At 41.7% G+C, this 72,089-nt stretch overlaps 1 protein-coding gene across 2 annotated transcripts; it reads right to left on the reverse strand.

Moving 5' to 3' along the window:
• Window positions 1-5,664: 5,664 nt before the first annotated feature.
• On the reverse strand, window positions 5,665-39,116 carry LOC148035290 (aquaporin SIP1-2-like). 2 transcript variants are annotated; one of them, XM_087680293.1, is made up of 4 exons: window positions 38,768-39,115; window positions 38,326-38,680; window positions 6,392-6,664; window positions 5,665-6,313 (listed from the first exon to the last, which is right to left on the reverse strand). In XM_087680293.1, the coding sequence occupies exons 2-4, from the start codon at window positions 38,614-38,616 to the stop codon at window positions 6,161-6,163; spliced, it is 717 nt and encodes a 238-aa protein (XP_087536419.1). In that variant the 5' UTR covers window positions 38,617-38,680; window positions 38,768-39,115; the 3' UTR covers window positions 5,665-6,160. The 2 variants fall into 2 exon arrangements, with proteins under 2 accessions (XP_087536419.1, XP_087536420.1); XM_087680294.1 differs by having other exon boundaries at window positions 6,146-6,313; window positions 6,423-6,664; window positions 38,768-39,116.
• Window positions 39,117-72,089: the final 32,973 nt, after the last annotated feature.

Consider the following 72,089-nt stretch of genomic DNA (forward strand, 5'->3'; position numbering starts at 1 on the left):
AGAAAAAGGAGTGATCTCGTAGATTTCTAATCAAGTGTCTTGGGCTTTTACCCCCCTTTCGGAGCTAACAGAACTATCAAAATTGTGATTTGAGCATCAGATTGTTGATTTTTCCAAGATCCCCTCCATAAAGAGCTCTTCTTCTCAGCCACAACCCTTCTTCTCTTGTTTAGCTATAAATATGAGGCATGGGGAGCAGTTAGAGAAGGAGACCCCGACAAGCTACGAGAGAGAGGTAGAGAGAGGGAGGTAGAAGGATACCCCTCCAAGAGGCTGTGAGAAGGAGCTTGAGAGAGAGAGAGAGAGAGAGAGAGGAGTTACCCCAAGAGGCTACGAGGGTGAGAGTTAGCTCAATTCCCCCCCCCCCCCCCATCTTGGCCTTCGACTAAGCCACCTTCTCTTACGCTCTCCCATCTCAAATTCATTCCTCCTTTATCTCTCGAATCCACTTGTGGATGATGGCCCCCAAGCAAAAGATCTCTCCAAATACTAAAACTCCCACCACAACCAACGGGACCATGAACTAAGGGACCGCAACTACGAGAAACGCATCTCTTATGAATCAAGTGCACCCCGTTGAAATTGGGAGAATTGAATGTTTACATTAACTATCGCAACTTAATTGAGCATGTTTCGAGATAATGAACATACTAGGAAAATTTTGTTCATCGCATTCATCTTAGGTGATCGATTAAAATTGCATTTAGAAGCCGTTAAATTGCACATAAATTGCATTTAGAAGCTGTTAACTTGCATTTAGAAGCTGTTAAATTGCACATAAATTGCATGGAAATTTCATGCTAATATACATATATATATATATGTATATATATATATGTATATATATATGTATATATATATATATATATATAAAGTTTCAAGTATACGCATTAAACTGCAATTAAGCCAAATAGATTTTATGCATCCGCATCCATTTTCTTGGTTGAAATAATAGGAAATCCTATTACATCTCACAAAACATAGATTGAACTTGTGATAGAATACGTAGGGTTCCTAGAATTCAGAGTCCTTAAGTAACTATATGAATTACGCGACAAATCCTAGTTCAAATGAATACATAGGGTTTCGTTGTAGGGAAGCCAATGTCCCAAATTGCAATCAACGTTGCAAGGATACTCCTTCATTCAAAATAATGAGGAAATTAAATTAGGTTATCTCTGGAAATCTCGGATGATAACGGGGATAAAGCCAAGAGTAGATGTGATCGCATCAAATCGAATTTTCCTTTGGCAGAGTGAACAAAGGATTGTCTAGTACATATTGTGCACTTTTGCTTGTGTTTGTACTTAGGAACACCTGTTTGGAAAAGGATTCAACTAACAAAGGAATTGATAAGAATAAAATCTTTCAATTTGGATTCAAGTTGAAACACCTAGGAAAGGCATGTTGAGCACCCTCAGCTAGCCACCAACCCTATCCAAGGGGGTTTTTGATAACCATGTCGGGAATGTGGACCGAACTCGTCGTAAGAGGTCTCTCCATAGAAACGTCTATTCGTAGGAGGATGCTCAGGTGCCAAGGGGGTCTCTGGCTGTAAATCCCCTATCCTCTACTCAGATGATCTACGTGACTCAGGAAGGAATCTCGAGGCCCTGTTACTAGTGCAAGGACAAAAACTTGGAGGAAAATAAGATGCATCCTTACGGATTGCGAGAATCATTCTATGGATGGGATTTGTATCTCAGTTGAAATTTTAATATAAAGTTTACTTTCAAGGAATTTGTCTTATATGTTTTCGTATTAGTGGCATAAAATTACGTAAAGGAACATGTGCTTAACAGGTTAATTAAGGAAGCTGCTTGTATGTGTTACCACTAATGTGCCCTTAGGTAAGTAGGAAACTAAAGCTATCAAGGGAAGTAGGTGGGCGGAACCCCCAAAGGGTACGATAGGGTGGTCCTCCCAGAGAACTAGGAGGCTTCTCAACATTCAAATCGCGATGACGTATTGAGCTTAGATAATGTAGGGTAGAACCTTGGCTCATATCATTTTAGGGGAATGGAATGGGACTTTACCCTACCGATAGAGAGGTAGAGCGATACATCCCTCTCAGTTTCCATTCTCTTTGAACCAAATGCAATATGAGTCCGCCTCGGTTTAGATGCTCTACGCAAAGTAGATTGACATCTGAAGACCAACGTTAGAAGGCTATAGAATGACTTGACCATTAGAAACCCAGGAAGATTCAAGTCGATCCTAATAGGGTTAGCCAATACGTTTCATTGCGGAGTAGACTTGGGAGTTGCTAACCGACAAACCTTGTGACATTCCATGGGAGTACCAGATGACATCTTTTAGTTCAGACTTCCAATGGACTACTAAAACGTGTCATGACCTAGGCATATTACAGTTAAAACTATTTTATGGTTATGACTGCTTTTGGATTTGTGAATGATGAATTATGTATCTTATGATTCCATGCTTGCACAACCGGATGAGTTGTGGATTGTGGTGGCTCGGGGCATTGGGGTTCCCAACCCAATGCTCCCTAACACTTTGCGGAGTGTGGAAAAACTCACTTGTGAGTGGGGATCCTATGCTCCTGAGGGAGGTAAGTGTTTTTGGATTTTGATCATTTGAGCACCTGAGAGAGCAAAGGACCGAGTGATAAGTGCCCCTATTATGTAGAATGGTTCCTAAGGTTCAAGGAAGCTTAGAGCGGCTTTGAGCCAGTAAATTCCATGTTGACCACAAACATAGTGCGATCACGTACAGCCCAATCCTGAGGAATTAGAAGGTCCTATCCTAGGCTAGACAGTGTCTTTCTATAAAAATACGGTTTTTTACCACTCTACGGAGTGATGGTTTTGCTTGTTATTATGAAATAAAGTATTTGATTTCTGAATTGTTTGTTATGTGCTAAAGATTTAGTTTAACAAATCCAGTTTAACGGAGTAATAAAAGGAATCTATTTTTTTTAATGTCCAAACAACGTGGTAGTATGCTTTGCTAATTAGAAAACTAAAGCAAACCCAATCGAGGAAAGTGGGAGGCTTCGATCCTAACGATCGAACGCCTTGGATGGGTGGACCTGATAAGTCAGTAACTTCCCAACACTAGATAGAGCTAATCAAATTGTGACCCTCCCAACATCGATAGGATTAGTTGCCAGGTTTAACACTGTTTTAGGGGGCCAGAGCTTAGATTTTACCTTATGGGTAGGAGGATCGAGTTACACTCTTCTCCATCTCTCACTCTCTTTGAACCAAATGCGGTGTTAACCTCACTCCTGCCTTTGATTGATTACAAAGTGGTCTTTCTTAGGTGGGTGTTAGATTGTTGTTAGGGGTGACTTGTCCACACTTCCCCTGTGAAGTAGAACCAAGATTCCCATGTTCGACTAAGTCTTAGGTTTCCCATGGGGAGACTAGATGGTAATGTGCATGGATATGAATTTCGATCGACTACCAAGAGGACTCCTCCGGGTATGTTGGAGGAGGCGCCTCACACTTGGTCTATCATTTTATGTACTGTAAACAATTTAGATGGAGTGTACTAGGCACTTGATTACTAGTTGTGGCCCTAGTTTGTCTATTTATAGGTATCCTACCCTCTCATTCATTCATTGTCTCATTGTGATCATTCAGTAATCTTTCGTTCTCTTTCATCCCCCTCCTATCATCTAGGGCCCACATTGATGCTCAACGCTATGTATTGGGGCTCACTCTTGCCTTTTAAATTTCAGCTATAGCAATCAATTTGATCCTTCTCTCATGTGTTCATTCAATCTCCTTTTTCTCTCCATGTTTGCTTTTTCTTTTATTTCCTTTCCATTACGCCCTCCCAAAGATTTATCTACATGACATCTAAACTATGTGAGTCAATATCATGTATATGATTGTGCAAATGTGTGTGTGTGTGCGTGTGCGTGTGCGTGTGCGTGTGCGTGTGCGTGTGCGTGTGTGTGTGTGTGTGTGTGTAGAGAGAGAGAGAGAGAGAGAGAGAGAGAGAGAGAGAGAGAGGTGTGTTTTCACCTTAAAGCAACATATACATACACTTGCACACATGCATGCACACGTGCTGATGCGCACCTGTGCACACACACACATGCCAACTCAGTCAAGCTATCGCATGGAAAATCTACGCATGCATGCATATAAAGCTTCCAAGGTTACAGTACTCTTAATACTAAACAATCATCCATCCTAACTTCTTATGTATGTATGGCATATGAGTGAAATTGTGCTCAATGGATATGCATCACCTAATTAATAGTGAGTGCAAAAAAGTTTGTACTATGATTCTTATAAACACATGAAAAAGTGCTAAAAGGGTACATAAGTGGAAGGACAACACTTCGAACCAATGAGCCTTAAGCAATGTATATAGGGACAAACAAGATACAAAGTCTTCATGTATTATAGGCTTACTTGTAGCCCATATTTCCAGTTTGCAACCGTCTAAATGTATTAGGTAGCCTCAAAGGTGTACAGTGAAACTGATTGTAATGAGAAGTCATCAACATGGAATAATATAAAATGCACCTTTACATGTCTTGATGATGGTCAAGAGATGTCCAATAAAGACATTGATCCAAGACATGTCATTTTTCCCAAATGCTTGATTAACTTGTAGACTTCAAGTCATTCAAAATAAACCTCTCTAAGGCTGTGGAATGCTTTGGATCAATATGTTGAAGTGTCAATCAATCTTCTAACTCTAGAGTTGGAAAACTATACCATTAGTTACACATGGGCAACATTGGCATAAAGTCATATTGGCAATATCCCCCCAGCCACGTTTGTCAAGGTATTGTTTAGCTTCATCCCTTGGCCTCTTCTCCTTACCATAAACAAGGCTCCGAGATCACTTCTTCATTAGGTTCAAGCCAATGCAAGTTTACTATATGTAAAAACATTGCTTGTGGAATGTGAAAGATGCATCCGTGGAAGCCATATAATCTTTAATCAGCACTAAAAAAAAACCCCAATTTAATGCCCTCATTAGTCATAATAAATGAGGTAAAAACCCATCTTGAATCGTGAAGCACGTACTGCAATCAATTATGTGATATGAAACAAACATTTGAAACCACCAAACATTGACGTTGAAGATGCTCAAAAGTGCGCACAAGTTAAACCTTGGGTTGATCACTTTTTATAACCTTGTTCCTTCAATGGCTATGGTTGCCACGATGGAGGAAAACTCCAATTTCATTGGACTTCTAACACTAGATCACTCTAGTCACAGCACACCAAAGCTTTTGTCGATGTTATCATCTATAAGGAAACAAACGATTCTACTATAAGTTGAAATGCCCACAACCAAACTATGTCAAAGAAGCAACACATAGCACGAGATATAATGCCCCTATCAACTAGACCCAATCTAGTTCTCAAGGGTCCAAGTTCTTGCAAGTAGAGAAAAGAGAGAATGCTGGACTTAGGCTCTAAGATACCATGTTGTAGAAAAGAGAACGCTAGTGTAACTAGTGTAACTACATTGGATGAACTTGTAGCAATGGTACCAAAGTTGAACTATAAGCATAAAAGGAGAGCTCAGACAAAATGAAATTAGATTATCAAGAAAGACCATATGGAATGAGTGGAGATTGGTCTACATGGGTTAGTATAAATAGCTGTAGTGTAGAGGCTTCTAAAGCCACTCTTGAACGGGAAGATTTGCGTAGTTTTTAGATTTGCACCAAGATAAGAGGCCTTAAGCCTAGTTCAATGCATTGGTGCCAAAGTGGCCACATGAAGCATGCCAGCATGGGGCTGCAACGTGAGGCATATTTGCAATCTTTTCATCATTAATACATGCATTTGGATGTCAAATTGCACCAAATATATATTTTTCCAAGACTCTAAAAATAAAATGCACTACCTCAAATATGTAGTGACCTCAACTATTGCAGTTGGCCAATGCTCACCTTTTTGTTTTTTTTTTTTTAATAATGGGTTGAGAGAGGGAGAGAGAGGGGTTTCAAATTTTCCATAATATTACATGACACTTAACATCCATTCCATTAATAAATCTGTAAAAATGTAGTTCCCTTGGTCAATTTCATCTTCCTGCAGATGATTTCTATGCAACACCATGCACATTTCCAAAACATCCATTTAAGATGTGAACTTTAGAGGTAGTACTTCTGGCATGGGCTCATTGCGAGTGATTTGCCGTGTACTTCTTGTGAATATTAACTTCTCTTCTGCTTAGGCTTCCTGGTGGGGATTACAACACGACGGACCATCCAGGCAGCAACTACTGTTGCCAGAATTGGGGTAACCCAATACACATATAGATGTTTCCAAGATTTATGCTGGTCTCTTAAAAATGCCCATCCAAATGCCTGCATCACAGGTTGTCTCATCATCATGCAAACATTAAGAAATAGAGTTCTAAACCAATGTTATACAAAGTAATTTACATTTGCAGGATTCATAGCTGGGCCAGTATACCGAACACCAAATGTGCTGAGAGAGACCCTTGAAATACTTGTGATCCAGGTCTTCAAAACCCCACTCTTCGGTCCTCTCACATTTGCTACCAGCACAATGAAAACAACTGCAAAAGTAAGAACACCTTCAGCAAGTGCACCACTGTGAGGGTCAACTTGGAGATACGGCCCTGTCAACATAGGTCTATATGCATCAGGCATGCAAGTAACAGCTGTGGAAACACCTGCTATTGCTCCCAGAACCTGTAATACAGTGAATCAAAGCTTGTATTATGACCTATTCTGTAAACTCCAGTCATCCAGATAAAATAATTATTGTTGTGCATCTGTTCCTCCTGGTGGGCTTTTGTGTGCGAGTCTGTGGAGGTTGATGAAGAGCAAGTGGAAGAACTGCCTGTCATACTTGGCTGCAACCCCTTCATGAGGGCTTTCTATCCCTGGGGATGGCCTCCTTCCATGTTTGATCCTTATTTCCAGCCTAGCATCCCTTAAAATAATCATTGTTGTGCATCTGTTCCTCTTGGTGGGCTTGTGTGTGTGTATCTGTGGGGGTTGATGAAGAGCGAGTGGAAGAGCTGCCTGTCATACTTGACTGCAACCCCTTCATGAGGGTTTTCTATCCCTGGGGATGGCCTCCTTCCATGTTTGATCCCTATTTCCAGCCTGGCATCCCTTTTTGCTGGTCAGCATATATATGAGTCATAAAGTTTCCAAACAACTTTGAGCTTGGACCAAGGATGCAATAGGAGAATCAGCTATTTCCTTAGATTGTGTGTCCCAGACAAGGCTTTGACAATGCTCATTGTGCATATACTAACATTGTTTACAACCTGGTTGATTGAGCACAGATTTGAACTTGAAGTCAACAGATGTTCGAGTATGTGTTCTTTGAGACTTGAGACTTCAGTACTGGCATATTTTGACATGAGCTTGGATGTTGATTGCCATAACATTAATAGGTCTACTTTGCTCCTTTCCTAATGGTTGTTATTGACATAAACAGATTGAACACTTTACCAGGCATGGTCAGAAAAAGGTGTTCACTGCACTCGAAAGGAGGTCCTGCTCAACCTTAGTAAAACCCCCCAGGCTTATCTGTTAAAGCCTCTACAATCCTGCAACATCTACTTAAGAAACAATGGACAAGAGTGGAGACAAAAGGTGAAGAAAAGCTGGAACCGAAGTTGGTTTGGTCTCTAATCCCTTTCAGGCATTATCCATTTGTGATAGCTAAACTTAAACAGCCATACAATGTGGAAGTACAGCAAGAGACAGCCAAACCGTACAAGTGCAGAATGCCTGATATACAGAAAACACCTTCGGTTTAGTTAGAGATAGAGCTGCATCTTGCTATTATTGTGTTATATGCTTGTGAGGAGCATACTGGGCAGTGTCAAAGAATGAGGCACCAGATGTGGCACCTACAAATAGTATTCAAGAGATCCATTCAGTTCCACCAGTCATTAAGCCATCTCCAACAGTTAGCTCAGCTTCTCAATCAGTTGCATCTGACAACAAAAAGGGCTATAAGGATCATCTTTTCTGTCAGAGGAGTCAGCATCATAGGGGTTCTGATGTATGATGGACTGTACAACCTGGTTTACCATGGAAGAGTACAAAGTGCTTGCTCCTGCTTTAAACATATTGCCTCCACAATCTAGGTAATGCTCTTTATATTTGACGACTGTTGTGCTTATTGCCAAGCAGTTCATGCCCTTTAAAATTTCCTATAGGAAAGCTTTTGCTTGGTTGGCCTCTTCACAAAAGCAGGTTTTTCCTATTCACTTTTAGCTATTGGCATATTCTGTGGGCAGGGTTTTGCACATTTTTTTGTTGTGAACTGAACCAGCTATGGAGGAGAGAGAAACAAGAGAGTGAGAGTATACAGTGGAGTAGACAGTGTGAGCTGAAACGATAGATTGTACTTGCTGAACTGTAAGTGATAGAATGAAAGTACAACCTTAGGTCTAAGGCAGACCGTAGACCAAACCCCTAACTCAAATGAGATTAGCTAACTCTAGAACTAACTCTAAATCTAGTGATACAACTTATTTAACTTAGTTGTGTTCACATTGCAAACTAACTGTCTAAAACATTGGGCACTACCCATACAATTGGCAAATTCTAACACCTGCCTGCAATGCCAATGTGATAGAAGTACATGAAGATCCATCATCAAAGGGTAACACATTCAAGGACTTTTGAAAAGCCTCAAACTTCTCACGAGAAAGTGCTTTGGTGAAAATGTCGGCAACACTCTCCTATATAGGGACATACATCAAACTGATCTCCCCTAAATAGCATCTCTCTCTGACATAATGGTAGTGTATCTCAATATGTTTTGTGTAAGGATGAAATGAAGGATTCCATGCCACTGCAATAGCACTCTGACTGTCAAAAGAATGGGCATAGGACCCTCCAATGAAATCTGTAGATCAGCCAACAATCTACGCAGCCATACACATTCCATTGTTGTTGTGAAGGCTGCCATATACTTAGCCTCGCATGACAAGGTAGCCACTATAGGTTGTTTCTTACTTAGCCACAAAATGCATGAGCGGCCCAAAAAGAAACAATGTCTACTAGTAGACTGCCTAGTATCTAAATCACCAGCCCAATCTGAATCATTGTAAGCCTGTAGGTGCAAGCCCCCCGCCCCTGCAAAAATAATAAAGCATATGACTGAGTACTTTGCAATATCTGAAGATCTACTTGACAGCTTGCCAATGTACCGTCCATGGGCTGTGCATAAACTTGCTCACCTAAGGTATTGATGTGTGTTGCAAAGGTGAATAAGACAGCCAACAATGTTATGTCCCTACACATCCGGATACACACTAGTAGCATTGGTCACGGTGGTCACAACATGACTTAGTGTAAATGCACTAAGGATACTTCGAGGTTAGGGAAGCCGAGTCCTATAAATAAGACTCAAGGCCCTATTGTGTATAATCATTGTGTGATCACCATTCTTGGACTCTTGGCCCCTTGGTTGACGCATCCGTACATCACGATGGTGTGGGCTAGTGATATGGAACGTCAACCCTTGGGATGTGGTCGTGGCTGGGAGTGCTACTAGCTCCCATGCTCAAGAGTGAGCCCGTTTGGCTCTACAACTAGGAGGTGAGTCCAATTTCTAGTCCCTTTTATGTCAAGTTTGGCTTGTGTCGTGTCTCGTGTGCAGGTTGGATCCTAGGGGGACTTATCATTGGTATCAAAGCTTTAACCTGCAATTGGGTGCAAGACCCGATAACGCACACAAAACCACTTTGCTCACAGAACTGTGATGGTTTGTGCCTAACAGGTACGCCTTTATCTCATTAAGGGTGGTATGGGACACTGCTTGCGAGAGAGGCATGCATGGGGGGACACGTGTTTGCAAGTGACACAAGCGGGAGAGAGAAAATGTGCAAGCCACTGCACACGCACACACACACACACACACAATATGATTAAGAAAGAGTAACAGTCGTTCTGGACAAATTTAATTGTTGCATGAACTACTGGCATGCAGGTGGGGATAGGGACAGTTTATCATAGTCTGTTGCTGAGTTGACAGCTTCTGACGGACACCAACAACAGCTCACAAACTATTGTAGTGACATTGGGTGCCTGCAGCACGAGTGACATGGCAGGTGTGAAGGGTGTCGCCCTGTTTTGGCAATCGACCCGAGCGGGAGGCACTAATGCTTGACACATGGCTTGGGGGATTGAAGAACGTGATCTTTGGAAATTTTGCCACATTTTTTTTTAAAATAAATCCTTCATCATGAAGACTGAAGTCTTCTTTTAAATCAAATTTGTAAGGGCCGCCCCTCTATTCTCTTTTCCTATCCACCCCATCTCCGCCTGACCATCCCACCCACCCACAAAAAAAGGGCTCCAAGTTATGCATTAAATGCAGAACGTTTTTGCTTCTTCTGCTATTCTTTCTCGCACTCCTTGAACTCTAAATCAAATCTTCTCTCAACCTCTCTCAAAACCTCTCCCTTTGCTAATAACATGTCTTCCCGTGGTGTATCTCCCTTTGATGCGCCCATTCCCGCTGAATCTCAGCACATGGAGGATGCACGTCCAAATCCGAACACATCCACATGCAACATCTTAAAGCTTCTTCTTCTTTCAAGTCCGAAGGAGATTCATCCATTTTGGCAATTCTCCAAGGTCAAGTGAAGGAAATGCAATGCAATTAGCCGAGCTCCGCACTCCCCATTTTCCATTTGTGCTCGCAGCGGTGAGGATGCGAAGAAGACTATGGAGTCACCGCTAGGGTTTGCACTTAGGAAACACAAAGTGTACAACCATGACAGAAGCACAAGAAGACAGACTGTTACATTAATAAGGTAAATTATGGGAAACAGGCGCGAGGGATGACCGTCCGGGGGCCTTGGGCACCCGAACGGGGTTTAGGGGAGCCTAGAGAGTTAGAGAGTCCGAGAATAGTAGGACTCACCTGAAGTGGACGGCTGGCAGAGGAAACGAGAAGGGAGGTGTTAGCAACTATCTAGGCAAGGTTGGGAGGAAAAAAACGAGTCTCGTGCCACTGTTTTCACGATCGTCAGACGTTTTTTGAGTGATTCGGCTATTCGTCTCAGTATTGTTTCACGTATCCACGTATCATTGGTATCAGAGCCACCCGGTCCTGCTTTAGCTTGTCTCTTATGAAAGCTTTCGATTGTCCTCGCGAAGGCTTTCTCCGGCGCCCACACGTCACACGTCACACGGGTCAAGCGAGGAGACGGTGCCCCCCACACGTCACACGGGTCAGGCGACAAGACAGTGCCCCACACGTCATACGGGTACCAGTTTTGAGAAGACGGTGCCCACACGTTATACGTCACTGGCCCGTATCTTGTCATACACAATTGATTTCGTGAGGCGCAACAATCGAACGGCAGTATTTCAGGAAGCACAGCAATCGTACAGCAGTTAAAGCCAGTCGGACGAAGCCAATTTGACAAATCTGACATAGCAGGCATACAGCTGATTCACGTGGCTGTTGGGAAGGGGTGTGTTTAGTCCCCTCCTTACTCGATGTTTCTGCCAATAAGCTTTATTTTCAACGTGACCGGCTCAGTTTAGGAAAGACAAACTATTCCTTACTCTTCGGGGTTATTACTAAAAGCCATCAACAATTGCCCTATCACTATAACCAGGGAAGTACTTCACTTTGTACGCAAATTTCTTATATTTGCTTTCCAATTCCAGTGTATTAATGGAGGGAAAAGGGAGAGAGGGAGTAATTGAGGGTTCTAGTTCTGGGGACCACCCTGTGATAGATCCCCATGAAACGGAGATACAAGAAGAGCAATGGGAAGAATTTTTTGCCACACAAGAACAATTTGATGATCTAACTGCTCGTGTGCAGGCACAGGGGGTTCAAATGGAATTTTTAACTCAAACACTCACCGGAATAAAATCTCAATTAACTTTATTATTAGAAAGGGATAAAAATAAGCTAGAAACCTCGGATATTCCATCTTCGTCGAAAGATTTGGATGTGACTATGCGAGATCCTAAAAAACCCCATCACAAGTTTAGGGATAATCCAATTTTAAAAGATATGAAACCCCCTCAGTTTCACGGGGAGGAAAAAGATAGAAATAAAGACACTACCTTTAACTTTCTCCAAAAATGGGAAGATTTGCACAAACTTAAAAATACTCCACCACATCTCCAAGCGCTGGAGGCCAGTTTAACTTTGGGACCAAAGGCATATAAATGGTGGCGAACTTTAAAGGAGGCAAATAAAATACCTGAAACTTGGGCTCAATTTGAATCGGTCTTTTTGAAAGAATTCCTTCTTGAAAATGAAATGGAAAGAAATTGGGAAGATTGGGATTATGTCAAACAAAAGGGAAGACCCCTGCTGACATATTTGGAGGAATATCGCAAGATAATCCTCAAATTGGAAGGAATAGATGAATTTCAAAAGACAAGAGGATTCATTAGGGGACTAGATAAGGTCTGTAAAAAGGAAGTGAAAAGGAGTTCACCTAAGACGCTTGAAAAGGCAATTAAATTTGCATTAATCAATGAAGATAGTACGCGTCCAGGTACACTCACTAGTCTCATTGATACAGAGCCCAAGACTAAAGAATTGGAAACCTCAAAATTTGTAGGCAAATTTAAAAGGAAAATGCCATTTCTTAAGGGCAAGAAACAACCTTTTGAAAAGAAACAATATGTAAGGCCAAAGTTAAGTCCAAATGACTTTGATAAGGCCAAAAAAGAAAAGTTGTGTTTCAATTGCCTATCCCCTAACCATGCTGCCTGGAATTACCCTCAAAGGAAAAAGGGGGAAGATAAAGGAAAGGATAAGGACAAGGGCAAGGAAAAAGAAAAACAAATCCATGTAGTGCAAACCCTAGAATTAAAGGGGCATGAAAAGTATAAATCTTTAGAGGTTTTGCACAAGGATGTACAACACAGGTATTGTATGTCAACTTCTATATGGCAGCCTACTTTTGGGCCACATGATTTAGTTAGAGTGCATGGATTGATAGCTGGAAAGAGGGTTAGAGTCATGATTGATGACTCCGCTACCCACAACTTCATAAATTATGCACTTGTCAAAAAATTGAAACTTCCCCAACAAAAGAGTGGGCATCAATATGTTGTTCGTATGATGCAAGGTCAGGATAATAAAATATGGGATACAATGGTATCCAATTTGGAAATTGAGATCCAAGGATATAAAGATAAACTTGATTTCCAATATTGGATATGGAAAGAGTCGATATTGCTTTAGGGAGGGAGTGGCTATGGGGATTGGAACCATCCTTAAAACGTAGTTATCATCATAATATACTGGAATTTGAAAGGGATGGTAAAAATTTTGTGATTCAAGGTGAACATGAAGTATCTGATAATCCTTTGTTGTGTTCCACTGAAGTTCAGAAGCTGATAAAGAAGGAAGCTTGTGAGGTATATATGTTATGGTCTCTTCCTATACAAAACACTTTTACTTTCTGTAATATAAAGCAACAATTTTCTTATGTTTGTGAGTTGAATGTAAGTAATGAATTAAGTGGTTTGTTAGATGAATTTAAAGATGTGTTTCCTTCTGATTTACCAAGTGGCCTTTCACCTGATAGGGGTGATATAAATCACCCAATTGACACAAATAAGGATACACACCCTATTTCTAAACCACCTTATAAGTTAAGTGAAACACAGCACCAAGAAGTTGAAAGACAAATTAAGGATTACCTTGATAAAGGGTTTATACAACCTAGCAATTCACCTTGGGCTTCGCCAATTTTATTGGTAAAGAAAAAAGATGGTTCTATACGACCTTTGTGTTGATTATAGAGCACTTAATAAGATAACGGTGAAGAATAAATTTCTTATGCCCCAAATGGAAGATCTTTTTGATCAATTACAAGGGGCAAAATTCTTCACAAAAATAGACTTAAGATCAGGCTATCACCAAGTAAGAATTAAGGCACAAGATGTTCCTAAGACAGCATTTTATACTAAATATGGGCATTATGATTTTTTGGTGATGCCTTTTGGCCTCACTAATGCACCAGCTACCTTTATGAAGCTGATGAATAGTGTGTTACGGCCCTATCTAGGACATTTTGTAGTAGTCTTCTTGGATGATATCTTGATCTTTAGTAGATCAAAAAAAGAACATTTGGAACACTTACGATTGGTATTCCAATTGTTAAGAACACATTTCCTTTATGCGAAGAAAACTAAATGTGAATTCTTCACACAAGAGGTCAAATATTTGGGGCATATTATCTCGAAAGAGGGAATCAAGATGGATCCAAAAAAAGTAAAGGCAATTATTGAATGGCCATCTCTAAGGAACCTGGAAGAGCTGCAGATCTTCCTAGGATTATCTAGATTTTATCGTAGATTCATTCGAGATTATGCTAGAATAGTTGTTCCAATGACAAACCAACTTAAAGGGAAAGGGAAGAGTTTTAATTGGGGAACAGACCAAAATGAAAGTTTTTAAAAACTTAAGGTAGCTATTGCTACAGCTCCAGAACTATTAATTGTGGATCCCAATAAACCATTTGTGGTTGAAGCTGATGCCAGTGATAAGGTGATAAGCGCGGTCTTATTACAAGAAGGTCGACCAGTTGCTTTTGAAAGCAAGAAATTAGACTGTGCAAAACAGAATTATTCTGTTTATGAGAAGGAGTTGTATGCAATAGTACATGCAATGAAGAAATGGAGGCACTATCTGTACGGTGCCAAACTTTTGATCCTGTCGGATCATGAAAGCATTAAGTGGCTTAATGACCAACCGGATCTACAAGGGCGTAAAGCCAAATGGGCCGAACTCCTCCAAGAGTTCGACTATGAGATAAGGTATAGAAAAGCAAAGTATAATATAGTGGCTGATGCACTCAGCAGAATGCCCATCATAAATGAATTGAGTTTTACTCAGTTCACTTCCGATTTGCTTGAATCCTTAAAAGGGAAATGCCAAGTTGATCCGGCATATTCCAACATATGGGAAGCAATAGAAAATGGGGATCCAAATGGAAAGGCCTCCACTGAGAAATGAATATCTGAGGATGTTCAACAAGGAAATGGAGCATCAGGGGTTGCTCAAATGGGATTCAAGTGGAAGAATTTTACCATTGATAATGGTTATTTACTCTACAAGGGTAGGGTATGTGTCCCGAAAGATAAAGAAATAAGGTGCCAGATACTCTTTGAGTGTCATAACACCCCTAGCGCGGGACATCCAGGAGTTAATAACTTATAGTCTTATTAGAAGGCAGTTCTATTGGCCTGGAATGAATAAGGACGTCCTTGACTATGTGGTCAAATGTAATAAATGCCAGGTTAATAAAACTGAAAGACTGAAAATGGGAGGACTTCTCCATCCATCAGAGATTCCTTCAGGAAAATGGAAGAGTATCTCCATGGACTTTATTGTTGCATTACCCAGAACACAGAGGGGGCACGACTCTGTGTGGGTGATTGTGGATAGGTTAACCAAAATGGCTAGGTTTATTCCAACTTCAACTAATGTTAAAACACCAGAATTGGCTAGATTGTTCGTAGAGAACATATACCGATTATATGGCCTTCCGGCAAATATAGTTTCTGATCGAGATAGAAAATTTGATAGTCAATTTTGGCGTGCGGTATTTAGGAAGTTGGATACTAAACTTAGCATGAGTACGACGGACCACCCGCAAACTGATGGGCAAACTGAAAGGGTTAACCAAATCCTTGAAGATATGCTCATGGCATATGTAAGTAAAAGGCAAACTAATTGGGAAGAGTATCTACCAATAGCAGAGTTTGCATATATAGTGCCAAGCACTCTTCCACTGGATATAGTCCATTTTATTTTAATGTATGGGTTTCAGCCCAGAGCTCCTCATGCAGTGGGACTGCATAAGGAAAAGGTCCAGGCAGCCAAGGATTTTTTGGAGGATATGAATAGTATATTAAAATTTGCTCAAGAAAATATTAAGAACGCTCAAAATCGAGCTAGAGCTTATGCAAATCCTCACCGAAGAGACATCTCCTTTGAAGAAGGAGAATTGGTCTATCTTAAGGTGCCTGAACAAACTAAAACCATGAAAACAGGACAATGTCCAAAGCTTTCACCCAGGTATTGTGGTCCTTTCACAATACTTAAAAAGGTGGGAGAACAGGCTTACAAGCTCCAACTACTTGCTGGTCGTAAAATACATCCAGTTTTTCATGTAAGTAAGCTAAGGAAGAAACTGGGTGATTTGGATAATCTAATCTTAAATGATAAACTTGAGGAGCTATTAGATGACCAATCTAATCCACATGAACCAGAAAGAATATTAAATGTTCGTAACAGACGAACAAGGAATACTATTTATCAAGAATGTTTGGTTGAGTGGAAAGATTGTTCAGAAGAAAGCTCAACATGGAAGCGAGTAAGTACCCTAAGGAAAAGGTTTCCCAATTTACAGTTGGACCTTCCAAGCATCGTTTTCGAGGACAAAACCGATTCTTAAGGGAAAGGAAATGTTACATTAATAAGGTAAATTATGGGAAACGAGCGCGAGGGATGACCGTCCGAGGACCTTGGGCACCCGAACGGGGTTTAGGGGAGCCTAGAGAGTTAGAGAGTCCGAGAATAGTAGGACTCACCTGAAGTGGACGGCTGGCAGAGGAAACGAGAAGGGAGGTGCCAACAACTATCTAGGCGAGGTTGGGAGGAAAAAAACGAGTCTCATGCCACTGTTTTCAGGATCGTCAGACGTTTTCTGAGTGATTCGGCTATTCGTCAGTATTGTTTCACGTATCCACATATCACAAACACAAACACAAAAGGCAAAACTCAAACCCTAAACTCAAAACTCAAATACAGAAACTCAAACACAAACAGAAGAAGGGAGAGAAAGAACACAACTCTGAAGTGAATGAATGCTCTAAATGAATGTAAGAGTGTCAGAAGGGCCTAGAGCACCGAATGCAAGCAGGAGAGGAGTGGAAGATGGAAGACAATCCCCCAAATGAGTGTAAACGCAAGCTGAAGATGTCGCCAAGATGAGGAGGACCATCAGCACCTATCGCCTGGAGCAAGAGACACCAAATGCAAGCAGCTGGAGGTGATGAAGATGCTGGCAATGGCTGATGGATGCCAGACGCAACCTGGAAGAGTCTCTCTCGATGGGCGGCAGCTATAGCAAGGGATACCATGCACTGGAGCAACAACAAATGGAGTGGCAGCAATCAATGGGGCTGGACAGCCACATGTGTATGGACTGATGGCTGAAATCTGCACTCAAGGGTGAGAAACCTAAGCAATCAATGGGGCTGGACAGCCACGTGTGTGGACTAATGGCAGAAATCTGCAATCAAGGGTGAGAAACTTGCACAAAAGGAGTTTAGACTGAATGGGAGCAACTTGTCTATTTATAGATGAGGGTGGACCCTCCCAAATTAGGGTTTCACTGAACTCTCTCGAACCACACCCCATTTCAAGGTTTTCATTAAATTAAGCTTTTCTTGGGGCTGTTTAAGTGGCTAATCAGCATGGAATGCATTTCTTAGATTAACAACCCCTCTCAGGCCCAAAACAAGGTGAGAAGAAAAGGCCAATCCATTTTGCCCAAGACATCCTACCCCAAAGCAACCAAGGCATCGGGCAAAGGGTGCACGGTGGCTACCTAGTGGCCTACCAAGACTACAGAGGCGATGGTTATCTTACTAAGGGAGTCCAAGTAGTCACCACAGAGAGGACATGGCATCAAACAAAGGATGCTCGTCGGCTACCCAATGGCCTACCAAGCCCTACAAAGGCAGATGGAACTACAATGAGATTTTTTTAATTTATTTTTTTGAGAGATGGTTTGTGGTCAATTGAAGAGAAGACCAAAGAATGAGAAGGGATGGTTAGGTCCAACCCATCACAAAATAGACAAGCTACCCATCCACTCGAGGAGGTCGATGACGAGGGAATGGTGATGAAATAATAGTAGTGTGGTGTACAAACCACCGGTGGAAACAGCTTAGGATCCATATAGCGGTGCTCTGCACAATGAGTATGCTACATGCTATGAAATGCTAATGTAGCAGGTGCCACTTGGACAGTGTCCCTCGTCGGGAAATTGTTCACTTGCCCAAGCGTCCTAGTACAAAGATGATGAAGTCATGCAATGCAAAGGATGGAAGTACAACAAGGGGGAGGGAGGAAGAGACCGATGTCAAAGACAAGTGACGAAACTTGTAGAATTCCAAAAAGGGTAAAAACCCCCTCTCAACCTTGAATGTCAATGCCAAAGGAGGAAGAGTCGTCAAAAGTCGGTCTTCGTGTGGTGCCGAGAACCATGATGAGAAGAAGCATCCCAACTAGAAGAGCGAGGGAGAAGTCACCACCATGATAACATCAAGAGAGATGTACGATCCGCCTCGAGAGGGGAAGCCTCCATGCTGGTAGAAAAGCAAAACTCCTAGGAAGATGAAACCATGAATGGAACGGTGCACATCCCATGTCTCCAACCCAAGTAGAACTAGACAAGCCTGCATATTAGCCCTGCATTGAAATATAAATTCTGCAAAAGAGATCAAGATCTGTAACCATAAACATCAATGAATGAATAAGTGCAATAATGCAAATGTGGATGTGTGTGTAAATGCATCAGAAGACTTAAAAAGGAAAGGGAAAAAGACAAGACTTCTATGGGCCCGACACTATAGCCTAAAGTCCGAAGTGTGACAACGAGAAAAAGCTAAGAGGATGGCCACCATCACATATGCCCACAAGTAGGTAGCTGCCAATGAAATGCTTGACGAGGTGGTGAGGTGATCCTAGATGAAGGCAAATGTGATGTGGATGCATTAAAGTGCAATGGGATCGGTGCTAGCAAACCAATCAACCAATCCCTTGGGAGTAGAGAAGGATGGCCGCTGAGGCTATCCGTGTGCCACGTCCAGCAACCGTGGGACTAAAGGAGTAGATGGGGCAGCAACGGGAGGTGTAGCCCTACTAGACTATGTAGTCGTAGTAGTCTGCTGTGGTTTTCTAGGAGGAAGACCTTGGGCCTTGGTACGACACTCCTGGTCCACATGGCTTGACCTCTAGCAATGTGTGCAAAACCTATTTTTCTTAGGAATTTGCTACCAAAGGGGTCCTGTTTCTTTGTTTCCATCTGAGGAAGTGGTGTCACCCTTGGTTTGGCTTGCCTTCGCATCTTGCGAGTTTTTGCCATTGTTGGTTTTTGCTCCTAAAGAAGAGGCAACCAACCCTCGCCCCTCTGAATGGATGTGAGTGGAGGACTTCTTGTGGGCTTGATCATGCAGCCTTGCATAACGCAAGAACTGACACTCAAACTCATAGAAGGTCGGCAATCTAAGCAATGAGATAATGTGTTGGATAAAATGGAAGTATTTGTCAGACAACTTGTTCAGGAAGAACATGACCTGATCTTCTTCTGACTTCGGAGAGCCAGTGGTGACAAACTCGACTAGTAACCGCCGATATTCCACCAACTTGATTTTCAAATCATCCCCTTCCGTAATGGAAAACTCCTTAGGCTCAAAGTCAATGTTTACATGCCGAGTATGATCTTTGGCCGCATAGTGGTCGGTGAGATGACTCCAATGTTCCGATGCAGGAGGAAAGTGTTGTAACTAAGAGCGAAACTCAGAAAGCAAACCCACATCAGCTCGACATGGACTGTGGCATTGCAAGCTCTCCACTGTCAAACGTAATTAGGATGGGCTAGGTGAGGTTCAAGCATAGGCTCAAGTCCAACAACGAGGTCCGAGAGACCCTGAGATTCAAGCACTTGTTGCATATAGTTCGACCAAGTGGCGTAATTCGACCTGTTGAAACGAGTCTAGATAAACTCAAACACAAACAGAAGAAGGGAGAGAGAGAACATAACTCTGAAGTGAATGAATGTAAGAGTGTACACTGTGCTTAAGGGCAGAGCAGTGTCGGCGGAGAGTGATGGTCAAGATTGTGGGAGAGAAGGAAGGAGTCTCACTTGTAGCTTTCTTGCTTGCACAATGGGGAAATACACACAAAGGTGGAGGCTGAAAACAGTTTTCCTCTTCTTAGTTCTGTGAGCCAAAAAGAACTCTCATACAAAGAAATAAAAGAACCCTATATATGGGTCTCAAACCAAACTCAACTAACTAAGGTGGCATACTAACTGAACCACGAACTAGAGTAGATAAGGATAGCTGTCATCTAGCTATTATTCATGGGCGGTGTACCAACTAACAAGTCGGTGACATAAATGCACAACGGTCACCTTGGCGTATCACGAGTGGAGCTCGATATCTCAACACTCCCACTCGAGCTCAATTCCAATTCCTGCACACCAAGCAGGTCTCTGAACTTGCGCAGCTTCTCTACGCCCAATGCCTTCGTGAATATGTCAGTTGCATGATCCTCTGTGCTGACATAAAGTAGATCAAAAAGACCTAGTAAAACCCTCTCCCGCACATAGTGATAATGCACCTCCATGTACTTTGTTCTAGCATGATATACTGGGTTATTTGCCAAGTGTATACTACTCATGTTATCACAATAAATGACAACTGGCCCATCTGTAGGCTGATGCATATCATAAAGTAGCTTATGCAACCAAGCTACCTCACATGCAGCCATTGCTGCACCCCTGTACTCAGTCTCTGTGCTCAACAAGGCAACTGTAGGCTGTTTCTTGCTGCTCCAAGTGACTGCAGCACTTCCAAAAGAGAACACATATCCACTGGTAGATCGTCTATCAGAAATACTACCAACCCAATCAGCATCAGTGTATCCATTCAACTGTATCTGAATCCCAGTCTCATAAAATAGTCCATACTGCAATGTGGACTTTACATACCTGAGTATGCATCTAGCCACATCCAAATGCGGTTTCCTTGGAGCCTGCATAAACTAACTTACCAATCCAACAGCATAGCTCAAATCTGGCCTGGTAATAGTCATATAAATCAAACTTCCTACTATACGTCTATATATAGTAGGGTCTTCCGGAAGCTCACCTGCATCTGCGCTCAGCTTCACATTCTGCTCCAAAGGAACTGAAATAGGCTTACAGCCTGTCATCCCATATTTGGACAGCATGTCCAATCCATACTGCCTTTGCAAGAGCCATATCCCACTTGGTGATCTAATCACCTCAATGCCCAAGAAATAACACAGCTCTCCCAAATCCTTCATCTCAAACTTCTGCTTCAATAGCATTTTCACATGAAGGATATCTTCATCACTACCACCTGTGATAATCAAATCATCAACATAAATAACAAGCAGCATAATACATTTCTCTGTTTTTCTCACATAAAGTGAGAAATTTGCCTTGGAAATCTGAAAGCCAATAGTGAGAAGATACTGTCCTATCTTATCAGACCATGCTCTAGGTGCTTGTTTCAAGCCATACAAGACTTTCTTCAACCTGCAAAAAAACTCAGGATGAACAGTATGCACATAACCTGGTGGCTGCTCCATATAAACCTCTTCTTGCAAATCACCATGCAAGGAGGCACTCTTTACATCCATCTGATGTAAAAACCATCCTTTGATGCAGCCATAGCAATGACTGCTCTTACGGTTGCCATCCTTGCAACTGGACTGAATGTTTCTTCATAATCAATGCCATATGTTTGTGCATACCCCTTGACTACTAATCTTGCCTTGTATCTGTTCACAGAACCATCTGCATTGTGCTTCACCTTATAAACCCACTTACAAACAATTGCATTCTTATCTTTGGGCAAAAATACCAATTCCCATGTAGCATTTGCTTCCAAGGCATCCATTTCTTCATCCATGGCTTTCTCCCATTTTTCTTTTCCCATGGCTTGCTCAAAAGAAGTGGGTTCTGGTTCTTGTATCACTTTGACCATATAGGCATAGTGAATGGCTGTAAATCCATCATATTTCAACCTATCCACAGGATACCTAGCTCTGGTAGACCTGGCAAAGTAGGTTCACTCCCAGGTGCTCTCAAAACATCCCTGGTCTTCCTTACTCCAGGTATAACGATAGAAGGAATACCCAACTCATCATCAATGCTCTGTTCTGAGCCACTGGATTCACCATCCACATAAGAGTGACCTGCATTCACATCAAACATGGGCTGATCTACCTTCTCTTTTCCTTTTCGTGAAACCTGCATACCACTATCTGCATTGTTTTGAGGAGATTCTCCTGATCTCAATCTGCCTATCCATGGTAAAGAATGTGAACCACTACTAGAGGGCACTCCAGGTCCACTAATATTTTGTGACTGCTGCTGTGAATTCTGTACAACATTACCATTTTGTGTATCTACATCATCAATCACATTTACTGGTTTATACCAGCTACTCATCTCATCAAAAACATCTCTGCTCACTGTAAACTTACGAGTAGAAGGGTTATAGCATCTATACCCTTTCTGCTGCAGAGAGTAACCAATAAAGATGCACTTCTCAGCTTTTGGATCCAGCTTGGATCTCAACTCATCTGGCACATGAACATAGGCAATGCAACCAAAAATCTTCAAATGAGAAATATCTGATTTCCTACCAGTATACCTCTCCTCTGGAGTCATCCCATGTATTGCTGCAGTGGGAGTCCTGTCCATTATGTAAACTGCTGTAGCAACTACTTCAGCCCAGTAAAAATCCGGCAAGTCTTTTTCGTTGAGCATGGCACGAGATACCTCTCCAATATGCATGTTTTTCCTTTCTGCAATTCCATTTTGTTGTGGAGTATGACTACATGAATATTGCTGCTTTATGCCATGCTCCTGCAGGAACCTTGCAAACTCATTTGAGAGGTACTCTCCCCCTCCATCTGACCTTAGGCATTTTATTTGCAGGCCTGTTTCTTTTTCAACCATAGCTTTAAGAGTTTTGAAATGCCCAAAAACTTTACTTTTCTTTTTCATAAAATACACCCAAACTTTTCTGCTATAGTCATCAATAAAAGTGACAAAATAATGACAGCCTCCAAGAGATGCAGATTTAGTAGTCCACACATCAAAGTGGATTAATTCCAATGGCTTCTTACTCTCTTGAACATGTCTAGGAAATGGTATCCTTGCCTGTTTTTCAAATTGACAGGCTTCACATACATTATGCATTTCTACAACCTTGAATTTAGGCAATCCTTCAACAATATTTTGAGCTTGCATTGATTTAAGTCGCTATACATTAACATGACCAATGCGTTTATGCCAGATATCAATATCTGCAACTACACCGGTCCCATGTGCAAACATTGCTGCACTCAATTCACGCATGTCTGCATCCAACGTAAACATTCTGCCCTTCTTCTTTCCTTTTGCTATCAAGCGACATTTATTTTTCATATCCTCAACAAAGCATCCATGGGAATTAAATCTGACCTGCAAGCCCTGCTCAACCATTTGACCAACAGAAACCAGGTTCTTGGTAATATTCGGGACATGAAATACATCCGACAAGTATTTCTTTTTCCCATCCTACATAGACAAAGAAATATTTCCAATCTGCACAATAGGATATGCAGTATCATCACCATTCTCCACAAATCCTAGTTTTTCCATTTTCCTTGCATCCTGCATCCATTCTGCATGACCTGTCATGTGGTTTGATGCACCTGAGTCAACATACCACACATCGTTGCTTTCTTCTGCACTTGTCACAGAATTGGTCATGTGCTGCACCATAAACAAATGCTCATTTCTGTCATCACCCTGTCTACTAGAAGATGCATAATTCCCTTGTAATTTTCCATTCATGATGTCATTCTGCTTTTTATAGCAGTCTTTAGTCATATGACCCATTTTACCACAGTAGTAGCATTCAACATTGTTGTTTGCATTTTGACCTCTTTGCCATCCACCACGACCTCTTTGGCTCCCCCTGCCTCTAGAGTTACCACTCCTCCTCCAAAGGACTGGTTTTCTTGAGTTTGCTGCATATTCTGATTTCTACCACGGCCTCCAGATCAGCCTCCTCTACCTCTGCCTCTACCTCTTTCAGCATTTAGGTAGAAGACAGCTTCTTTTGAAGTTCCTCCTAAAGAAGATGCACCTCCATTTCTCTGCTCCTCAGAAATTAGAAGAGCAATCAACTCCTCAAAATCAAGAAATCTTTCACGGACGGAAATGGATGTTCCGAACTGTGCATAATCCTTTCCTAGACCATTCAAGGTCACGAAAACTAAATCATCATCTTCCACTGGCGACCCAATGAAAGCAAGTGCATCTGCAATCTTCTTCATTTTCATGTGGTAGTCATTGATGCTCATACTTTCTCTTTGCACATTGTGCAACTCTTGCTTGAGCTGCATTTTCCTGGCTTGCGTATTTGTGCTATACATTTTTGACAAAGTATCCCATGCCTCCTTTGGCGTACTTGCATCTTGAATATGCACAATCTTAGAGTCTGAAATGTTGATAGACAGCCAGTACATAACTTTCCTGGCTCTCTCATGCCATGCTTTAAATGCATGCATTTGCTGTTGATTGGGAACATCAGGAAGAACTGGTTCTTCTTCATTTCCTGCAACGAATTCCCAATATCCTTTTCCCATAAGGAAATTCGTCATTCTAAACTTCCATGCTTGGAAGTTGTTCTTGTCAAGCTTTTCAGTGACAATCTGTGAAAGAGAATCAGACGCCATTACAGAACACTGCAAAAAATTATGTCACTGCAAAAAACACAACTTCAGCCTCTCAAGGGCAAATCTGCAAAACTGACGAAAGTGGTATTTGACCACACAGTCACTTTCTAATGACGATTTTGCATCAACAGGCAACAAGAATGATTCTGTAACTCCCAATGTCTCTACGCACAAACATACGATGCAATTTCTATGGTAACTTTTCACCGATCTGTAGAACAGTGGTCGCACAGCAAAAAATAGGGTCTTTTCCTGAGTGCGTGCAGAAAACTTCCGCCTCCAAAACAGGCCCTGAAATAGCCTTAAATCAAAAAAACAGAGCAACCAAGGGCTAAAGCCCTTTCCCACAGCATATACTGCCCTCTTGCTACACCGCGAAGGGCGTCTCAATCTGAGATAATGCACTCTTGTACTTTCCGGCTGTGCTACCTGCAGAGACTTGCTCCCAAAACAGAAAAATGAAAGCAACACTGGTCCTCTTACTAGAACACCGCAAACTTGGTTTGCTTTCTTGAGCTCCTTACCACGAACAAGGCTCTGATACCATGTCAAGATTGTGGGAGAGAAGGAAGGAGTCTCACTTGTAGCTTTCTTGCTTGCACAATGGGGAAATACACACAAAGGTGGAGGCTGAAAACAGTTTTCCTCTTCTTAGTTGTGTAAGCCAAAAAGAACTCTCATGCAAAGAAATAGAAGAACCCTATATATGGATCTCAAACCAAACTCAACTAACTAAGGTGGCATACTAACTGAACCACGAACTAGAGTAGATAAGGATAGCTGTCATCTAGCTGTTATTCATGGGCGGTGTACCAACCACAACTGCAACTAACAAGTCGGTGACATAAATGCACAACGGTCACCCTGGCGTATCATGAGTGGAGCTCGATATCTCAACAGTGATATCCATCGGAGACGGATCCCAAGTCTGTGACCACCAGTCAAAGTGTAGGATGAAGAGAATGCTATAAACGCAAGTGTTAAAAGGCCCCAGAGCACCAAACGCAAACAGGAGAGGTGTGGAAGATGAAAGGCGGCCCCCAGATGAGTGTAAACGCAAGCTGAAGATGTCGCCAAGATGAGGAGGACCACCAGCACATGTCGCCTGGAGCAAGAGACACCAAATGCAAGCAATTGGAGATGATGAAGATATTGGCAATGGCTGATGGATGCCAAACGCAACTTGAAAAGTCTCTCTCAATAACGGCAGTTGTAGCAGGAGACGCCAAGCGTTGGAGCAGCAACAGATGGAGTGGCAAAAATCAATGGGGCTGGACAGCCACGTGCGTGTGGACTAATGGCTGAAATCTGCACTCAAGGATGAGAAACTTGTACAAAAGGGATTTAGACTGAATGGGGGCAGCCTATCTATTTATAGAGAGGATGGACCCTCCCAAATTAGGGTTTCACTGAACTCTCTCGAACCACATCCCATTTTAGGGTTTTCATTAAATTAAGCTTGTTTTGTGTAATGAAGCAAATTAATCACATTAGTTTACTTACCTTTACCAAAATAAACCATGTAAATACCTTAGCCATGATGATACGAGGGTTTACTATAAAAAGGCAAGAAGTGCTAATGTAAGGAGCTTTTTGATACTTACACTATTTTTCTTGAGATTTCTTGTTCATTACCATCTTGGGGTGAGTACTAAGCTTTGTTTCTTGTATCTTGATTTCAGCTTCCATGGCTACGTTGTGCTGTGGTATAATGTAAGATGTCTATGGCATAGCCATGATTGAAACATTACATGTTATTTCCTATTATTTTCTTAGTTCAGTTCATTAGTTTTCTGTTAATTTTCATGGGTGAATGACATTTGCTAAAAGAAGAGCTATGGGAGACTAGAGGGGACTAAAGTTACCTCTACTTTTTCCTCATCTTCTTCTTCCTCATCTCTCTCAAGCTTTTCTGTGAGCTTCAATGGTGGATTTCCTTGCATATCTTCTTTCTTACATCAATGACGTGAATGCTTGTCAAAGCCTCACTCTACTTGACACATGGAGTATGTTCATAACCATTCTTGGAGGGCTTAATGCAAAATGTGATCAGCAAGATCAGATCAAAATGCACTGGTTGTGAAGCTCTATGAGATAAACATAGAAGCCCTTGGAGAAAGAAGGCCATCAGATCTCTGCAAGAGCCTGACGACAATCCTACAAAGGGGCCAGGTGTTACCATGGCTTCACTTCTTTCTACCTGCTGTTCAGACCTTTCAAAACCTGCAACTACATCATCAAAGCTGTCTTCCAGAGTGATTTCTTGCTACTGCATTTTAACTTTCAGATAGCGCAGATTCATCTACAGCAGTCAAAGAGATAGAGAAGAAGTTGCTGAAGATGGAGTGGTGAAGTAGGAGAGGTCAGGGTTTTTGAAGAAGTTGCTGTGCAGATTCATCTACAGCAGTCAAAGAGACAGAGAAGTTGCAGAATATGGAGTGGTGAAGTAGGAGAGGTCAAGGCTGTTGAAGAAGTTGCTGAAGAAGGAGAGGCAACATAGGATGGATCACGAGGCAGCAGTCCCATCTTATCATTGGATTGTTAAAAGGATCTTCATACTTTAGAGGCCTTGAGTCTGATCTCCTATCAGATCCCAATTGGCCCCTTTTGACCAGATCTGCAATAGAACCACCTGCTCTTCTTGGAGGCTTTGCCAAGAATGCTAGCACAGCTACAGCAACAGATGTGCTTAATATTAATGTTCCCAAATTTGTGGGCAGCCAATGGATAACCATAGGTTTAGAAGATGGCTGATCTGCATTTTTCAGAGGCCAAGGGTTACAAATTTCAGGTCCTTCCTCTGAGCCTGGCTCACTCCTAAGATCTATTGCAGCAGGTCTGATAAGGTCCACACTTCCTCCTGCTGAAACGGGTCTGACCTTGGCCACAGCTACCGGATTTAGTTGGGGTAGTTGCAACCTCAGCTACAGCATTCTTCCTTGGGGTTCTGCTCGGAGACATCTTGTCAATTTGACAAGACATATTCCAATATGCAGAAAGGACTCTGCAAAACAGAGCCGTGTGCAATGTCCATAGGCTTTGGGCAAGCTTCTTCCTTCTTGGTGCCTGAACAGACTTTGTCGGGTCACGCAACATCAGCTTCATCAATCTGAAGAGGGGGACAAGCATAATGACCAAGCAACTTCCCAAATCCCAAATCTGTTTGTGACCGTGTGATAACCCTGGAACCGAAAAGGTTTGAGAAGGGCAGTTTTCATGCTTCTTTGCAGCTGTCTAGGGATGGCTGGGACTGGGAACGATCACTCACAAATGCAGGATTGTAGCTATCAGCCTCCACTTCCATTTGCATGTCAAGTGATGCAAACTCCAAAGGTTCCTGTAAACTGAAAACAGTAGTTCGAGGGAACTCCTCTTCTTCTTCTTCTCCACAAGTCACTTGCTTAATTCATCAAGCCCACTGTGGAAAGTTATATCCAATTCTTTGTCACCATCTTTGGAATCCTTGGTTTCAGAAGCACTAGATCCAAGGAGGAGTGCACAATACTTATCTCTCAATCTCTTGTTGATCAGTTCACTTTCTTCACCATCATTTCTGCTGGAAATTTCTTCAGCCCCTTTGCAAAACCTAAGCATTCACCTGCTTATTGATTTGGTTGCCCTGACCACTACTCTGAAGGGTACAACACATCTGGAGGATCATCACACGAAGCACCAGCATTGTGCAGTAAATGCTCCAATAGACGAAAGAATCCAAGATGACGGATCAACAGAATCGTCATTCAAGTTCACGTATAAGCAGAATCATCTGATCATTTGATCCACAGACAGGAGAAGCTCGCCTATGGAGCCAGTGACTGCAGATGCACCCAAAGGGCTATGTGATGAGGTCGAAGCCATCATCAACCTAGCTACATCATCATAGCAGCATCTACAGGAGTTGTAACACCGCCTGCTGCAAAAATTGCCATCGGCTTGACACACCTGCAGTGGCAAAAACAAGCCTGGTTCGGAGAAGAGGGCTTGCTGTCCTTGTTGACGATGTTGTAGGACACGAGTTTCATGTCCCTGTGCACTTCCTTATCCTCGAAATTTCTTCCAATCAACTGTTTCACATCGAAGATGGTTCTTTGGAGATTCACGGAAGCCTGGTTTTTAGCAATATCACTGATGAGCCTTTTAGCAACTTGAAGAAGAGATTACTCTCTACACCGAAGCAACATACAGCATCAGATAGTCAAACACAAGGAGAACATTCCTCAGATTTTTCCACCAGACATACACGAGCTGAGTATGGAACCCAGAGTGCAAAAGATTGTGTGTGAAGATTAAGGCCTTGCAACCATCACTTGACCTTATTGCAATAACTCCAGTGTGACGAATCTGATCCAGGGGTAAACATATGAAGCATTTCAACTAGATGAATAGATGTTCACTCAAACGGTGATCCCTCATTCCAAATGTCAGAATCTTGCTCACCTATCTCGATTGACTGCTGAGCATCTGTTCTGTGGAAATCATTCAAATTCTCGAGAACAGTCTCCTTATGGAAAGGATCCTCTGCATACTTCAATGGAAACCTATCTGCACTTTGTGATGCTAGCAAGACAGCCTGGTGAACTTTTGCACTGCCATTACCCTTGCCAGAGAATGATGGCCTTGTGGAATTGATAGAATTCCATATCTCTGGTATTAGAGAAATGTTCTTTTCAGAGGAGGTATAGGTCCTGAAAGTGATGATACTAGAGAGAGCTATGTATTCAACCTCAATGTCTTCCCTTACTAGTAATAGCTAGTTAAACTGGGGACACAAAACTTCCTTGAAGCTCTACTACAGGAACTGATTTTCTTTCCAAGTTGATGAAGGTTCTACATGTCCAGGATTTGAGAATATTTCTCTCTGATGCATCACACAATGAAGGAAGCAGTTGTGTCTCGATTTCTAGATGAAGATTTACCTAAACTCCACATTCATTTGTCCATTGCAACTAGTATTCTTTGAAGCAAATTGTTGACTTTGAGCAATTGCAGTTTCCAGGTGCAGCTTCAACTCCCTTGAAGTCTGTAGTAGCTACTCCTCCAACTGGGAATTGTCCTCCTCAGTCTTGACTTTTTGTTTTACATCACCAAGATGTTCAGCAAAGCCAAATTCATTCCTTCACACATCATCCAAGGAGAAAGAACTTTCATCTAACAGAATGGCAATAGCTGGAGAAGAGAGAAAATATATAGGGCGGCAACAAGCTGGGGCCTACAAACGCAGTAGTATGTGTTAGAGATCAGATCAGGGCAGCAGGGCAGGCCTGGTCCAGTCGGACTGCCACGTGGCAGTCCGACCTGCAGCAGCCAGTCGGCTGCATTTAATGCAGTAAATGCAGCCGCCTGGCTATTTCTGGCGCCCTCTTTTGCCCCGTTTTTTGGCTACTTATACCTGGCACTTTCAGCAGTCTGGTACACTTCTCTGCTCGCAGATTACAGACCGGTGACGCGCGGATTCCGTCTCTGTTCGCAGATTTCAGACAGCAGACAGTGCAGACTGCAGCGGACTTCGAGGTGAACAGCAGGTTGCATCATCAAGGTGGAGACACGCAGTCCAGCGCACTGCGCCCGTGTATATATCTGCATATCTTTGTATTCAGCATTCTTTATACAGCAGATCTTCATCGTCCACTGTCTCTTTCTCTCTCTTCTCTCTCTGCGTTCTCTCTCTCTCAGTCCTACGCTTCCGCACCGCTGCACTCTGACATGGTATCAGAGCAGTGTTTGAGGGCTGACTGAGCGCAGAATCAACCTGAAGAGGAGTTTCCATCGCGACACAAATTTGCGTTTTTTGCGTTTAAGGGCAGACAGGAGGGCTGCGCCTTGGAACAAGGCTGAAACGAGTGTGGGCGCACAGGAAAGGAGTACAGGTGGTGGATTTGCTGCTGTTTACTGCTATTTGACGTGGAGGAAGTTTGAGTTTTCAGCCTACAAGTGCAGGTTTTGCTTTTTCATCGCCTCCGGCGGGTGAAGAAGGATCAGGACGCGGAAGAGCCTTAGCAGGCTGAGTTTTCCCAGTCAGAGGGGACTGCTTTTGCGTTTGTGAAGGCATTGCAGGTGAAGATGTCTACAGAGATTGACTTGGAGTTCCAGGCGATTATGGACCGGAAGGTGCCTGTCTTACCGGCTCTTCCTACAGATCAGAAGCTCGACGGCGACAACTACCGCATTTGGCGCGTCATGATGTTGGCCATCCTTGAGTCCTATGATTTGGCAGAGCTGGTACAGGAGGAGATTGACCGGCCCTCGGTAAGAGATGAGTCCAAACTCTCTTTCGATGCTCGTGCGGAGTTGGCCAAGGCCCAGTCTCATTGGGACAAACTGAATGCCAGGATTCGATCCTTTCTCTTTCTATCATGCACTACAGCCGTGATCGCTCACATCGAGCACTTGACGGTGGCTCGGGAGATATGGCTGGAGCTTGATCAAATGTACAATCGGATGACCCTAATGAAGCGGGTTTCTTTGGAGGTACAGATGCGGACCTTGTCCGTAAATAAGTCTTCTTCGCTACGGGAGCACATTAACAAGCTAAGGCAACTACAAATGCAGGTTCAGAATGCGGGAAAGCCGATTTCCTCCGAAGACATGGCGATCACACTATTGTCCCAATTGCCGCCACGATTCGGTACATTTTACTCTGCCCTTATTGCTTCGGGGCGAGAGTCTACTCTTTGGTGGGAAGAGTTAGTTCCTATGGTCTTGGACCAAGAGGAATAGTTAAAGGGACAAAATGCTTCCAAGTCGGAAGCGTTGACAAGTCAAGCCTCTCAGAAGAAGGGGAAGGACCAAAAGAAGAAGAAGGGGAATAACAAGTCCAAGAAGGACAAGGACAAAGACTCCACATGCCATATTTGTGGAAAGACTGGCCATTGGAAGAAGGATTGCCCTAACAAAGACACGAAGGACACCAAGAAGAAGGACACCAAGGATTCTGGAGCGGTGGCTGCACTCTCATCAGCTGCATTTCTTCATCTAGCTGTCATTGAGGACGCTTCACCTAATGCTTCTGATGCTGCGATGACGGCTCCCCAGGCTCGAGAGTGGATCGTTGATAGTGGTGCCTCACGGCACATGACTCCTTCATCAGATGGTGTTGCCCAGCTGCGACCCTCGCGTGGGCAGATTCTCATTGGAGACAGCTCTTCACTTTCTGTTGCAGGTCGGGGTAAGATGCAGCTTATTCCGGATGGACGAGGTGGTACCCATACCTCAGAGGTTTTGCATGTACCAGGATTAGGGTACCATCTCCTTTCAGTTCATAAGATTTGCTCCCTTGGTCTTTTGGTGGAGTTTGACGGTACTGCGGTGCGAGTCCTTGATCGTGAATCGAGGAAGGTTCTCTCATCCGGATATGAGGAGAACGGCATTTACAAACTAAAGTCTTCCACCGCCCTCTCTACTCTTCTTCTAACCTCTCAGTCACAGTCGGAGTTATAGCATGCTCGGTTTGGTCAGCTGAACTATGACTATCTTCGGAGGGCGTCACGTGGACAGCTTGTTCGAGGGTTGCCGGATATAGTGGTGAGCCAGCAGCCATGTGTCTCCTGCATACGGGGGAAGCAGCATAGGGATGCCATTCCCCACACAGCTTCGCGGCGGTCTACTTCACCGATGGAGTTAGTATCTACGGATCTATGTGGCCCTATGAGGAATGAGTCCCTGCGTGGGAGCTCGTACTTCCTGCTGATCGTGGATGACTACAGCAGGATGACATGGGCCTACTTTTTGGCACTAAAGTCAGAAGCTTTCTCGCACTTCAAGGATTGGCTTCTCTTTGAGGAGAACCGATCAGGCCGGAAGTTGAAGACCTTGCGATCCGACAAGGGAGGTGAATTTGTGTCTAATGAGTTTGCTCGGTTTTATGCAGATAAAGGAATTCACCAGGAGTTTGCCAATACCAACACTCCTCAAGAAAATGGTATTCTTGAACGGAAGAACCGCAGTGTGATCGAGATGGCGCGCACCATGATGGAGCACCGACAGACCCCTCAGGTTCTGTGGGCCGAGGCTGTGGCTACTGCAGTCCACATCCTTAATCGATCCCCTACTTCGGCCGTGGAAGGGATGACCCCATTTGAGGCTTATTTTGGGACGAAGCCAGATGTTTCTTACTTTCGGGTCTTTGGGTGTGATGCCTATGTTCACATCCCCAAGGCTCACCGTGATAAATTTGAAGCAGCATCCCGAAAACAGGTATTTGTTGGCTATAGCTCCCAGTCCCAAGGCTACCGACTATATGATCCCGTCAAGCGGGATGTGTACACTAGCCGTGATGTGCGGTTTGTGGAGGTTCCGGCTACTTCAACGGGTGAGGAGCATCCCGTTCTTGGAGATCCAGGGGAGAGTTGGGCTCCTTCGACAGTTCCACTGGAGCCCGTGCCTTTTGATTATGATTCTGTTTCTGACACAGAGTCTACTGTTCCACCGGACACCTCTGAGGAGTTACCGCTGATGGATATTCCAGAGTCTTCTGCTGATGGAGAAAGACGAGGGGAGGTTCGGCCTCCTCCTCGCTGGGCCCGTGACACACTCCGTGATTCAGGGATCGAGGGGGTTCCTGAGGAGTGGGGACCGCAGGATGGTCCGCGGCAGTCAGGAGGCACCAGGCACATTCTACGGAGCTTGTTTGCTCCAACTATTATTTGATGACCCGTGTTATGCAGGATCGAGAGCCCACCTCCGTGAAGGAGGCTTTACAGTCCGCACCATGGAAGAAAGCTATGGAAGCTGAGTTGGAGGCTATTGAGAGGAATGGCACTTGGTTACTCGTACCCCGCCCCCCGAAGAAGAAGGTGATTGGAGTCAAGTGGATCTTCAAGACCAAATACCTAAGCGATGGTACTTTGGATAAGCACAAGGCTCGCCTTGTTGCTAAAGGTTTTGCACAGTGCCCAGGGATTGACTGTCATGACACTTTTGCCCCCACAGCTCGTATGGCGACCATTAGAGCTGTTCTTGCTTTGGCTGGCCATAGGAGATGGCCTGTTTATCAGTTGGATGTGAAGTCGGCCTTCCTCAATGGTGATTTGAAGAAGGAGATCTATGTTGAGCAGCCTCCTGGCTTTGGATCTTCCGATGGGAAAGTCTACAGGCTGAAGAAGGCCTTGTATGGCCTCAAGCAGGCTCCGTGTGCGTGGAACGAGAAGATTGATTCGTTCCTCCAATCTCAGTTGGGATATCGGCGGTCCAAGGCCGATCCGCAGCTGTATGTTCACACTTCCGAGGATGGTTGTGTGTTGTTTGTCTTATATGTTGATGATTTGATTGTCACAGGTGATGCTGCACAGCAGGTCCAAGAGACGAAGTCAGCTTTACATCGGACGTTCGAGATGACGGACTTGGGTCTACTCCACTTCTTTTTAGGCCATGAGATTTATCAGTCTCAGAGGGGGATCTTTATCTCTCAACAGAGATATGTACAGGAGCTCTTGGTGTCTTTTGAGATGGAGGATTGTCGGGCCCTATCTACTCCTATGGATCCGAATTGGAAGGCCACTTCCCATTCAGCTTCTCCTTTGGCGGATGCGTCCCGCTATCGACAATTGATTGGATCTTTGATTTGGCTTCTCAACACCAGGGTTGATCTATGTTTTGCTGTTGGGCTCTTGGCAGGGTTCATGAGTGAACCTAAGACGGTGCATTGGCAGGTTGCTCAGAGGATACTTCGGTATCTGAGGGGGACGTCTGATTTAGGGATTCATTACCCCGCAGGGACAGATGGGTCAGATCTTATACTTGCAGGTTGGAGCGACTCGGATTGGGCCGGTGACGTGGACCACAGGCGGTCTACTACAGGTTACTGTTTTACTTTGGGTACAGGTGTTATTTCATGGAGTAGCAAGAAGCAGCCCACGGTAGCCCTTTCGTCTACTGAGGCGGAGTATCGGGCCGCGTCTTCCACCACATGCGAGGTTGTGTGGCTTCGGAGATTATTGGAGGAGCTTGGGTGCCCCCAGACTCGTCCTACATTGCTGCGATGTGACAATGAGAGTTGCATTGCCTTGGCAAGGAATCCTGTTTTTCATGCCCGAACGAAGCACATTGAGATCCAGTACCACTTCATCCGCGAAAAGCTTCTGGATGAGACCATCACTGTGGAGTATTGCAAGACGGAGGACAATCTTGCGGATTTGTTTACGAAGGCGCTTCCTCAGGCTCTACTTCGGAGACATTCCAGATCCCTCAGGCTTCTGCCCTGCCCAGGCTCTGAGAGGGGGTGTTAGAGATCAGATCAGGGCAGCAGGGCAGGCTTGGTCCAGTCGGACTGCACAGTCGAACTACCACGTGGCAGTCCGACCTGCAGCAGCCAGTCGGCCGTCTGGCTATTTCTGGCGCCCTCTTTTGCCCCGTTTTTTGGCTATTTATACCTGGCACTTTCAGCAGTCTGGTACACTTCTCTACTCGCAGATTACAGACCGGTGACGCGCAGATTCCGTCTCTGTTCGCAGATTTCAGACAGCAAACAGTGCAGACTGCAGCGGACTTCGAGGTGAACAGCAGGTTGCATCGTCGAGGTGGAGACACGCAGTCCAACGCACTGCGCCCATGTATATATCTGCATATCTTTGTATTCAGCATTCTTTATACAGTAGATCTTCATCGTCCACTGTTTCTTTCTCTCTCTTCTCTCTCTGCGTTCTCTCTCTCTCAGTCCTACGCTTCCGCACCGCTGCACTCTGACAGTATGCTGACGTAGCAGGTTGTACCACAGCTAGATGACAGACAGCAGTAGTCGCCTAGCTATGGCAGAGGACTCGAAATAGGCACCAGATGAGTAAAGACTACAATGGATAGCTTAGACTACGATGTCCTCTGCGAACGTGGTGTGGGTAGCAAGCTGAAAACACCTGAAACCTCCAAAAACAAGATAAAGGCTGAATGGAGGGCAACATATCTATTTATAGAAAGTTTGGGCCCTCCCAAGTGGGTTTGAGCTTATGGGATACAGACACTCTCTAGGAACGCATTTCTTTTTAAATAAACAAGGTTTCTTCCATAATTAAGCATGTTCTGGGACTGTTTAAGTGAAGCTATTGCATTTTTAGCTCAACATCATTATCTACAATCCACTCTTCAGTCAAAGGGACAATCAATGCTGCATTAGTAGTATATGATATAGAAGGCTCAATCACTTGTAGATGAAGAAAGGCTACTAATGAAGAAGTAGCCACTAATCTTGAGTCCTTAGTAGTTTTCTCTTGCTTGGTGTCCTTAAGGCAATATTTCTTCCAAAGCTCTATCTTACCATATATGTGACAAGTAGACTCCTTGTCCTTGTTTTTATCATCGTTCCTCTTCTTCTTGTCCTTCCCTTTCTTTTGGGAATTTTGACCTATAAGAGCCTCCAACTTCGGAAGATTAAGACTCTTCAATTGCTCTTCTTGATCCAAGACCATAGAAACTCGCTCTTCCCACTTAAGGGTCTCCATACACTCTAAGGCAATGAAGGTGGAATACAAGGAGCTAAATTAGGGTGGCAAGTGTAACAACAAAGTTACTACCATGTCTTCAAAAATAATAACCTTACCGACCGCTTGAACCTACATCTACAATTACTAGAACTTGTTAACATACTCTCACCAGGAGGTGGATTTTTTTGGGTTCAAATTTCGTATTTGTACCTCCAAAGACACCCGCTTTAATACCATCATCCAATAATAGAGCTACTCTAACTCCAACCATATCTCACAAGCACGAGTCAGATGCTCAATATGAGCAATCATGACTAGGGGATGGGTGTGTGTGGGTGTGTGTATGAGACAAGCGAATGCAAGCATTCACGTTATCCCAATGTATGTGTACCTTCGCCAATTGCATCATCTCCTCCTGAGAAAGAGTGGTAGAATCCTTGGCCGTTGGATAATCAATGGCCTCAATCACAAGCTCCGCCAGATGTAAGACTCCAAGATGGCCTACAAAATATAGTAATTTTCAACATTAAGTTTTTGATCCTGTGAAAGAGCTAGTAGCATCAGGACCTTGCCGTCCATAATAGCCTAAATCTCCATATTAGCTTCAGAAGATATTGTCACCTGAAAAGCTCCCGCAAAACGTGGGTAGTCCCCCTCCCAACTCTAAAAAGGTAGTTGGTAGAGCTTCCTTCACTTGTCAAGAACGCGCCTTAACCTCCAAAGGTGATTAAAAACTCAAATCTACTACAAAAGGCTAAAAACGCAGCCTTTCTCTTGCTTTGACAATTGTTCCTGCACAAAAACAATAAAGAAGACTCCTTCCCCACAGTCTCCACTCCTTCCAGCCTTGTGCCAATGCGCAGCCCTCTAGCTCGCACTCGAATGTTGAAAATGCAACCTCATTGTCATACTGAAGTGTCCTCTTCGAATCTAACCATGATCAATTAGCCCCTAAACACTGATCTGATACCATGTCAAAGTGCCACGATGCAAAAACGTATGACCTAACTAAAAGAAAATAGTGAACACAAAGAGAAGAGAGAGAAGAGAGAGAAAGAGATAGTAGAATGCTGAAGACTACAGAGAATGATCGCTGAATACAGAAGGTAGAATATACAACGGGCTATGAATGTATGAACAACTAGAACTCTCTCAATCAACACTAAACTCAAGTGCAAATGATTGGGCGCAAGCTAGGTATAAATGCCCAAAAGGAAAACAAAAAATAATTCGGTTGGTCTGCATTTAATGCAGCCAACTGCTGCATAAATCTGTCCGACTACTACACCTGCCACGTGGTAGGTCCGACTGCTGCCAACACCTGTCCGTGGTAGATCTGTGCCCACACCTGCCCGTGCTGCCCATATGGCCCTGCTGCTGCCTAGCGAGGACTGCACAAACTGCCCGCCCTGCTCCTCTACAGCACAATGCTGGCCAAAACTGCCCTGCCCAAGCCGTCCTGGAGGTGACTAAATCTCTAACAGATTAGAGGCTAATATTGAAGGTGCTAAGGGCATTGTGCATTGCGGATCAGTTGTGGCACATGAAATGGCCTATGTACAACCATTCTATCGCAAGAAATGTATAGGAAAACTAGGGTAACGCAAGCCAATACCTAATGGAATGCATATTGAAGGGATCAGAGCAATTGCCCTTTGTTTTCAAGGATGAATTGAAAGTTAGTTTGCTATGGCAGCAATGCAGATCTGAAGTGCATGTCTGAATTTACTTAGTTTTACAACGAATTGGGTGTGCAAAGGTGAGGGCAAAGCACCAGAATTTATGCATTAATAGGGTTGAGAATTCAACCAAAAGATGAGATCAGTTTGGAACTGATGTCTATGTGTTTTATATATTGTTTGCAGCACGCAACAGCATAGGACCAGCATTGCACTTTGAATGTCAACTTAAGAGGTCATTGGAGTCAAAACCATCAGTTGAATCTGAAGCTGACAAAGGCATTCCCTATGATTACTATGTTGCAGTGAACCAGAGAGATTTGTACAATGCTTTCACTTGATAATTCAATGACTCTTTCTAAAAAGAAAACACTATCAAGGAAGTTGCATTGAATGCAGTAAAGAGATCCTACAATACACTTAACTATTAATCACCACAAATCTCTTCAACTGCTGAGAACACCAGGTGATACAGGATGACATGTAACATGTTTGACTTTCAATTAGAACTCAAGGACCAACTGAAACGTAGGAGCAAGTATCATGCTCAGCCCCAAATGCCACATACTTGAAAATAAATAACGAGGATCATACAGCCTGAATGCCTTTGAAATGCCACAGACTTGAGATTAAATAATGAGGATCATACAGTCAGAATGCCTTTGAAATCATGAACATCTCAAAAATCCAACGTGATGTTTTGATGTAACTAGATATAGTTGAGCTCTGCTAGCATACCTGTGCAGGAACTCTGAAGATAAGAGTGTAAAGAGGGCTATCAGTAATCTTTGCCGTGACATAAGCAATTACTGTCACAGGGTTGTAGCTGGCTCCACCAGTGGCTTTGCTGAGCCAGGAGAAAACAAACAGGAGCCCAACCACTGCAGATTTTTTCAAGAACTGTCTAGCATCATTATGAAGACCCACATACTGCGCCATTAGATCCACCAGTACACGGAGAGTGGCATTGAGAGACACCCACATAAATGCCATGGTAAAATCAGCCATTAATAACCTCACCAATTCCATTTCTAATGCCCAACTGTACAATCTCGTTCCTGGTATTCTCCCAATAACTTAATGTGCGATTTTCCTGGCAAAATGAATGGCCAAGAAATGAAGATGGATCTGCGATTCTACAGAAAGGGATAATCTTCATCAAATTGCACAGAAGCGAAACCTGATGCATTAATTCATCTCCTCCCGAACATACGCAGTTTTCTTCAAGCCTTTCTTTGTTGTGCAATTTCAAGTAAAACGCAAAGTTCGATGGCGGCACTCCCAAATTCATCAATCACAGTGAGCTTCAATTTCTTCAACCGAAGCCTCTCTCTTCTTTTTCTGTGTGTATGTGTATGTGGGCGCGCGCGCGTCTTGCTCGGTGGAATCTGTGTATTAAAAATTTTGACTCATACACACCGTTTTTGAAGCGAAAGATGGCAGTTGACTCGCAGAATCTCCATTCTCTCTTACAGTCTATTCTTCCTATACACTAGGCCGCTTCCCAGAATTTGCCACGTCACATAAGAAGCAACATTGCGAAGGGAGTAAAATTTCCATGCGGTGGGATGTGGTTCATATGTATCATAGGTTGATATCGAGACCACCTCGCTCCATGCATAGGTGTATCTCCTCTCGTTCATATGTATGAGGGGGCGTGTCAATTCATGAAGATGTGTTTGAGGTTAGTATATGAGAATGCATGGGTGTAAACTGTGTGTTGAAGTTTGTCTTTTTGTGTCCACTTGTTTAAATGAGAGGCTTAGAAGTCATTGTGAATACTTATGACATACTTACATTCATTATATAAAACATCCAAAGCATTAGTAGGTGTTAGGATGACAAAGGTCACAAATGCCACTATACCAATTCGGTAATGGAACATTACATTGAGGCTTAATTATGATGAAATATTAATCTCTATAGGCTAATGATCTCACATCTAAAGATGGCCATGCCAACTTGACCACCTTCAAAATGAGTTTGAAAGATTCATCTACATGGTTGCATCTCAAAAAAGGCATTAATAGATCACCTCTTCAACTGTGGCACTTGCCTAGAACCTCCCTATATCAACAATTTGGCATGCATGTTCCATACAAATTCATGTTTCAATCTGCATTTAAAAATAAATTGAAGCATTTGCAATGCTAGAAAAAAGGGGGCTTCTATCATGACTAATCAATCATCATTCTACCAAAGGATGATGATTGATTATTAGTGTCACTGATAGTACCCACATACCCGCACACCTGTACATTGCAGGTGGCGAGCACCCATCGTTGTCACTTCATTTTTTATTCTTTTAGTGATATTTGAATAAAGGAAAGGCCCGTCACACATTGTGACTGTTGGAGTTCCCACATTGTGTGTGTCTCTTTCTCTTGCTCTTGCTCCTTTTACTATAGCTCTTGCTTTTGCTCCGTGCTTCCACTTCAGGGCTCACTCCCTTCAACTAGTATCAGAGACATTGCACTGACATTGAGGAGCTCAACCCATGTGGAGAAAAGCTTCAGTTCACAATTTTAATGGCAACCATGGCTCAGCTTGGAGAGGTATGATTTGGTGCTCTTCTACCTGGTGATAGGAGACTTGTTGAGGCTTGCTCCAAACTTTCCCCTGGCTCCAACAATCATTGCCTTGGGCTCCATTAGGGACAGCAATAGCTATAGCAAGAGGGGTTGTAGGCAGTGTGTTTGTGCCTGCTATCCCTACCCCTCTTCATGCCTCCCATTTGGTCCCTACTCCTTGGCAAACTCTTGGACATTCACCCTTTAACACCCTGACATTGGTATTTACTACTTGTGCACTCCATTGGAGTGTTATCCTTCAACTATTGACTATGCATTATAGTTTACAAGCTATAATAATAGGGGAGTCTCCTGTCTTTAATGTCCCATGATCAGTGGCATGCCTGTTTGATACTTGAATGGCTATGCATGATGCTACCATGTTCGAGGATGATATATCTATGCTTTGAGCTCACTTTGGAACTGATTTGAGCACTACTCTTGCTTAGTTTGATAGTGATCTAGTTGCTGTAATAACTAGATGAAGCCTATTTTATCAATGAAAGCATATGCATATTGCTCCCGGCTGCTTACTGATTATTTGGGGTGATATAGCTATGCATATGGTTCATGTAACATGTTTAGCTATGCTTCCAGATTGCATTTGAGCTGAGATTGGAGCCTTTGGATCTTAACATTGGTTGAGATTCATTATTGTGTATGGTTATTTGATGCTCCAATAAGAGCTTTGCAAGATATTTGGGTCAGATGCTCCCAGATATATGTTACTTGGATCTTGGATGTATGGATGCCTTCCATGATGTTTTGAGCTTTGTTTGCTTGTTTGGCATTCAACTTTCATTCTAGTGGGAGCCACTACTTGGCACTTGGATATTACATTAAGCATTTGGTTACGCGGTTGAGCTTTAAGGGTCTTTCAATGAGATTGTGGGACTTGGTGACATTCACATGCTCTTGTCATGATTTATGTACGCAGTTGATGCTTAGTGGGCTGATTTGACATTCCTCTTAGGCTGGCACCTATCTCTATCATGATGCTATCAATCAAGTATGCATCTTGGTTGGTTATGTATTGAGCTTTTGTTGCATTGCTCAGTCCATTGTGCCTTCAGTTGGTCTCTTCTACTACTTGTGAGACCCACTCTATGCATGATGGTTATGCCTATGGGATGTATCTCAGTTTGACACACCGATTCTTTGATAGTTCTCTATGCCAATCGCATAATCACTCACTACTAGTTGGAGCTCTTCCCTGGCAGTTGCAGTTTGGCTCATATTAGAGATTGCCCCTCTTTCACATTGATTTCTTACTGATGTGCTTTATCTTCAACATGGTGTAATTGCAATTTACTGCACTGTTTATGTGAGTAGTTAACTTCACTTGACAGTTCTTTGCATTGAGTTTGTGGATAGTTCATTACTTGGGCAGTACCCCTTGTTTTCAGCTTGATTTGGCAGTGGTTTTAGGGTTGTTTACAGTAATTTCAATAGCCTTCTTTGACATTTTGTACACTTGTTTGCCTTCATTATGGCTAGTGGCTTGAGTGATAGTGCTATCTTTAAAATTAACAAGTTGGATGGCACCAACTATAGCTACTAGACGGCCCAAATCATGCAAGTTTTAGTGCAAAAAATGTAGGTTAGGTCTTTGAAACATAAGGGTGTCAAGCTCAAACCTATTGATCTAGAGGATTAGGCTACATTAGATGGGTTATGTAAGTTCACCATCATATTGTTCCTCTCTAAGTAGGTGTTCTATAATGTTGTCTCTGATGGGCAGTCCGTAGGGAAATTATGGGCAAAGATTCACACCTCGCTTCTCAGATGTATTGACCGAAGTAACTCATTGACCTTTGCATGAAGGAGGGCACTTCTATGTCAGCTCACTTAAATGAGTTTCATTCCATAATGAATCATTTTTCTTCGTAGGGGGATTGAATTCAAGGGCACTCATCTTCCCTTGTCCCTCTTAGTTACACTGCACTGCCTGAATCATGAGAAACCTTTCGTACTGCTATGTGTGCTAATATACCTACTGATAGGTTACAGTTGTAGGATATAGAGAGTGCATTCTTGACTGAAGAGGTTAACAAAAAGGACGTCGATGCTTCCCACACCTCTCATACTTTGACAATCAGAGGCAATACTGGTACATGCGATAATGCCCATCGTGGGAAAGACTCTCAATAGTCTTGCTCTCAGTCATGTGGACAGCCTCGCAGTAAGTCTCGTGGCCATTATCCCTCATTGACTTGTCATTTACTGTGGGAAAGCAAGACATATTCGGCCATAGTGCCATAAAGTGCGCGAAGACAAGCGCAAAGAAAAGGGCAAGGGTAAAGTACATGACAAAAATGATGACCGTAGGATTGTCCCTAGTAAGTCTAGTATTAAGATTGAAGAGATTAATATTGTGCAGATTGATTCTGATGATGATTTCATACTTGTAGTTTCTTCTCTTGATACTTCACAGTTGACTCATGCTTTGTCAGGGTATACTCAGTGTTGGTTGATAGATTTAGGGGCCTCATTTCATGTGACCCTCACAGAGAGTGGTTTCACTCCTATCGTAGTATGACTGGATCTATCCATTTGGATAATGACCTAGCATTGACGATAGTTGGTATTGGTGATGTCCAACTGTGTTTTGGTTTAGGTTGTATATTTACTCTTCATGATGTTCACCATGGCTCTCATGAAGAGGCTTATCTCTGCTGGCACTTTGGATGATGCATGTTATGTAGTTTCTTTTGGTGATTCCTCATGGAAATATTTTCATTGCACGTGGTGCTAAGTCCAATACTCTCTATCCCTTGCTTGTATTTGGGTCAATTGACCATATTTTGGCAATGGATGTAGTTCCACATGTATCTCTATGGCACAGCCACCTTCGACATATGCCCTTGAAAGGAATGAAAATGTTTACTCGTTTTTCACACTATCTTCTGCCCCTTGACTATAAATGTTTTGAGTCTTGTGATCATTGTTTATATGGTAGGTAGACATGCAATATGCATAAAAAATTTGGTATGGCATGCATGGGTGAGCCTTTGGCTCTTGTTCACTTGGATGCTCCATGAGAAACGAAGCCTCAAGCGAAGACATCACTGCCAATCCAACCACGACACCGGTCGTAAGTAATGTATTTATAAATTAATGAATGCTCGCTTTGATTCACGTGTGAGATGCATTAGACTCTACAAAGCCGCACGGGAAGGGATTATTGAAAAGGGTAAATTCATTGTTACATTCAAAAGATGGAGTTTACGAAGTGCATGTATCTAGGGAAGTTAATTGCACCTAGATGCTATGTGATAAATCCATATGTAGCATGAATGGCATACAAGGTTCCAAGGTATTGTCGATTCTCCTCTCTTGGAAAATAATAGATAAAGTATCTTACCACACTGAAAGTACGTTGAGCTTTCACGCTTGACAGATCACAGGTAAGTGATCTATCCTAGAGGAAATTCAATCTCAAAACTTTAGTGCGTAGTTAACACAAACAATGGCCATAAGGGTTAGGAGTAAGATGCCTTGAGATCTGTCTAATAGTGACTATGTTTATCAATCATATTCGGGGTTGGGCTAGATGCAACAACAACTCTAGCGCAAGTGACGAGCTCAAGGATTAGGAGACCCTAAGTTAAAGAAAAGACCGATGCTTTTGTACTTGTTGAAGAAGGATGGGTTATCGATCAAGGTAAGATATTAATAGAACTTAGACCTTTAACATATGCCTTAGTCCAAAGAAGGGTGTGTTAAGTAAAACTTACGTAGAACCACTCCTGATCCCAAGGGGGAGAGTGAATATGCGATGGAAGGTTATCGCGACCATTCCTGCAATGTTGGAAAGGGATATCATTGTTTTGTTGATTGATCTAACATCGTCTTAAATGTTTTTTGCATGAAATTGATTGTTACGATGTGATTTGGATGATTATTCCAAGTGCTTGTGCTTGATGGTAAATGCATGGTAGGGGTCTATGATGACAAGTTGCCATGGGAATAAAGGAATGTTTTCCTGGAAGATGATATTAGGCTGATTGCCTATATTGTGCTTGATTCCTAAATGGATCAATTAAGGAAGGATATTTTATGCGAGTGGATCATCTCCAAGGTCATGTCACGTTTCAACCCAAGAGGGCACTGCTCAATTCACGGACTGAAGGTTGAGTGGTGAAAAGGCCATCCACGGCAATTGTGTCTCTCCTAGACCGCTTGTCGGTGGAGCTCTGGACACCCCTTGCCGAGTCCAAGACGGAGTTGTAGACTGTTGTGAGCCCAACGTCTGGGGCGTTGGAAGATCCTATTCTAGATAAATGATAGAATTTATGGTGCCATGTGATTTGGACTAGGTACTTTTGTTGGATAGAAGGGGATATATAATTGCTTCTGTATGGGCACATGAGACAAAGATCAACTGGGAAAATAAGTTAAGAAACTTGTTTGTTAAAAGGATTGTGTGCTCTGTATTCATGTTTGTGGTGTAAATTACGCAAACAAACTCTGTTTCCTAAAAGGCTTAATTAAGGAAGCTAATTTTGAATGTCACACATAAATGTGATAAGACATAATTAGAAAACTAAAGCTATCAAGGGAAGCAGGTGGGCAGAACCCCTGATGGGTTTGTCCTATGGTAGGGTTGTCCCAGAGAACTAGGAGGCTTCTCATAGGGTTTCACTGTCGTTCGACCTTTAGGTATGGTTAAGTTAGAACCCGATTCATGCCATTTTAGGGTTCCCGGATGGGACTATGCCTTACAGGTAGAGAGGTTGAGTGGCACATCCCTCTCCTTTCCCATGCTCTTTGAACCAAGGGCGACATGTGGGTGCGACAATATCCGCTTGGGTGCCATCCCCGATCTCTTCTCTTTTAGATGCACTTCGCACAGGAATTTTGCGTCTTGTACTCGATTAGCGAGGGCTAGTTGGGGAGGAAAATGAGGTTGCGGTTGAAGGATAAACTTGCAGAAACGGGGTATGGGTTCATGGCAACGGGGAGAGAAGGAATGTGTGGGACACCCTCTAAGGAGGGGAAGGGGAGAACCTTCAAGGAGTCTTTGTCCCTCTCACTCACTCACTCACACACACACACTCTCTCTCTCCCTCTCTCTCTCTCTCTTCTTCTTCTTCTCCTCTCTCTTCTCACCTCTCTCTCTCTCCCTCTTCTTCTTCTTCTTCTCTTCTTCTCTCCTCTCTCTCTCCCACCCTATCAACCTCTCTCACTACCCGTGCAGCAACAGGTTGTGGCCTTCAAGGCTTCCTATGTCCCCGTCTGTGATAGGGGGGTTTATGTAGGGGAGAGGAGGGTAATATTAGGGGTGGGCATGATGGGGCCCCAATCACCCATCTGGGTGGCCAGAGTGGGCTGTCGCCATTTTCTTCCACATCACTTTCCTCCTTCTCCATGTCATCGGCCACTATTTCGTCTACCTTCTTCACGTTATCGGCATGTCATCCTCCACTTCCTCCCTCGTTATTGTCAACATGCCAACGTCATCCTCTTCCCCGCTACATCGACTTCCTCTTTTCCCCCTCGCCACCTGTCTGTGACAATGGGAGGGGAGAAAAGGAATTAAATTTTTTTTCATTTTTAATTTACAAAGGGGGGGTTCTATGCAGTGAGGTGGAGGGTGGAATATTACAATCACCAAAAGAAACTACATAATTTGCATCATCCAAAGTGCCATCAAAGATAAGGCTCTTTGTGAGAGCTGGTACATGTTGGACATCATGAAGAGTAATAAACATACAACCTAAACCAAAATGCATCTGGATATCACCAATACCAACTATCATCAATGCTAAGTCATTACCCAAACAGATAGATCTAGTCATACTGCGATAAGAGTGAAACCACTCTTAGTGAGGGTCACATAAAAGGAACCCCCTAAATCTATCAACCAACATTGAGTATACCCTAATAAAGTATCAACCAGCTATTGTGAAGTATCAAGAGAAGTACTTGCAAGTATGAAATCATCATCAAAATCATTTTGCACAACATTAATCTCTTCGATCTCAACACTAGACTTGTTAAGGACAATACTACGATCATCATTTTTGTCATGCACTTTACCCTTGTCCTTTTCTTTGTGCTTGTCTTTGCGCATTTTATGGCACTGCGGTTGAATATGTCTTTCTTTACCAAAGTAATGATAAGTCAATGAGGGCTGATAGCCACGAGACTTACTACGAGACTATCCACATGATTGAGAGAGAGACTGTTGAGAGTCTCCCCCATGATGGGCATTACTACTCGTACTAGTATTGCATCTAACTGTCAAAGCATAAGCGGTACATGAAGCATCGACATTCTTTTTGTTAACCTCTTCAATCAAGAGTGCACCCTCTATATCCTGCAACTCTAACCGATCAATAGGTATGTTGGCACACATATTAATACGAAAGGTATCCCATGATTTAGGTAGTGTAACTAAGAAGAAAAAGGGAAGAAGAGTGCCCTTGAATTCAATCCCCTATGATGACAAATGATTGATAATGGAATGAAACTCATTTAAGTGAGCTGACAACCACATATTCAGGAATTTGGGAATTTTCATAAACTTTGGGGATTCCTAATGTGATTAATATTTGGACACATGGTCAAATATTATCCCCTTACTTGAAGGTTAAATTTTCCCTAGATACTATATAAGCAATGCCCCCAAGTCCCACCCTCAAATATGGGGTTAAGATTTAGTCACTTGGTCAAATCTTTACTCCTTCTTTGAAAGTGAAATTTGGGAGATTTCCAAATTATCTAATATGGCATAGACAATATTATTCCCCTACTGACTACCCATCAGAGACAACATTATAGAACACCTACTTAGAGAGGGACAATATGATGGTGGACTTACATAGCTCATCTAATTCAACCCAATCCTCTGGATTTGGGCTTGACAACCTTATGTTTCAAAGACCTCTAACTTGCATTTTTTGCACTAAAACTTGCAAGATTTGGGCCTTCTATAGTTGTAGTTGGTGCCATCTAACTTGTCAATATTAAAAATAGCATTATCACTCGAGCCAATAGTCATAATGAATGCAAACAAGTGCACAAACTGTCAAAGCAAGCTATCATAAATATTGCAAATAACCCTAAAACCAATGCCAAATCAAGTTGAAAACAAGGGGTACTGTGACTAAGTAATGAACTATCCACAAACTCAATGCAAAGAATTGTCAAGTGAAGGTGACTACTTGCATAAACAGTGCAATACATTGCAATTACAACATGTTGAAGATAACGTATATTAGTAAGAAATCAATGCAAAAGAGGGGTAATCACTAATATAAGAAAAATGCAAAACTGCTAGGAAATAGCTCCAACTAGCAGTGAGTGAATATGCGGCTAGCACTAAGAACTATCAAAAAATCAGTGTGTCAGGCTGAGATACATCCCATAGGCATAACCATCATGCATAGAGTGGGCCTCACAGGTAGCAGAAGAGACCAACTAAAGGCATAATGGATTGAGCAATGTAACAGAAGCTCAATACTTAACCAACCAAGATGCATACTTGATTAACAACATCATGATAGAGATAGGTGCCGGCCTAAGAGGAATGTCAAATCAGCCCACTAAGCATCAACTGCGTACATAAAGAATGACAAGAGCATGCACATGTCACCAAGTCCCACAAGCATTCAAGCTCAAACCAATACTCCAAACTGAGTATCAATATGCCAGGGAGGGAGGCAAACAATGTCTACTTAATTCCAAGTGTGACAAGGGCTAGAATAGAGCTGCCAATGTCTAGAGGAGAAACAAGGAAGACCAATCCTGCATATCTAACACGTGTTTTACTCTACTAGCAGAGGTAGAGGTCATGGTAGAGGCCAAGGTGGTGGTCATGGTCAAAGTTATGATGCACATCAAAATAGAGGAGAACAGTCCCAAGGAAGGGAAAGTCAAAGATGCGAAGTTGCAATTTCTAATAGACAATAGAATTCTGGTGATAGCAGGGAGTACTGGCATTGTGGTAAAAAAGGCCACATTTCTAAAAACTACTTCAAAAAGAAGGCTGAAATTAGAATTGGAAAAAAGAAATAAGGTAATTATACATCCATTAGTAGAAACAATAATGACAAAAGTGAACAATTGTTTGTTATGTAGCACTTTATGAATACTATGACTATTGATGGTTCATCAAAGAATGATATATGGTATGTAGACTCAAGTGCCTTTAACCACATGACTTCTCACGAAGAGTGGTTTAGAGAGATGTGTAGTCCAGGGTCTCCAAGCTATGTGGAGATAGATCACCCCATTACTCATGTTGGACATGTTCCTTTGAGTATGTAAGTAGGATGGAAAAACTAAGTACTTGGCTGATATATTGCATGTACCAAATATTACACAAAACTTGGTTTCCATTGATCAAATGGTAGAATAGGGATTGCAAGTTCTGTTCACATTTGATGATTGTTATATGGAAGATCTAAAAAATGATTCTATGTTGATTACAAAAGGAAAAAATGATGACATATTGTTTACTCTCGATGTAAGTCTACTTGAAATGGATGTTGCCATGTTTGCACAAGGTTTGGGTATTGTGGCTGATATTGAAATTCGGCATAAGAGAATTAGTCAATGTGCAACGACTGAAAGACATGCAGTCAAAATAGATTGTGGATGATTTTCCTAAGTTTAGAGTTAATGGGATGCGCAAAGTATGTGAACCATGTCAATTTGGAAAGTAAGAAATGCATGTGTTTTCACATGAAAAGCATATATGCAAGAAGCCACTTGAATTGATACATTTTGATGTGTGGGGTCTTACAAAGTCTACAGCTTTGAGTGGTTGTACATATTATGTTTTCTTCATTGGTGATCATACTTGCAAAGTATAGGTTTACTTTATGTGTGAGAAAAGTGAGGCATTCACTTACTTTAAGAGCTTTAAGGCTTTGGAAGAGAAGAAGACAAGATTGCATATTAAATATGTAAGGTTGGATGGAGGGGGAGAATATCTCTTCAATGTGTTTTTTAAATTTTTTACAAAAAAATGGTATACAAATTAGTATATATGTAGATATTCTATGTATCAAAATGGAGTTATTGAGTGGAAAAGCATGTAGATTGTAGAGATGGCTTATGCATTGATATAAAAAAGAAACTTACCGCATTACTATTGGGGTAAAGTAATTGTTACACCTACATACATTATGAATAGGACACCCACTGCTGTTGTACATGGTATGACAATCGGAAGAGAAGTTTACATGTTGAAAGCCAAATCTGTCCCATCTGAAAGTATTTAGATGCATTGCTCATGTGCATTTTCTTGATGAGTTGTACAATAAATTGGATCACAAAGCAAAAAACGTGTATTTGTTGGATATTCACATGAGCACAAGGTATATAGATATTATAACCTTGTTACACATGAGTTAAGAGTTAGCAAGGATGTTATTTTTTATGAAATGAGTAGCTAATACAATAATGTGCAGAATGCACTTAGGATTGATGGGCATGAGAGTGTGGCTATGTAGAAAATAGGTCAGCAGTAGCAGTCATAGACATTGAGTGGACCACAAGAGTCTCCTAGTCATGGTTCAGTTGATAGACCTTGGAGTGGAAAAAGTGAGATCATAGGTTACTTCACCAGGTACATCACAAATGTTAATAAAAGGTAAAGAGAAGGTTGGGGATTCACCTCTTATGGAAGATGTATCATCAAGTTTCTCTCATGTTGATGTTGATCTAGATGGCTCTGAGTAGAGCTTGGATGAGGAGTTTGGGGTTCTGTCTATTAAAACACATGGTGTGTGGAAGGTACAAGAGGATGTTAAAGCACTTGATAGTGATCTAGATCTACACAGGTCAAGTAGAGTAAGAAAGCCAATGTAGGGATTGGGATATGATAGCTATATAGCTCATCTCACTATATATACATGGCTAAGGTTGTGTAGGATATGAAATCCACTTTTTTTGAGGATGTAGTGGGTAACGAGTATTGGAATTATGCTATGGATGAAGAAATGGCTGCATTTAAGGATATTGACATATGGAAGTTGGTGCCTATACTTGAAAGGCAAGCAAGGTATTGGCTGCTGCGAATGGGTTTACAAGGTCATAGATATGGATCTATTGAGTGCTATAAGGCACGACTTGTTGCCGAAGGATATATGTAGACTCATGGTATTGATTATGAGGAGACTTTTGCTCCACCGGCTAAAATAACCACTGTAAGGGTTGTCATAGGCCACTTGGTTATGTAGATGAGAGTCATTCAAATTATATGTGTAGACTTCGTAAGGCCTTATACCCAAGGCATAGCATGATATGATTTTAGAATACCTTGTCAGCATTGGATTTCATAAAGCACAGGCTAACCACTTCCTCTATATATGTGAACCTGATGTAGGTATTGTGATCATTACTATATATGTGGATGATTTGATCATTGTGGGTGATAGAGAGCTAGAGATTGATAATGTGAAGGGTCTTCTCAAGACTAAATTTGAGATGAAAATTTTGGGAGAGCTATGCTATTTTCTCAACATAGAGATAATCAAGACTCTACGTAGTATATGATTATCACAGAGATAGTATGCATTGAATATGTTGAAGAAGTATGGTATGGCTAATTTCAAGCCTATATCCATACCTTTGGATGTTGATTCTAAGCTTAGTACACATGAGGGTGAATTGATTTAGGATGTCACTATGTATCAGAAGATTATAGGCAGCCTTATCTACGTGATGATAACTAGACTAGACCTAAACTACATGGTTGGCTTGGAGAGTTAGCTTATGTAGCTTCCATGAAAGCCACATATTGATGTAGTTAGGTGCACATTGTAATATGTCAATCCACATTAGACTATATCTTATTCTACAGTACAAGTGTACCATCGGACTTGCATGGTTACATAGATGCAAATTGGGCTAGTAGTATTTCAAACAAGAGATCTACTAGTCCTTTTATGTTTTCCTTTGGAATCGATAAGCATCGTAGGGTTGATTGGTGTAACCTCCTCAGTGGCAAGTTGGAAGGAGGCCATGGTGGAGAGAGGGAAAGAGTGCAAGAGATAGAAAGGGTGAGAAGAGGCAAAGAAGAGATGCACACAAGTGCTGGTGCAAAATAAGGGTATCGAGGAAGAGATTATTTCTTAAGGGATGGTGTGATTAATGTGAAAGGATAGTGGCTAATGCATGTGCACCACATCAATAAAACAAACCATAACCAAACATGATTAGAATGGGTTTTTCAAGATGCCAAGGTGCCATCAACATCATGAACTAATGAGTGGGTTTCATAAATGAGCATCACGTCGGACTTTTGAGAGCCATTCAATTTGGATGTGGGCAACTAGTGGGAAAGGAATGCCAGAATCCAATGGTGAAGTGGAAGTAAGGGAATTTGGTGTGATAAAAATAGGTATTGGATACTTTAGCATGATAGTGCCGTATTTGGAATCCCTTGATAGGCTTCGACAACAGCATGCCTTGTAAATATTTTAGATAGAATGAATTAGTATGGAATCATGAAAGACCCAAAAAGGAATGCTCCACCAGAACTTGAGCTTGTCATGAAGTTTTTCCATCCAAGTCTTAGACTAGGATGAGTTGGCCCTTTTGGAACAATGGCATTTTGGACAACGAGTCAACTTGGTGCTTCTGCTAGACTTGGACCTGAGACATAATATATGTGCTGTGGATCCTATCTTCTTCAAGTTAGGCAATGGCTTCCATCCAGAATGGAAGCGATTCTTTTGAAATGAGTTGGTCTTTCATTGCGAGTCGAAAACTTGAGACTATAAATTCTAGGGGAGTAATGGCTTCCAGGCTAAATGCTAGTTTGTATAGAGTCATGCGGGCAGGTGGCGGCTTTGAAGAAAGTCTGGAAGGTCGATAGTATTGTGGGAAGCTTAGCGTCCCAATCTTTTCTATTTTGATCTACCAACTTGGTTAAGATTTTACACAAGGCCTTGTTGGTGGACTCAGCTAAACCATTAGCTTGCGGGTAGTAATTTAGAAGATTTCTTATGCACAATTAGAAAGAATGATGTGAGCTCCTTGATGACTTATTTACAAAATATGTACCTTTTTTTGATACAGTAGATCATGCCAAGACACTATCTTTCGATTATTTACCGAATAATTTTTCTCGGCATTAGATAATCTTTTGCTGGCATAGAACATTGGTTTGAACCATCCGTTTGCATCCTGTTGCATAAGCACACTTCCAAAGCAATGTCAGATACAATGAATACATGGAAGGTCTTTGCCCAATTTGGCGAAATCAAAATAGGAGCTTTAGAAAGTAACAACCAAAGGTGTTGGAATGCCAAGTTGACTTCTTCATTCCATTGGTAAGAAGTGGATTTGGCCACATGTGCCAATTTATTGAGGGGCATAGCTAGATGTGCCAAAAGGTGCAGGTGGTGGTTGTGCCATTAGATTCGGCCTAAAAAGAGGAATAACATAGAATAGCGAATTCGGTACGATAGCTTGCATGATTGTTGCCACCTTGGTGGGGTCGACAACGATGCCATTTTGCAAAATGATGTGGCCTAGCACTTGCATGATTGCTGCCACCTTGGTGGGGTTGATAGCGATGCCATTTTGCAAAATTATGTGGCCTAGAAAAATACACCTTGAATAGCATATGACATTTGAGTGGATTTAAACTTAAACTTATCTCTTGACATATGGTGAGGAAAAGCTAGAGGTATGTCAAGTGAAGCGCGGCCTTGCTAAAGACAGAAAACATCCAAGAAGACCCCATAAAATCTGTGAGTTAAGGCCAAAGATCTCTTGCATATCTCTTTTGAAAGGAGGCCAGAGCATTCTTGAGATTGAACCACATCATTGTGCATACATATACTCTCCATACAATGATGAAAGCTATCTTAGCTTATTCTTTTGGAGTAAGGGACACTTGATTATATCCACTAAAATAATCAAGAAAGGAGTATATCTCATGGGTAGTTACTTCATCCAGTATAGTATCTAGGTAAGGGATAGGGAAGGTATTTGGAGTTGTGGTTGCATTAAGCTTCCGATAATCCATACATATCCACATCTTCTTATTCTTATTGGGAACAATGACAATCAGGGAGATCCAATCACTCGATCCATTAGAGTAATGAAACCTACTCTCAATAGTCAATCCAACTCCTCTTTGACTTGTTTAGCCATGTGAGGGTTCATTCTATAGCATTATATCCAATGGAACAACATCTAATTTCAGAGGAATCCTGCGCTGATAGAATCTAGGTCCATCCTTTTCATATATGAATATTCCCATGCAAACACATCCTTGAATTCAATTAGCAAACCGATGAGTTATTAACAAAATGTTGGTTGTAGTTTAGCACTGATCTTGACCGCGTCTAGACCCAAATAGACTATATTCAATTCATCTTCTTTTACTCTTGTGATTTTTTGCATTTGCACTTTAAACTTGCACTCTTAATTCATGACTTCACTGATATTAGCATTAGCGATCCAATTAGTATTGGTGTTGCCTTCTGTGCAATCCCAGTTCTGAGTTCCGTGGACTCTTGTCCTCTTTTTGCTCTTTCAAGGCTTGAGCTTGTGAACTTTGGGGTTGCATGTATTATTCACTGATTTGAAGAACATTATGAAACATTAGGATTGTAGGTTTGGTATTAGCCTTATGGAACTCCTCTTTTTCATCATCACGTAAGACTTCGACCACATTGACTATTTGTGGTCAGTAGTGTGGGGCAGGTGGAGCAACATTGGTCAAGAAGATTGTTACCTTGTGCTGATTCCTACGGATAGTCAGTTCATTCTTATCCTAGTTATTACTAACTCTTGCTTGGTGTAGCCAAGGTCTTTCCAATCACAAGCGGTAATCTTCACTAGCATACTCCATATTCAAGCCTACAAGGGAAACTAGAAATTGGAATGTGGCAATTTCTAGAAGTACAAACCTAATAATTTGCCTAGATGTCGTACTCACTACTGATTGGCCATCCTCACTAGGAAGGGGACTATTTCCCAATCCATCAATCCTGTTGTTGGCAAGTCACCAATGTGATGATATTTACTCGTGATCTGTTGTCGAGTAGTATATTCTAGATGATCTAGTACTTGCACCAAATAGGCATCATCAAAATAGTTGGTTCAAACATAGGGGCCATGTTGGGACTAGTTGTTATTGGATCTTCTGAATTGTTTCCTTCAAAGCATGGGATGCCTTGGCCGCTACTTCCGGTTTTGGCAATACCACACTTAGGTCGAATCATTTTTAGGAGGTGATCCTCCTTGAAAGCTGAGACTAGATTTAGTAGATCACCTCTAATGTAACAATAATATTAATAGGTCCCCATCTAGTTGATGCTTCAAATGATTCTGGAAGAGTCGACGTGCTTGGTGTGTTCCCTTCCACTATTGTGGGTTTAATCTCCTTCTGTTGACTTCCACTACTTCTAGGGTTATCATCTAGATTTGCACTTTTTTGCTTGCTAAGATGAGCTTTTGGCTGCTTTCCTTTTTGAGTTCCAGGGCCACTGCCTTGATTCTTCTCTCCACTTGGTTGTGGATCTTCTTGCACAAATTTTTTGTTTTTTCCTTGGACCAAGTGTATTGTTCATTGTACCAAGCCTGGTTTAACTTCATAGGCTCTAGATTTATAATCAAATTGGGGTTTGTTGTAATAAAGCAATTTTCTTGCTACCTTAGTTAGGTAATTAGCCTATTTCAAACTAGAGTATAAAAGGCAAGAGGGTGCCACTGTAAATCATCTTTTAATCATTTTTCACATCTCCACTTCTTGGAGCTTGAAGGTAATTCCTTCCCCACCATTGTAAGGGGTGAGTTCCTTGTAGTAGCTATCATCAATTTATTCTCAAGCTACCATGGCTTCAACATCTCTTGTAATTTTTGGTTGTAAGACATCTTGAATTAAGAAGTGGCAAGCTATGGTTCTCATAATTTCTTGTTGTTTAGCATTTCTTGTTAGTCTTACATACCAAAGTCCAATATTTAGCCAAACAGGCGGCAGATATGTTCATGGAAGAAAATTTCAAGCTTCATGGATTACCTATGAAGATTGTTTCTGACACGAATTCCAAGCTCATGGGGAATTTTTGGAAACCCAGGTTGCAACCTTTTTTCACATCGAGCATTTGAATACAGTGACCTTGTGGGCTTCCTTGCAGGGTAATTGATTGTGTATGCCACATCAAACTATCTAATAAAAGCATTCAAATCTTCATTGTAAGATCTAGAGAACTTGGGGAGGGATATGTTGGGTTGGTGTGCCATTGAAATTGGAAGTAAAGGTGGAGTTGTGACAATGGATGTAACACAGATCAGGTTGAGTGAAGCTAGGAAATGACTCATTAGGTTTAATGGCATAATGGGTGGAAAGACAAAAAGGTCATCAGAGGAGTGGAATGCAACCAATGATTTTAGAATTGTGAAGAAGCTTTTTGCACTTTGGATATAGCCTCATTGAGGAATGGAACAACCTCAAAAGGTGATATTGTTTGGCGCTGTCTAAATTGGGACTGTCATATGTGGCCTAAAGCCAATGGAACTGCCTTAGGCAAACCGTGTGAACATGTATGCATTTAGCCTAGTGTATGGAGCAATAATAATTGTGGTCACCATGTGTAAATCAATGTCCAAGCACAACCACCATAGGAATGACAACATACATACTCAGAATTGATAGAGACAAACATTGATATCACTTTTGAGATTTAGTGGCCAGGTTACAAAGCGTTACATATTCACATCACAGGTATCAAACACCAAATGTATCCAAGGTTCAATCCAAAATATATTACTAAAGTAAGAATCAATACAATAGTCAGGAACCAAAATGGTCACGACACAGATCTTTGGGAACAAAAGGTACTAAAAAACTATAGGGATACAAGACCAAGGTAACACTATTGTCGAATGTAATGACTGTGGATAGTACAATATAAGCTCTGCTATTAGAGAGCACTCAAGATTCCAATCAAGAAATACTAGCAGAAAAGACTTGAGAAGGGTATGGCATCGAGCAAGAGGACCCTTTGATACTTGCCCTCTAGGGCTATTTGTATGCTTGAATAACAATAGTAGTGATTTGCTCCCTTCCTTTATATAGGTTGTTTCCTGTAGCAAGACATTCTCTCTACCCATGTGCTATGCTAGGTAGTCTTTACTACTTTTGCTCTCGTCGACTACTTAATGCATTGTTGGTGGCTCCTAGCTTTAAAGGATGCTAGCTGTTGCTGCCTTTAACACTGAAGAATCGGATTGAGGAGCACATTAAGGGAGGTCTACATCAAATGAAAGCTTGCTATTTGCAATTAAATTAGGTTCAATCTTCATCTAATCAACTCAAAATAGGCATATAGATTGAAAGAGCCATTATAACTCAAATTTGGGGCTCTATTGCTCACTTTGAATGCCTTCATGAAGCCATTGAAGACTAGAAATCATGTATGATAGTAAGGTTTCAATATGTTTTTTGATACAAATTAGGTTCTATATAGATGTTGGAAGCAAGGAGCCTACTTGAGTTGGGGCTTGCTTGAGCCCAAAAGCACAGGGGCAGCTCAAGGAAGAAGCATAGGGCTTGTTTAAAAAAAGAACCAAGGGGCTTTGTCATCAATAGTGAATAGAGAAGAGAAGAAGAATAGTTTATTTTTGCTATTAGAGAATCTTAAGCTCCATATTTCATCGAGAAGGACTTAAGTATGTCCTCATTGTAATTGAAGATGGCTAGAACATGCCACAATCCTTAGGTGTGTGATTAGAGACGATGTCATCCTACTCCACATACATTAGTTTTTAAAGTTTTTTAGTCTTAATTCAAAGGTTAAGGAACCCCATTAATTAACCCCTTTTCACACCTCAAGGATTGAGTTAGTTTTGGTTATGTGTTCATACTTGAGTTCTATCTAAACTAGTTAGTTTGCAAATTTGCCTTCACACAGAGCTTGGCTTGAACTAGTTAAATTTGAGAACTAGTTTACAAATCTAAGTGGTCACAATATAGGAAAAGAGAACTAGTTGTGTTGAAGTGGGAAAACGATAGTTTCTATACAACTCTTGGGTGCCATTTTAAAGGGTAAAAAATTACACAAAATTTTGAAAAAAACTATACGTTGAGCTTTGTTTAGGTTTCATTCTTAGAATAAAAAATTGTAAAAATAGAGTAAGAAAAATTATAAAATTTAGATCCATATTTTAATGCTTTTTGGGTCATATGGGCATCATTTGAGCTCCATATGCAATGTTTCTTACTGCTGGAGAACACATGTACATCATGTGGACATCCTATATGGATGAATTTGGTTGCAATTGGACACATTTATGATACTTAATTCATTAGACTTCAGCTTACATGCATTTTTTGGGCCTATTTGATGGATTTTGGTCTTGAAACCTATGCAGATGATGTTGTTGATGTATGCGTCTTGAGCAATGGTTTTGAAAATTGTATATTATTGGTTTTTTGAAATTATAGTAATCATAATGTTGGAAACTGTTCAAATAACACAAATTGCTGCTAGGAACAAGTTGATAAAGCATAGCTATAGTGTTTGGTCCTATCGTATGGACATTTTTCTTATGGGAAGAGGTGTTTGGAACCTCATTACAGATGAGGACACATATCCTAAGCTTCCTAAGGAACCAATAGAAAAAGTGAAAAAGGCCTACAAGGATTCAGGAGGTAAAAACATGAAGGTACTACATTAGATCTCCATATGTATTTTGGAGACTTTGATTCCACACATATAAAAGGCAAGTATGTGTAAGGATAGACGAGAGATAATTGAAAGGATATATCGTACTTTTTTGGAGGAAAGAAAGATACATGATGCATGGCACAGAAATCAGAGCATTAATGCTATGTTGCAAAGATTAAGCAGATTGGAGAGGATCTTACTTCCATTTATTGATACACTTTTGTTGATGATGATGACTTGGTTTCAATCATTTTAAATGGACTTGGCCCTACATACAAGTCCTTGTGTTAGAATATCAAGCTCCCTTTACTCTTCAGTTAGTCTATCTTTATGTGTGTGACCGACATTAGCTGGATACAGATGTACATGTGTGTGACATTCAATAAGTCAGTGTAGTCAGTGACCTAACCATAGTTAGTCTTGGTTAGTCATACCTATGTGTGTAAGTCTCTTTTAGTTAGTATGATAGAAGAATAATGGAAGAAGAACAACAATGAGTTGAGGCTTATCTTCCACTCCACTCTGTCTCTCCCTCTCTCTTCCAACATGGTATTAGAGCCTGAATGCTTGAAGCTTGAAGGCTTGGTAGCGGCCATTTGACATCAAGACATTAGATTTGAAGAAAACATCATCAAAGGAGACTGTGCATGCAGCCTGTTTTTTTCCATAAGCTATATCTTGCTACAGAAATGGTTTTTGGAGAAATGGCTTGCAATCCATGACCATTTCGACGTGGTCTATAATTTTCAGAAGAAAGTTTTTCAAATGCCTCACAGATTTTGAGATATTTAGCACGGACCTGTGCAGACTGGTTGCTTACTGTAGTAGACAACAGGTGATTCCAGGGCACTGGTGGCTTTCATCTTGACAATGCATATGCCCTTATTATCATGCATTTGAGAATGATATTAGAGTATTAAATGCTCAGTTTTGGAGCTTATTTGTAGGCTAGAAATAGTGAACTGGTTGCTGTCTTAATTTGGAAACAATATACCTACAAGGTTGAAGTATTTGTGGTGCTTATTTGCTACTGATAAATGCTTGGATCATACCACTTGAGTGGTAGATGCTTTTTGGGATATTGTGAATGCTGAAAGTCCAAAGTTTGGATTGATTTGTTGCTAGTTATATTAGGGTATTGACTGGTTATTATCTATAGGAAGGATACCTATCATCTTCACTTGACATACATGCAATATATTCTGACCGGTTGGACATGTATCAACTCATGAATAGAGTCGCAACTGAATGAGATGATTTGGGGCTGTTTTGAGGTCTGAATACTCTTGTTTTAACAAAGAAAATACTATTGGTTATAGGAGTGGGCTGGCTATATTTGGTACTGCTACTTGCATACAATACAAACATTGATACTTATATGGATATAGTTTGTTGCTGGGATGTTTTGCCACTACCATAGAATGTTTTGAACTAATTTGAGCTTGGTTTATGCTTAGTTGATTGTGTTTTTTCATTGTTGGAATATAGTTTACAGTAAGAAGGTGTCAGGAAAATTGTCCTGAATTGCAGGAAATTGTCCTGAATAGTAGGAAACCGGTCTTGAACTGTAGAAAAAGGAGTCGGATACTTACAGGTTGTATACATCACTGAATGCCTAAGCTGCAACTATGGCAAATGCTCAAGGCACTGACAATATCACTCAAATTGTGGGAGAAAAGCTAAACAACAAAAAATTTGCTTTATGCAAGTTCTATATGAAGACTTTTTTGGTTGGCAGAGGTTATTGGGACTTATGTACAGGTGATGAGGCTGAATTTGAAATACATGAAAGGAATCCGATAGATGATCAGAAAAGGGCTCATAAGCTATGGACTGAGAGAGCATGCAAGGTGCTACATTGGTTTTCCTTATATATATTAGATGCTATGGTTATACAAATTACTTGATGCAGTTTCCCAAAGGATGCATGGGACATACTCATGAAGAATTGTGGAAATGTAACACATGCAAGAAAGATTAAGCTAAAGCAACATTTCAATAACATGTCTAGGAAAGGCAGAAGCATTCAGGCCTATACTACAGAGATCAAGAACATAGTGGATCAACTTGCCACCATTGGATCTTCAGTGTGTCTGAGAATGATATGATTGCAGTGACATTGAATGGACTTGGCAAAGAGTATAAAGCATTTGATACGTCTATTTTTGTGAGAGCTGATTGCTTTGCTATTTCATGAGGAAGTTAAGCTTGGGCTAAATACACGTTCTAGTACATCTCAAAGCAGAGACACTGTTCTTTACTCAAGCAGCGTGGCAGAGGTGGTAGAGGCCGTGGCTCTTTTCAAGGTCAAGGAGACACTCGAAACACTTATGGACAACATTAGCAGAATGCCTAGCATAGGACAAATACACAGGGCTAGTGTGGATCTGGCACTTTAGAGGCAGGAGGAGATCAACCCATGGTAGAGGTGGTGGATTTGGTTTATGGCAGTCAAATGATCAGTCAAACAAAGATAAGGACTATCATTATTGCGGCAGATTTGGACACATTGCAAAGGATTGTTATAAGAAGCAAGGAGATATGAAGGCAAATGGCAAACATCATGGGCACTATGCATCTTCTAGCGGTGCTCATGATGAGCAGGTTGACTAATTGTTTGCCATGCAACATGTGTTTAAGAATGCATCTAGGCAGAACAGAGATGAGAGATGGTACATTGATTCAGGGGCTTCAAATCATATGACACCCCATGGAGAATGGTTTGATGAGATGGTTGCAGGTTCACATGGTTATGTGTGTACTGGGGATGACAACCAACATGACATTCAACACATAGAAATTGCTCAGTTGTTGATGCCTCTCCTAATGGCAAGAAAAAGAGCTTGCATGATGTACTACATGTACCTACAATAACCAAGAATCTTTTTTTAATTGGACAGATGGCAGAACAGAATTTGCAAGCGAGATTTGAAAGAGATGGATACTTTGTTGAAGAATATGGTAATGGCTGCAAATTGATTGCTAGAGGTCGAAGAGATGGCAAAATGTTTACTCTTGACGAATCAATTCCAGAATTGAAAGTAGCCATGTTTGCACATGATGATGGTGCTATATGAGAGATATGGCATAAGCGGATTGGCCATGTGAATGTACAAAAGCTGAAATCTATGCAGCAGAAGGAGATTGTACTTGGACTGCCTAAGTTCAAGTATCATGACTTTGGACATGTATGTGATGCATGTCGGTTTGGAAAGAAAGCATGGTTTCCATTTATGAGACATGTATAGAATAACTCATGACCCTTGCAGTTGGAAAATTCAGATGTATGGGGTCCGTCTCATAATGCTTTGTTTGGTGGTTCTCGTTACTATGTATCCTTCATTGATGATTTCAGCACATGTATACTTGGCTTTACATACTGAAACATAAGGATGATGTGTTTGATGCATTCAAGGATTTCAAGAAGCATGCTAAAAATGATTTGAGTTGTAAAATTTCATGTCTTAGATCAGATGGAGGTGGATAATATATCTCTAATTACTTTGACAGGTACCTTGCTAAACATGGGATTGGAAGATAGTTAACTTGTAGCTATACACCGCAACAAAATGGTGTAGCAGAAATGAAAAATAGGATACTGATGGAATTGGAAAAAGCTATGCTAAATGAGAAGAGTTTGCCAAATGGTTATTGGGCTGAAGCAGTAGTGACTGCTATCTATGTGCTAAATATAACTACTATAGCAGGGATTCATGATGTAACTCCATATGAGAGGTTGTATGGTCATAAGCCCTGACATTTCACACTTGAAGGTATTTGGCAGCATTGCATAAGTGCATGTTCCTAATGAAAAGAGGAAGAAATTGGATCCTAAAGCTATCAAGAGTGTGCTTCTTGGTTATACACAAGACCGGAAAACTTACAAGTGTTATGTACCATCTACACATATGAGACATTAATTAGCAAAGATGTTGTTTTTGATGAGCTGGCATCATAGTATGGTAATCCTGTTGTAGTGGCTACTGATGGATCAATCAGCTCTAGTAATGCTAAAAATAAACCTACAGTGAGTACATCTATGAGTGGTCCTACAGGTGATGGGTCACCTATAGTAAGTCCTTGGTCAGGACGCTTGCAGAGTCATACTCCTACGTCCACTGACACGGATATGTCAGTGAGGGGGAGATTGGATAAGGGAAAAGAAAAGATGCTTGAGGATGTGACAAGTCCACTTACAGTAGGTTATGAGTCATCTAACAAATTTAATTTGGATAGTGAGTTAGGCATTTCATCTATTATGACACATGGAGCAAGGAGAATCGTTATGTATCGCCTCATGAGAGGCAAGCTCAGAGTGAGCCACAGTTACGAAGATCTGAGAAAGTTAAAAAACCAATTGACAAGTTTACATAAACTAGTTATTTAGCCCACCCTTATGCATATATGGATAGTGTGACAGGTTCAAATAACCTACAAAGTTTGATGATGTAGTTACAGATGATAACTGGTGTGTTGCCATGGATGAGGAGTATGCAGCCCTAGCTGAAAATGAGACATGGGAATTGGTTGAGTTGCCTGAAGGCAAAGTCCCTATTGGCTATAAATGGGTGTACAAGGTTAAGTGCAAGTCAAATGGTTCGCTAGAATGCTATAAGGCTAGGCTGGTTGCAAAAGGGTATGCACAACAATATGGCCTTGACTATGAGGAGACTTCCAGTCTGGTGGCTAAAATGGCAATAGTCAGAACTGTCATTGCTTTGGCAGCATGAAAAGGATGGAAATTATGGAAAATGGACATCAAGAATGCTTTCTTGAATGGTGATTTGGTTGAGGAAGTATATATGGAGCAGCCTAAAGGCTATGTTCACCTAGACTTTCCTACACATGTATGTAAGCTAAAAAAGGATTTATATGGATTGAAACAGGCACTAGAACATGGAATGCTTGGATCAGTAGTTATTTATAGTAACATGGATTTAGATTGGGTGATACAGATCACAGTTTATTCACAAAGAAGACACATCATGGATATGTGTTTCTAGTGGTTTATGTAGATGATCTTATCATCATTAAAGATGATGAAGAGGGCATTGATGAAATTAAATCATGTTTACATGCTATATTCAGAGTCAAAGACCTTGGTGAACTAAAGTATTTTCTTGGGATTGAGGTAGTCTCTACGCCTCAAGGTATATGGCTGCTATAGAAGCAATATGCTCAGGACATGTTACAAGAACTATGGTATGGATGAATGCAAGCCTATGGAGACACCTCTTGATTAGAATGTCAAGTTGCAGATTGATGTTGGGAATGACATAGAGAATGTGACCATGTTTCAACAGATAGTGGGCAGCTTGATATACTTGATTATTACCCAGTCCTGACTTATATTATGCAGTGGGGTTGATTAGTCAGTCCATGATGGGACAAAAAATGGGTCGACATTGGCTATGGCACTAGCCAGACCTCATGCATGCAACAGACATCTCCATCACCAACCAGCCTCGTGGTCTAGGAGCGTATGTAATAACTAAATGCACACTAGATACTTCTAATATTGCGTTTGTAGCTGGATAAAAGTCTAACGGCACCTTCCCCAAAACTCCTCAAAGGGGGTATCCCACACATATTGGCAATAAGCGCCATGTATCACAGACATAGGAGGCATCCCATTGGCTGATTGCCGTGGCCCCACTGGAGCTCTCCTACATCTTGGGGATTGGCCCCTAGATGTGCTGCTTTTACATATAAACACATTCACACAAGAATCCTCTCTTTATCAGCGAGATCCAGGAGATACCATGTTTCCTCACTAATAATTACCCCCAAGAAATGAATGGCTAACCTACAGCAAGGGAATTCCCACCCTCTCAAGCGTAGGTCAAGTATAATTCAAACAATTGCTATGCATTTCCAGGAGTTGATACCACATGTATGATTAATGCAATAGTGGATGTCTTATCATGCACAAACAGTTATGTTTTGAAATCAGCCTATGTGCTAGTACGCAAACAATCTTTCCATGAATTTCAACTAATACGCGTATATGCTTCATTGCAAGAATCTAGCACTAAGGCAAACCTTGTGCTACTAGATTCCTAATTTCCAAATAGGTAGTTTTCTAAATGCTATGCATAGAAAAAAAAATCAAAATTTGTATTATTTCAGCCCTCAAACTGTTGCACAAAATTCTACTCCCCCTCATCGTTTAAGTTTTGCTTCGTTGCATAGGTGTATAGAGGTTGTTTTGTCATGATTTAGTGTATAAAGAGTAATAAATCACATACTATAACAAAACGATAGGGCAAACTAAGGCCAAACCTCATGCTTCCACCATACATCCACAACCACTTTTTATTTTTATTTTTTGCATTTTTAAAAGGCATATTCTTATTTTTTCTCTTATTTTTTTCCATTTTTCTCTATTTTTCCAATAAAAAATTGATATATTTTCAGAGTTTTGGTTCTTGATTCTTAGAACAACAGAAATATAGATTTTATTAGTATTTTATCCCATGTGTATTGGTTTATCTCACCCGAAAACACCAAAAACCCCATTTTCCTCATAAAACGATGTTTTATGGGTTTCTAAAAATTATTTCCAGCATTTTGACTTTATTTTTTTTTATTTTTTCATCATGGAAGCATAGAACAAACAGTGAACAACATTCCTACCAATTTTCATTCCATAAGAACAACATTGACTCAATCAAATGTCAAAAGCAAACAAATTTCCTTTGTAAATAGAAATACTGGTTTTTTCCTTCTTTGCGGGTTTTAAAATCTGATGCGGGACTACAGATCAGCCCTCATTCAATGCTTAGCCCGCCTTCGAATAGCAAAATATAGCCCTCCACCAATCCGGGAATGATACGATACCATGCCGGACAAGCGGTCTTCAATGGATCTTCAATCCTCTTCATGGGCATGAACTGCCTCTTAAGGGGAGAGAGAGGGAAGAGAGAGAAAGATTGTTTTTGGATCTCTATCTTCAGCCAGCCATTCCACGGGTGGAAACAAGTGATAGGAAGCGTAGACAGAGTGTATCAGGCCCATGTGATCAGAAGGGGGGGTACATTTAGGTGGTGGATGGCTTATAGGCTTCTCTCCCCTCATTTCGTTTGCCGCCTGCCGCCATATCCATCTCCCTTCTTTTTTCAAAAAAAAAATGCCCCCCCTCTTTGCGTGAAAAATTGGGGGGGTGGCCCCAAAGGTCACACCCCCTATACCCCCCAAGTCCCTTTACACTACTCCTCTTTTGTCCTTGGCCTCCCGGGCCCTCCTAATTAATCGTCTGCCCTCTGATTCGGCCACTGAAAAATATTGGGCAATTGTCTTGAAGTTTCACACTGCTAGGCATCTCCTAGAGTCTCGTTTGACATGCCAAAAATTATGAAAATTCACCAACCGCCGCTCGGTGGGTCTTTAAAGCACTTTTTGGGCATTACCGCTTAAAATTGTATTGATTGCAGCTGTCGCCTTTGAGAAGCCGATTTTTCCCTTGAAATTCAAAATTTTTGGCTATTTTTAAGCACTTCTCGACATTAAAAATCATCAGTCATTGGCGACCACGGGATAGGGTGACTCAGCCAATCAAATCCCATGAACAGATTTGCACATAAACACAACCCCAAAGAGCATCAAGCTGATACAAAATATAGGCAACAAAACACATCACAGCTTCCACCCTACCCCTTGACAAAACCAAGGCATGAAATCCACAAGGAGTAGACCTAGCAGAATCTGATAAAAAGCCCAAAGCTAGGCATTAAACCAATTGTTCCAACACAGCCAAGCGAAAAAGAACAAGCAAAGAGGTCAAGCTAAGTGGTGGCCTGAACTACATACCCGATTAAGGACAACTCAACTAGGAGCTCCTAATAGGTGAGGACTCCTATAGCTTGATCAACAAATATTATAGTGTAGCACATTGGTCCTTTAACCTCTTATTTTCCATATTCGGGTGTGTAAAAAGAAGGGAGCTGAGTGTAGTGACCCAAGGAGAACAAGATATCGGCCTCAGGTGTCCTATCTCGGTGCCCAAGAACCTACCAAGCCCTCGCGAGGCAACACTTAATCCTTTTCTAATGCTCACTTTTATTTTCGCTCCAACCTTCTTTTATTCTTTGCTTTTCAGCTAGTTTCACCCCTAGAAAGACAAGGCATCAGTCGTGGGTCTTGTCTTGTCCCCCCAGGAACCTACCAGGCCTTCGCAAGGCGATAAACAACCGCTCAAAGATTTTTCTTTCTTCTCTTTTTTATTATTTTAGGGGTTAGAACCCCTTGCCTTTGTAGGAGGCAATGACTACTCAGACCTCCCACAAACATACCAAACCTAAACCTGGGACTTCATGTCTTAATTGCCGGTCCCTAACAAACAAAAGAAAATAACCCTCACAAGTATATATATTATTAATTGCTTAAGGGAAAAAACCTCAGAAAGGGGACAAAACCACCTGCAATGGCCACAAGAAGCTCCTCTGCAGCAAAGGCTCCCTCCAGCGACTTCGTCAACCTATATGATGCAATCACTAAAACAAAAACCCATTAAATGTACATGCACCAAACAGACATAGGGCTCTCTTGGCCTAAAGGAATAGCACATTTGTACTGTAAACTAACTGGCCCTCTTGGCCTAAAGAAATCAAATATTAACCCCTGAAAACAACTGGCCCTCTTGGACTAAAGAAATTAATCAACCTAGATCATATAGATCCCTCCTTGGAAGAAGGTAGCTATGCAAAAATACGCTCTATTCCAAGGGAAAAAATAGGGCTCTCAGTCCTATACTAAATGCATCAAGTTGTGACCCATACCTCTTGCATATATAGCAAGAGGTGTACACATAACATGTCGTCTGACCAACCTATGGGTCCAGGATAATAGTGGTAGATGGGTCTTGACTACTCTTCGCATTACCCATATCAACCATCGCCTGCCATATAACGCGTGATCTGTAACATTTCCCACAAGCGACCAGGTCCAGTCTCATTATCAATAACAACATCCAAACTAGGACCACAGTTGAAGAAGAGGTCCTCTTCATAGGTGAAATTGGCTAGTAAATCTGCAAAAATTGATTCCAAGAATGTGGAATCAGCTGAAGAGAGACACTCTCAAATTCATCAAGTAGGGTTATAGCATTTCGATGGTACATATGAAGGATAGGATTCAGGACTGTATATGTCCCATTGAGTTGATTTAAGATTAGCTGGGAATCCCCTTTTACTAACAACTACCGAATACCACCTTTCTTGGTAATATTCAGTCCCATAATTAAGGCTTTATACTCTGCTATGTTGTTAGTGAATCCTACCCCGAGATAAGCAGCTAATTTCATTGTAACTCTACATCGTGGATCTTGGATAACTACTCCAATACTTCATTTTTTATTAGGGCCCCTGGATGCCCCATCAAAATATAATGTGTACATCCACAATGGGTTTACACAGCCAGCCATCTAGAAATCCCCTATTCGTAATTATGATAGTCGAAATTCAGCATTTTTAGAGGATGAACTGACGGCTCCATCCCACCTTCATCATTAAAGACTATAGGGATGCTTGTCAAAATATGCAAACAGTGATAAAAAAAGACCTTAATCTCCTAAATGAATGTCCCATCGTCTTGTTCAGTCACTTTATAGCCTTTACTCCACCATATGAGCTTTCCCTGATGATATCGTTGCTCTAGGTATGGGTGCTCCAAATAAAGAATTAGTCGACCCATCAACCTCTATCGATGTTTCCTTGCAGATGTCTGATCAATCGTGCATAGACCTGCAAAGCACTTACGTCATTAGCACAGTCAGAAATAATAAGGTTTAATCTTATTAAGATTAACCTTATTCTTAGACTCCACACCCTCAAGATATGCCAATAATGTTGTGGATTTATTCTTCCCGATCCTGATAATCTTATAAGGACCATCCCATTTGGGCTCTAGCTTTCCTGGAAATAACTCTCTATGTGCATCATAGTACAACACTAGCTACCCCTTCTTAAAAGTATATTTCTTTGCTTTTAGGTCATGGAGCTGCTTCATCCGACACTTGGCTACCTCCTGATGTAGCAAGCTCTGCAATTTAATCTCATCGAGGTGTGCTAGACTCGTAAAGTGCTCTAAGAGGGCATCTCTATCACCCAAAGAATGATTAATTGCGAATCTTATCGTCGGCAACTCGATCTCTAGAGGTAGGACACACTCCTCTCCATATACTATCTTGAATGGGGTGTGACTAGTAGCTCGTTTGAACGTCGTATTATATGCCCATACTGCCACATATAATTTGGTCAATCCCGTTTCTTTTCGGAGACTACCTTAGATAGAATGCCCACAAGCTACTTATTGGTACTTTTAACTTGTCCATTTGCTTGCGGATTATAGGGGGTCATTTTATTATGTTTGATTTTCCACGCTTCCGTCAGGCTTTTAATCACCTTGTTTAGAAAATGCGTCCCCCAGTCCGATACTATTTCTTTTGGCAGGCCAAATAGACATACTATTTGCTCCAATGGAAAATTTGCAGTTTCCTTTGTATCGTCTTTTCGTGTTGCACGTGCTTCCGATCACCACTTAGTAAAATTAATCAATTGCTACAATAATATATCTTTTATGTGCAGTGGACGACGGAGTAATAGGGCCCACAAAGTTGATCCCCCACTTCTCGAATGAAAGGATTACCATAATAGTAAGTGAGTGGTTGCTTCCTATTCTCTTAGCTATCATGGCGTTGACAAATGTTGCATCTTTTAATGTACTCAAATGCATCCTGGAAAATGGCTGGCCACTAATATCCTGCCCTCAAGGCTTTTTGCGTAGTTAGCCGCCCAGCAAAATGACCTCCGCAAGTAGAGTCATGGCATTCTTCTAAGATGAAAGGGACCTCGTCAAGCATTACGTATCAGCGGTAGTAGATATCGTCTACCCCTTGCCGATACAATGTGCATGCAATTATTGTGAATTTTAAAGCCTGCTACTTAATTTTTCACTTTTTTGCCTTCAATAGACTAGCTCTAGTATCTCCCGTTGACAAATAATGCATTATTGCGGCATACCAGGAGGGAATAGATGCCATGTCAATCTTGAACAATGAGTCCCAGTCACTACCTTCAGCCAGAGCTTCCTTTGGCTCCCCAAAGTCCACAATGCACTCTACGATACCCTGCAACCTGGGTGGCTTGCTCTTAACCTCATAGTCAAACTCCTGCAAAGCTATTAACCACTTTGCCAAATGGTCGGACGGTTGTAGCTTATTCATCAGCAGTCGTAGCCCTTCTGCCTTCGTATAAAGGACAACCTTCCCATAAAGGATGCAATGCTTGAACTTTTTAGTCGCAAAGACCATCGCAAGGTATAACTTTTCCATATAAGTATAATTAACTTCGGATACACCCAGCTTCCGACTAGCAAAAGCAATCGGGTGATACCACTTCTCTTCCCACATCTGCGCTAAATAGCAACTAATGCTATGCATGGTAGCTACTGAAAAGATATAAAAAAAAATTCCTCTCTTTGGTGCTTTCAGCACAGGTGCTCTTAGGAGTTCCTGCTTGACATCCTTGAAAGACACCTTACAAGGATCACTCCACATATACAAACAATTGAAGGATAACAGATTTGTCAATGGCAACTTTCTTTCTGCCAAAGCGTTTATGAACCGTTGATAATATTCAATTAATGACAGAAAGCTGTGGACTTCTTTAGGGTGCGTGGCGGACTCATGGTGACTATAGCTTTGATCTTTTCAGAATCTGTCACAATCCCTACCGAGCTAACTACATGGCCCAACAGTTGCCCATAAGGTACACCAAAAACACACTTCCTCTGATTGAGAGCTATACAAAATTGTCTGCATCGCTCAAAACATTTTCGTAAAATAATCAACTACCTTTCTCTCATGGTGGCTACTCCTAAATCATCAATAAATACCTTCAGCTCCTCAAGGGAAATGTCACCAAAGGTCTTATTGGCAGATTGTTGCCAAGAACCAGGCGCATTGCATAGACCAAATGCCATCACATGATACATAAATGTCCCGAAGACTGTTATGAACATCATTTTGAGCTTATCCTCTTCTGTAATTGCCATTTGATTATAACTTGCAAAATAGTCCATGAATGAATATATCTCCCTACCTGCCAATTGATCCAAAATCTAGTCGATAAAGGGCAGTGGGTAATAATCCTTAACTATTTGCTTATTCAACTCGTGAAAGTCCACACACAGTTGGATTTGATTATTTTTCTTTTTCCTGATCACAACCGGTGAACACCATTCAATGTGCTGCACAGGGAAGATCAAACCTGCTTTCTGTAATTTCTGTAACTCCTCGAACAACCCATCCCGCAACTCAAATGGCATATGCCTGACTTTTTGTCTCACAGGATGACTTCTTTCCTTCAATGGAATTGTATGGATAGCGAGGCTGCAAGGAATGCCTCTAAGTTCATCGTAACTCCAAGTGAAAATATCAAGGAATTCTTGGATCAGAGTGACATAATCCTCCCGTTCCTTCACACTAAGCATAGACCCTAGCTTTATTTGTTGCTCATCGTCTGGCGTACCAAGGTCTAGTTCGATAACATCTATGTCCCTTATTCTGTCTTGAGCTTCTAATGGCTCGTTCAACATTACTTGATAGATGTCTTCTGTGGGTGGTCAATCCCTCTTTGGATTCGTCAGTTGACAACGTCTCACTTGCAGACACATCTTCCATTATCTCTAACTTTGTCGAACACATGTAGCTCACTCACTTTGAGGTGATTCGGGATATGCGTTGACTACCACACGTCTAGCACCTTTGTCAAATATCAATCTACCAATGGGTATATCTACTTGACAGTCTGCTTGCAAAATCCAAGGTCGACCAAGTAGTACTTGGTAACTCAGACGCCCTGCAAATTGGATTACCCTAAAGTCCAACAAGCATTCTATGTTGGCAATTGTTACATGGACTTTAGTAATGCAGCCCTTAGGCTATCTCAGATTATCGTCAGCCATTCCAAGGATTGTGGAGGCATCTTTTTGAATCGCAAGACCCAACCTCTCCATCAATTCAAAACTCATAATATTAACCAAGGATCCTGTGTTGACAATAACATTATACACTAGAGTCCCATCCACATAGGCTGCAACCCTTGGGTAGTGCTTTTCAGCATGTTCAAACTAGTCATCCCCTACCTGCTCGATTCCCAAGGGTTCTACGATATAACCCGTATGCAAGATCTTTTTAAATTCTTTGCATACTCTTGGCGATAGCTTGATTAGCTGCAAGAGATTCACGTCTGGTTTAACATCGCAAATGGAGCTAGATAAATCGAATTCGTGATGATTTGCTAAAGCTCGCTTCTTGCGCCAAACCATCTGCTCTTTAGGACGCTGCATCGGCTTTATTGCCTCTTTTTTAACTCTCACCTTCTTTCTCGATACCTCTTTATCTCTCTTGGAGTTGGCCTTACTCTCTACGGGCTTTAGAGGTCTCCCTTCCTTATCAAGATTTAGAACTTACATTCTTTTATCATCCTGCCTAGGGTTTCCGTCGACAGGTTTTACATTATCTTTGTCACCTTCTCTATGTTTTTGGCCTCTTGTTACGACATGTAGGCTAGAAGCTTCAGTGATATTAACATGCATAGCCTCGATGAGGCTCACCCCACTGCCACCCAATAGTTCCTCGATAGTAGCTTTACCCCTTTGGAGTATTTGTTTTAGCCCATCATCCTGCTGAAAATTGTTTCCTTGTGCACGATGATTAACAGGCCATGGTTGCCAACTGCCTTGCTGGAGGGAAATGATCTTGCTCCAACAAGTGGCTGCTAAATGACCGGACTTCTCGCAAATGTCACACTTGACATTTGGGCAATTACGTGGATAATGTTGCCCACCACACCAGCTGAATCTAGAGGGTGCAACCTCTTTGGGGCGTTGACTCCCTATCAAATTCTGTTGTTTCTTTAAGAAATTAACGTCAACGGCTATTTGCCGATATTGTTTAGAGATAATATCTATGTAGTGTTTCATCATGTCCTTGACTTTGCTAATGACATTTGACGAACTCGACTCATAGCCCTGATCATCTACCCGTCGATCCCTTGGCCGCACAATTTGATTAGGCATTAGTTGCATTGGTTGATGACCCACAGGAACAAGGTTAGGGTTCACTGCTTGGCCTCCCACATTTGGAGGCATCTGACTAGCCATAGGCATAGTCATACTAGATGGAGCTGGCAATAAAGGCACATTCGGCACCACGTTCCCTCTTCCGTTAGGGTTGGCCATCCCTATCCCTTGGCTTCCACTACTATTGATTAGTTACGAATTATTTTCC

Source organism: Lygodium microphyllum, chromosome 6, assembly GCF_053477565.2.
Source record: "Lygodium microphyllum isolate KBCC chromosome 6, Lygodium_microphyllum_v1.1.10, whole genome shotgun sequence".
NCBI classification, from domain to species: domain Eukaryota; kingdom Viridiplantae; phylum Streptophyta; class Polypodiopsida; order Schizaeales; family Lygodiaceae; genus Lygodium; species Lygodium microphyllum.

What these genes read in the sequence shown, in the direction of transcription:
- LOC148035290 (XM_087680293.1), bottom strand. Translation starts at nt 38,616, where the DNA reads ATGGAATTGGTGAGGTTATTAATGGCTGATTTTACCATGGCATTTATG. An exon ending in TCTTCAGAGTTCCTGCACAG is followed by an intron (nt 6,665 to 38,325) that starts GTATGCTAGCAG and finishes ACTGTATTACAG; the next exon opens with GTTCTGGGAGCAATAGCAGG. An exon ending in CAGCTATGAATCCTGCAAAT is followed by an intron (nt 6,314 to 6,391) that starts GTAAATTACTTT and finishes CCTGTGATGCAG; the next exon opens with GCATTTGGATGGGCATTTTT.